This window comes from Leptopilina heterotoma, unplaced genomic scaffold (genome assembly GCF_015476425.1).
Source record: "Leptopilina heterotoma isolate Lh14 unplaced genomic scaffold, ASM1547642v1 Lhet_347, whole genome shotgun sequence".
In the NCBI taxonomy this organism is placed as follows: Eukaryota; Metazoa; Arthropoda; class Insecta; order Hymenoptera; family Figitidae; genus Leptopilina; species Leptopilina heterotoma.
The window spans coordinates 1,001,215-1,073,303 of NW_025111030.1; the positions used below are offsets into that span (position 1 = coordinate 1,001,215).

A 72,089-nucleotide genomic window follows, 5' to 3' on the forward strand; every position below is an offset into this window, starting at 1 on the left:
TATTTATTTTTGTTTTAACAATAGGAAAAATTACTAATTAGCAAAAGTATCAAGTAACTAAACAGAAGCTGTTCTAAACTAAAAATTTATTATTATTGTTTAAATATTTGCGATGTGACAATCCAAAAATATTTAATAATTAGTAATTCTTACTAATTAGACATTTTTCTGATGTTAAAAAAGTAACTAATTTTTAATCTTTCCTGTTATTTAATTTGCTAATTAAAAATATTTTCCGTTTGTTCTAAATATAACTTATTAAAGTTATATGAACGCTTGTCTTAAAGCGTTTTCACTAATTCGTATTTCGAGAATAAATGAAAGCCACTTTAAATTGTAAATATAAAAGTATTAATTAGATAAATAATACGCACGACCTAATATTCACTGAACTTTATCTAAAAATATCTGCAAACACGGAACCTGAATTATAAAAAAAAAATTTCACTGTATTTTTTACGCTACAACATAATTGCTAATTGATGCATAGAATTAATTTTTATAGCCGCGTGAATTTTTTTCTTCTTTCTTTTTATCAACAAATTTTTATCGATAACAATAAAGATGCGTATGAGAATGTAACGTAACCTTTTGTTATTTGTTTTGCGAGCACAGTCAACATTATTGCGGATAGATGTAATTATTTATTAAAGGTAGCAATTATCTCATAATTTGTGAGCAACAATTATCAGTGTTCTGTTCTCGTCTTTAACTTCTCTAATTTGCCGTCATTACCGAAGTAATAATTATCAACAAAAACATAGTGACAGTGTGTGATAGTAGATTCACTGTAGATAAACATACATTTTATGACTAATGAATTCATTTGAAATACTTTTCTAAACAATAAAAATTTTTGCAAAAAAAAATTTTTATTTTTATATGAAGTGCAAAAGTTTAATTAAAAAAATTAATATATTTTTTAAATTTTGTATTTACAATAGAATATGAACCATAAAATGGAAATTGAAAATAAATTAAAAATTATTTTTCCTTTAACTTTCTGCAAGAAAATTTCTTTTTAGAATTTGCTACAATTTTTATTAAAAAATACAGTATAAATAATAAATGTCAATATATTTTTCTAGTCCTTATGTTACAAAAAAATGTGAACAATGAAAAGGAAATTGAAAGATAAAATATCTAAAACTACTTTTTCTTTACAATGTTGGAGAAAATTTTTTTTTATAAATTGCAATAATTTTTATTGAAAAAGAATTAATTAAAAAATTTATCTTTGTCATAATAAATTGTATACAATGAAAAGAAAATTGAAAAAGAATTAAAGTAATTGCTCATTACACTTTTTGCTAACAAATATTTGTTACCAAATCGAGAAATCTTTATTGAAAAAAATATTAATTAAAAAAGTAGGTAATTATATTTTTTTAGTAATTGTTATAATAAATTGTGTAGAATGAAAAGAAAATTTAAAAAAATGAAACTAATGTCTTTTTGCAAACAAAACTAAACACTAAACACACTAAACACTTTTTGCAAAAATATTTTGTTTTCAAATTGCAACAATTTTCATTAAAAAAAAAAGAAATACAAAAGTTAATATATTTTTTCAGTCCTTGTTACAATAAGATGTAAACAATAATATAGAAATAAAAAAAAAGTATTGGTAAATTAAAGAAATTTTTTCTATTTTGTTTTTTGAAGAATAATTGGGAGTGTGATTATAAAAGGAAAATTTAATTAATATTAGAAAGAGAATTGATCAGATCTTATATTGTATCATCCGGAAAACTCTTCCGGTCTTGACGTTTGAAGGAGGCCACTTGGTCAACAGGTCCGTTCCGACCGATTCTCAGGATTGCGAGTGAGAACACATCGAACCGGTTCGTACCTTCCCTCCACATATGAACGCGAAGGAAACGAAGGTGTTTTTTTGCATTCCTTTTACTGATTGTCCAGATTTTCTCAACCTGGAAGACGAACCTGGAACACAACTTCCGCTCCGGTCAGAATTGCAATTATTTTGTTTTTGTTATTTTTTCTCTTTTCTGGAATTATAAATACAGAACAAGAGAAAATGAAACTAAAAATTCCTATTGACGATACAAACTTTGGAAAAGTTAACTAAAGCTACTTAAAATTGAAGCTATTTTAATTAATTAATTTTCTTATAAACAATTATCAGCACTTAACTCTGATAGTTAATTATTGTTTTTTGACAAAATTAGGAATTAAAAAAATTCTCAAAGGGTAAATAACGTCTAGATTTTTACAGAAATAATAGAAAAATCTTTCATGCAAATCCAATTGTTAAACAATTAAATTGTTATAAACAATAACTGAATACTAGCCACAACTACATGTTCATTTTATTTTTTTCGCAAAATACGAAGTTAAAAAAAATTGTGGGAGAAAAATCAAGATTTTTATAAAAAGTAGTGAAAACATCTCTGATGAATATCCAATTGTTATAAACAATTGCCAGAAATAAGACTTCACTGCTGCTTTTTTTTTAGTGTTTTTTACTAAATTCTAATTTAGAAAAAATTGTAGTTGGTAGAAAACGTTCAAATTTTTTTAAAAAAGTAGTAGAAACGTCTGTGATAAAAATCCAATTGTTACTATTTTTTTTATGTTTTTTCACAAAATTCGAAATTAAAAAATTTATAGGGGTAGAAAAGTAAAGAATTTTATAAAATGAAGTGTAAAAATCCTTGATGAAAGTCCAGTTTCTTACAGAAGGTAATTCTTTTATGAAAATCGAATTGTTGACAAATTTAATTGTTATTAACAATAACCAGAAACCCGCCACAACTACTTTTGTTGCATTTTTTCACAGAATATGAAGTTAAAAAAAATTTGGAGAAAAAAGTCAAAATTTTTTAATAGAAAGCAGTGAAAACATCCCTGATGAATATCCAATTGTCATAAACAATTATGAAAAACAAGACATAACTGTTGCTTTTTAGGGTTTGTTTTACTAAATATTAATTTTAAAAAATTGTAGTTGGTAGAAAACATCCTAATTTAAAAAAAGCAGTAGAAACATCTGTGATAAAAATCCAATTGTTATAAACAATAACTGCTCGAACGAAAAAATTATAGTTTTTATTGCTTTCTTACTAAATTCGAAATTAAAAAATATCTAAAGGAGTAAAAAAGGTTTAAATATTTACAAACAGCAGTGAACACTTTTCTGAGGAAGATCCAATTGTTAAACAATTTAATTGTTATAAGCAATTAAGCAATTTAATTGATATTTTTTACAAAATTAAAAATTAAAAAATATGTAAGGGGGTAGAAAACGTCCAGTTTTTCTCCGAAAGCAATAGAACAATATTATGAAAATTCGTTTGTTATTAAAAATTAGTGCAGGAATCGACAAATTATAGTTTTTTTATTGTTTATATAAAATTTTTTTAAGAATTTAAAATTTAAAAATATATCTATGTTGGTAGAAAACGTCCAGTTATTTACAGAAAGCAATTTTTCTATGAAAATCCAATTGTTAAAACCATTACCAGCAACTGGCTGCAGCTGCTAGATTTTTGTGTTTTTTTTTTTGTTGACAAAATTCAAAATTAAAAAGAAATAGGGAGGGGGTAAAAACTTCAAGACTTTTACAGAAAGCAGTGTAAAATGTTCTGATAAAAATTGAATTGCTATAAACATTAACAAGCAACCGGCTGTAGCTGAGTAAAAATTCCTGAAGTGGCCTCCCCTATTTTCGCAAAGTTGCAAAATCTAAAATAAGTATTTGTATTTGAAAGTACTAGTATCTGGTAATATTTGCACAGAGTATTTTAAAAATATTTAAATTATTTATATTTTTTATTGTTACTTAAAGATTTTTTAACCCTTTTAATAACATAATTTTAATTAATTGAGTTTTTCCATAAATTGAACAAAAATTTATGGTTATATCAGTGAGTAAATGTTCCTTAGAATGTAGGTAAACAAGAACTGAAAAGAAATCTTAGTGCAAATAAAAAGCTTTTTCATAATTTGACTAATTGTCGAGCGCTGCATACTGCGCGCAAACACCGCACAGTGGGATTTTTTTACAATTTACTGTTCAAAAATGTCTATAGTTGGATTTATGGAAAAACTCAATTAGTTAAAATTATTTTATTAAAACGGCTAAAAAATTTTTAAGTAACAATAAGAAATATAAATAATTTAAATATTTTTAATATACTCTGTGAAAATATTACCAGATACTAGTGCTTTCAAATACAAATACTTATTTTAGATTTTGCAACTTTGCGAAAATAGAGGGGGCCACTTCAGGAATTTTTACTCAGCTGTTTGATTTTTAGTGGTTTTTTTGACATATTTCAATAATATAAAAAATCTAAGGGAATAGAAAGCTTCCAGAGTTTTACAGAAAATCTATTAATCTAATGGAAAAATATTTCTGACGAAATTCTATTTGTTAAACAATTTAATTTTTATAAAAAATTACCTGCACCTGCATAATATAACTGTTGGTATTTTACTGTTTTTGATAAAATTTGAATTTAAAAAGATCGAAATTGATGTAAAAGGTCCAAAAAATTTTGAGCTTCATATCTAGTTAGTTGGACTTACGTGCAACTAACTGAATATGAAGCCCAAAATTTCTTCAATTGAAGCTTTCCTCAGATTTTAAATGTAAAAACTATATTATACCAAAAGTCAGTACAATTGGTACAATTAGTTATTGCAACCACTGGAAAGTAGACAGTACGTATGTTTTGTTTACAAATGACAACCGCATGACCTAATTTATACTCGTCAGTGAACTTCCGGTTTTGAAGATTAAAACAAATCTTTGAAGTGCTTTTAAAAGTTGAATCGTGTGCGTGTGTGTGTGCGTACATGAGTTTTGTGTATAGTTAAGTTGATTTACAAGAAAGTAAGAAGGGGTGTATACCTAAAGCCATTAGAGAATTGCGTCGACGACGTTATTGAGGACGGCAGCTAAAATAAAGTAGTTAGGAAAGTGACCTGATACTCAAGTTGTTTTTAATACTTTTATTGGATAGTATATATACTGTGCATAATTGCGTTCGCAAACAAGTTTTATACATATGTCTCAACGTCACGAAGACGAGACTTCACTTGTTTTCACACACAATTATATATATTTATATATTTACAGTGGAGAAAAATAGTTAGCTATAAAAAATATAATTAAAAAAAAATAATTGCAAATATTTTGGTAACTGATTTTTCGTGAGCTTTTGTTTTTTTATACATTTAAACATACTTTGAGCTAATAGCATTTTTTTTAATTAGGGGAAAAATTTTACTTTCCCAACTGCTAATTAGCGTCGATAAGAATTTTTATTAACTTACTGAAATTATATAATTATAATAGTTTAAAAAATAAATAATTATTTTTCAAAGACTATATGAATTGAGTCTTTATTACAATAATTGCATACTTATTCTACTTATCATTTAATTATTAAGTTTTTCTTTTGATTTCTTTAATTTTGATTGTATACAGTTTTATCGTATAGAAAAGTCACTTGAGAGATTTTTTTTATAAAAATTTTTCATTTGCATCCGCAAATGCACTGAAAAGAAATTTACTTAATTCAAATAAATAATACTTTTCTATTATTAAATAAATATTTATTTGTATCAAATAATTTTTATTTAAGCCAGTAAAATGATATTTGCTTCAAATATTGAAATTATTGGTTAAAATGTACAATTTATTTGACTTAAATAAAAATTATTTAATTTAAGGAAATATTTATTTGATAGTAGAAATGTAGTCAGTTATTTAAATCAAAAGGAAAATTTTCCAATGCGAAAAATAAATTATTTTCTATATTATCAATGAAGAGTAATAAAACTAATAAGGCTAAATCTAGAAAATAATCTATAAAGAATCAATTCAATAAATAAAAAAACAGAATACAAAATTAAAATAAAGATAAAAACAATTAAAAAACGACAAAAAAATTTCCTGAGATTTTTTCTGATTATCACTGTTCTTACTATGACTGATAATCACGTTACTCAAAAGAAAATTTTTTAAAATACAATTCAATAAATACAAAGAAAAAATAATAAAAAATAATGCCAAAAAAAATTTTCTGCAATATTTATAATTTTTTTAAATATTGTTTTTTTGACTAATAACACTGTATCAAAAACTAACAATTAAACAAAAAATGTAATAAATAGTACCAAAACATTAAAACAAAATAAAGAGTAGAAAATTTTTAAAAATTAAGAAACGAGAAAAATAAAAATTTCCTGAGATTTTTTTTCCTTTTCTCAAATTATCTTTTTTTCTTTTCTACGACTGATAGTCACGGTATCCTTGATAAGCGAGATCCTGACCAAATGACACATGATCTCCCTGATTGTCGTGATAATTTGAGGGATAATTTTCCTGATGGTAATTATTAGTTTGTTGTGTACTTTCTTTATAATGTGGAAAGCCAATGCCACCATGACTGTAGACTGGTGGTTGATATGATTGTGTAAGTGGTCGGCACAATCTCAAAACACCAATTATTCCCGGTATAACAATTGCCATGAAGCCCAAGAATTTCTTGAATGACGCAAGTCCCAATATCAATGGTAAAAATAGTAGAAGTTTCAATTTAAAGAGCTTTAAAACAATGAGCATTGGAATTAAAATTCTCTTCAATCGATTGCGAGCTGTAAAATAAAATTTTTCATAATTAGTATTAATAATAAATAATTCATTGAATTCATTGAATAATTTTTTGCTTTTGGATTAGTAAATTTTACTAATAAATAGTAACTTTTTATTAATTTATTAGTAAAATTTACTTAATTTAAAAGCAAAAAGTCAGTCAATAATTTAAATTAGTAAACTTTTTTACTATTCAAACTTAGAGAGAAACAAAATAATTAGCCAAATTAATAAAATAGCAAAATAGTGACCAACAACAATTTCGTAAATAATGTCAGTATTATTAAAATTTAGAATATAAATAAAATATATGTAAACAATATAACAGTTAATAGATAATCGGACAGGTTTCGAAATTACATGTAGTTCAGGCGAAAGTCGCCTGGTTCTTTAATGAGAAAAGGTTGAAAATGATTGGAGAAATTTCTGTGTGAAAGGAAATTATGATTCAAAAAAATAATTTTATTTTGTTTTAATTTTTTTTCTTAATTCGATTAATTGTTTACGTTTCAATTAAAATATTTTATTTCATATTTCATCTCTTTGATTTTTGTCTAATGAACTTTATTGCTTGTATAGGAAATTCTTGCACTAATATTATAATTTTTTTTAAATTTTTTATTTAAAAAAAGGTAGGGATTTTTTATTAAATTCTTTTATTAGCAAAATTATTAAAAATGACAAATTTAAAAACAACTGAAAGATGATTAATAAATATACAAACAACAAATTGAAAAATACCAAAAATATAAAAAATATAAATACGAATGACAAAAGAAATTTAAAAATAAAAAAACAAAAAGCAATAAAGAAATGCAGCAAAGGAAAGCGATAAACATAAAAATAAACATGCAATTCATTTGCATATAGGGAATTTGTTTGTCTTTCTCTCAATATGCACTATCAGTACAAGAATATCAATGGCATAGGAATGTTAACGGTATCAAGAATATTACAAACAAAATAGTACCAATGAAAGCTAGATCAAGATATAAAACTCGACGTGACTTCATTTTTTTTGCATTAATCATATCTACATAAGTCCCCAAGAAAACCTACATTGTAAATGAATGGTACCGCAAGAATCAACATTCCACCACTGACATCCAGTTTTGAATTGGATTGAAAATAAAATCTAATTTAAGGATGAGAAGCAAATGAAAAACATATTTAATGATACTCCTCTGATCACTACAACCTGATATAAATCAATCAAGAACTTTTCATTCATTCCTTTTGAGAGTATACAACTATTTTTTAGTGTTCATGACAGTACCATCACTTATAATCATTTTTCATATGCAAAAGAAATTATATACAACCCCAATAAACACGGAATATTCAATTCACATTCCTGGAATTTTTTCCTTTAAACATTTTCATTTCCCGAATAATTTTAATAATCATTATAATATGTGACGTTCCACGGTGAAACGAACCTAACTTAAAAAAAATTTTTAAGTTATGTTTATGAACGTTGTACTTTCGAAGGTGGAGATTTTTTTAATTTTATAAAATATAAAATGTTTATTAAATATTTTGGTCCCATTCACCAAGGAGCGTCACATACAATATTATTATATGATAATGTATTATTATAATTATGATAATAACAATTTCATTATATTTTTATATAATAATTATAATAATACATAATAATTTTTCTATTTTACAACTATTCGAGTGAAAAAAAGTTTAAAAAATTAATATGTGGGACGCGCTCCGAGGAAAAGTATCTAGAAAGTAAAACATTTTAGGTTATGTTTGTAATTTTTTGAATGAAAATACACAGGAGATCAACTTTCAATATAAACCACATAACCTTAAAATTGCTTCTTAGGTACCTTTCTTCTGAACGCGTTACATATATAAAAAAAATGAGTATTGGAATTTCTGAGTCATTTTTGTTTATAAATCGAGAATTATGATTGGCATTTTAGTACTTTCACAGCTAATATACTATATCTAGTAGTGTAACAACATCAATACAAGTATTATACATGCTGAGAGACAACCTACTCAATCTTCTTTTTAAGTTTTACGTGCCAGATATATATACGTATATATAAAATATTTTGCCTTCAAGGAACGATTTACCACAAGTAGAACATTGCATCTAATATTTATTTACGATTATTACTCATTTGATACCGTTTTTAATAGATATCGTGTTGAGTATAATTCTTCATCGAATGTATGAGACAAACGTTCATTAAACTATATCTTAAACAGAAGCGATAAAATTTTCAAAAGAAAAAAAAATTGCCAATCAGTCATCATATTTTTGAAAGAAGATTTAGTGTGTATTTCTATAAACAAATTCCAAATAAATTTATTTCTGTTTTTATAATTTTTATTCTCTCTAAATCTGAATTAGTAGTTTTCTACTAATGAAATAGTGCGGATTCGTTTACCAATTGAATTAGTAATAGTTTTAACTAATTTTTAGTAGTTTTCCACTTATTGCTATTAGGTATTTAAATAAAATGAACTAAATTAACACTTAATTGTAAAATAATGAATAAAAAATATTAAATTAATATTAAATTGATATTAATTGTAGGTATATTGAATATATTTGAGAAAATTTCAAAAAATTGAAAATGGAATGTGAAGAAAAAAAATTGGAAGATTGTAAACCAAAAAATATTTAATTAATCGGATAGGAAAGAGCGATACTCACAGAAGAGAGTGTCCTTCTTATTTTCAATGGTATCAATTTCATCGGCAATCTCGTCTATAAATCTTGGGGCATAAACTTCATTCTCACCCACAGCCCACGATGGAATATCGACTTTAAAAGCCACAGTTTTTACGAATTTCTCAGCTTTCCTCATTGCAAATTTTACCAGTTGATCCCATTCAGAATCTTCTGATCTGTCAAGAAAAAAAAATTAAAAACACATAAACAAAAAGAAAATAGCCTACCTAAATTTTTTAAGATTAATTATAAAATATTATTAAAATAAAATAACAAAATTAAAGAAACATAATAAATTTACGTCACAAATAGGTCATAGCAGGTCAAGTGATGTACATAACCTAAAAGTTTAGATCAAAAGTTACAGGTCAGAAAAAAATGTAAGGCAGCTCACAATTTAGGTCAAAAGTCGAAAGTCTAAATACAATAAATTTACAAACAGAATTCAAATAAAGATAATTTAGAAAAAAAGGAGAGAATGAAAAAATCAGGGAATGAAAAACTGAGATAAGGAAAATATTGAGAATACTATCTGCAATATTTTATTAGATTAATAATTAATATTATTCAATTGTATTAATATTAATTATTTATAATTAAGTATTAGTTATTTATTTACAATTAAGAATTAATTATTTATTTATATTAATATTAATTTGATATTAGTTAATATAAATAGTAAATTAATACCTAGAAGCACTCGCATATTCGTAAGGTTGTTGATTAACACTCTTAACAACATCACGAGGCATTCTGATTATTTTAACGCTTTCGCTGAGTGTGTATTCTGGTTGATCGAAAAAATCGGAAAAAGTATTTAATGCCCGGGACTTAAAGCATTCTGCAAAGTCACCATTCAGACAAGCTTCATTTGTTCTCGCTAAATAAGAATCAACATGACGTCCCGTACCAAGACCAATCCAGTCAAAAAGATCCTTCCCTTGCCTTGTTCTATTCAACAATTGTCGACCTTCTGAACTTTGATTTTCAAACCTTGGCACCTCATCTACAAAATAGAAGAAAATTCAATGGAAAGCATATAAATAATTGTGTTTCGTATTTTGAAGTGTGTTCCATTAGTTTTCTTATATATGTTACGGGCAATGTTCAAGAGCCGGGCAATGTCCGACAATGCCCGGGCACTGTCGACATTGCCCACTGTCACTGGGCATTGTCGACATTGCCCTGGTTTTTTTCGGGCAATGTTAGAAAATATCCATATTACTCGGTTGTACCGGGCAATGTTAAAATTATTTAAAAGAAGTACATTGTAAAAAACGCGCTGATAATAGTTTTGGCCTTTCTTCGGTGGCATATGATGAGTGTGTACAAAAAGTAGAACTTTTAAAATCAAAAATCAAAAAGGATTCGAGTGATTTTAGATATTTACGAAGATTTGACACAATTTCCGTTAATAATCAACGGAAATTAATAAAACCAATTATTGCGATGGAAAATGTTTTAGCTTTGCAAATCTCATTGAGAGAAGCTGCTTCCAAGAAGAGCATATTCGGTGTTCAGGGTTACGAGAGGTGTAATTGTAAAACGGGATGTGCCCAAAACAAGTGCAAATGCTTTAGAAATAACAAACTATGTAATTCTAAGTGTCACAGTAGTTTGTCCAGCACAAACAAATAAGTATAAAAATTTTTGTTCCTCATCAAATAAAAAATCTTGAATAAAATCAAACTCATTTGTCATGATTTCTACTGATATCGACATTGCCCAAGTCGGACTGGACAATGTCGACAATGACCGGGCAATGTCCGACAATGCCCGGGCATTATCGGATTTTTATAGGTATTGTAAAAAAACCAGGGCAATGTCGACAATGCCCAGTGACAGTGGGCAATGTCGACAGTGCCCGGGCATTGTCGGACATTGCCCGGCTCTTGAACATTGCCCGTAACATATATAATAAACTAATAATATGAAAAAAAATGTAAATTTTTTAAAAATACTACTTCTAATAATCAAATAAAAAAAAATAAAATTTGTAAACCCCTTAAAAAAAAAGAAGTGTTATTTTAACACCAGATGTGGTGTTAGAACTAAACGCAACATTTTTAACTGACACTGTGTTATTTTAACAACAAATGTAGTGTTAAAATAACGCAGTGTCGGTTAAAAAATAATAATAAATAAAATAAAAAAACTAATAAATAAAAAACTGTTATTTTAACACTATATTTGATGTTAATAAAGTAACACTGAAGTGTGTTAAATTAACACTAGAGCGTGTTTAATTAATATAAATTTTTAATGCGTGTTAAAATAACACCATCTGAAAACTACACACAACAAATACAACACACTTTTTCTGTGCCTTTAGTTAATTGAATTTAAAGAATATACAAAATCTTTCTCTTTCATTAGATTTTATTATTAATAATTTGCACTTATGCAAGAATAATACAAATATACACTCATTTTACGAGCGAAACAATTTTATTCTAATAAAATGTTAAATAACGTTAATTAACCGAGCAGTAGAGAAGGAGAAAATATTTTCTCAACATAAAATATTTTCTTGAAAGAATTTTTCATAAAAAGTATTCAAACAATTAATATACTTTACTAATTTTTAGGCACATATATTTTTCAAAAATAGAAAATTTTAAAGAAACGAAAATGAAGACATAAAACTGGTGCAAAATATATCCCACGCAAAGTATAATTATGTAGAGTTTGTCTATTGGAAACTTTTCCGTCTGACTATAACGGTCCACTTTCACTTACTAAACCTATTGCTACTTGTGGTTAATAAATCGAAACAATATGTGCGCGCAACGCTTCTATGGCAATTTCCAAGTGGAACAGGAACATTTCAGTCAGACAAGAAGTCATTTGTAAAGAAAGCGGCGTTTTTACTGTTATTTCGAGAAAATTCAATTTATCGATTATTACAAAATATGGAATACTGTAAGAAATGAATTTTCAAATATCTTTATAATCATGATATCAAGAAGTTAACTTTATTTAGTTTGAAAATAAAATTTTTAAAAAATTTTAGGGCTTTTTATTAGTTTTTATTTACTTTTATTGCTACTTATATTACTAATTGTTACTGATTAATTAAAATGGTCAATTTAGTAATAACAATAATTTTTTGTAATAAATAATCAAAACATTAATAATAGGTAATAAAAAAATCTATATTAATAAAATCAGACTTCTGTCTGTACAATGCTCCAAGCTTGAAAATTTTTATATATTTTTTTGTTTTGAGACATGAGAATTCGAAAAATGTAAAAAAAAAAATTTCTGTCTGTCTGTCTGTATGCAAAACTTTGTTCGCGCATCACTTCAAAACGGTTTAACCGATTAAAGTGAAACTTGGCAGTCTATTAGGTATTAACGTAACTTAAAATCATAGCCTTATCCGATTAAAAAATATTAACTTGAACGAAAGTTACGACATTTTTTCAAAAAATTCGAAAAATAAAAAAAATGAAAAATTTTTATTTTTTATAAAATGGATGCAAAACTATCCTTAGCTAACTTTTTTAGATAAATACAACCCATTTCTATACTAAAATTTCAAAAAAAGACGTATTTTGAATTTTTTTTCGTTTTTTCTGATCAAATTTTTTCTACAAAAATGATGATTCTTGATTTTTAAACAAGCTTTTTATGGAAAGTTATTAAACTTTTTTTATTTAAAGACCAGTATTTAAAGCAAGAAATTTGCCTCATTGGACCAAAAAAATTGTTTCAATATTCAGTTTTTAAAATCAAGAAAGTTATGCAGAAGTTAACAAAAAAATGTTCATATGAATTAAATGTATCACTGCTACTCAAAGGGTTAAATATTAATTAATTCTTGCATTAAGTTGGTATTGATATTTTCTAATTAATTAATTAATTTGTTTTCTTGGTAATTTTAATTTCAATTTTATCATAAAAATAGAAAAAATAGGAATTTTAAATCTAAAATTTAAAAGTTTAAATATTTTTACCCATAAAAATTGAAAACATTAATATCTAATTTTTTTGATTTTACCTACTTATTACTTTTAAATAAGATGTTTTTTGTTTTTACAAATTATGATCCAAGATAATTTAGTAATACTGAAATGAAAATGTTTTATATCTTTTATCAAATTTAATTAACAAGAATTTTTTTAGTTTTACTAAGCTCCTGGAAAATAATCCCGAGTAGAAATTTTGACAGGGGCCAGACCTGGGTGAAACAAGGAACCCGGCCGGCGCCATGGCGCAAAGCCTGATTTGACGAGCTGCCAGGTCGGGTCCTGGTTTCATGCGGGGTCAGGGCCCTCACTGCAAAAACAAGTGTCTCATTTTGAGACGTTTTGTCCCATATTTGAAACACATAAGATGTCTTAGTCCACATATTTGAAACAGATATGTGTCTCATTTTAAGACGTTTCAAACTGTCTTACAGTTACACATTTAGCAATGCATTTTGAGACACGAAATGTGTTTCGAGTATCCGTCTCACACTAAGAAGACGTTTTACGTGTCTTATACGCATTGAGTTACCTTTAATGTCTTAAAATGAGACACGAGATGAAATTAAATGTCTCAATATAAAACAGATTTTGTATCTCAATGGTTTAAACACTTAAAGCAACTCATTTTAAGACACGAGTGAGATACCAGTTTTTGCAGTGCTGTTAGGGCAATTTCTGCACGGGATTTAAAAACTTGCCAAAAACAATACTAATAGTGGTTACCTCCACGTGGTGCTTCTCGGAAAAAAGCTAATAAATGGTTTTTTATAAGCTCCAAGTGTGAAATTCCAAGACTGCAAAACGGGCCCGTCAACACTGAAAAAATTACATTCTAATTTTAAGAAAAACTTCTTAAATATGCGCCAAGAATATTCCCCACTTAAATTAAGTGGGAAACATTCTTACAATACTAATTTTCTTCTTATTGTAAGAATATTTCCCACATAATCTAAGTGGGGGAATATTCTTGGCGCATATTTAAGAAGATTTTCTTAAAATTAGAATGTAATTTTTTCAGTGAATGTCTGCAGAAAACTGGCAAAAATTACTTGGGCCTATATACTAGCATACAAAACGTCTCATTGCTGGTAACGGGACTTAGCACGGACCAATAGTGGTACATTATTGTCAGATTATTAGGATAAACTTTTCTATCTATGATGGCAAGTTGTAATTGAAAGTATTGGATAAAACTGAATTCATTATGGAAAACTTTAAAAATACTAAGAAACACGTCGAAGACGGGTATCGTAGCTATTAATATATAAGTAGGAATAACAATAACTAATAACCCGTCGAAGACGGGTATCGCAGCTAGTAATAATAATAGTAGTAATAACAATAACAATAAATTAACAGTCTCAATAAATTAATCGTATTAAATTAAATTTCTACGTATATGTATTACTTTGAATTGAATTTCTAGAGAATTCTAGAAGAAAATTGAAAGAAGAAGAAAAAAGTAATGAAGAGAGACACTAACCACGTAATGAAGAACTTTCTTCTGAAGTCTCATCCTGGAAAGTAACTTTACTAGACTGAGTATGTACCAACACAAGATTTATCGACAGAGTAAAAGTAAATTGAAGCAATAGTTGTACTAGACGCATTCTGCTTTCTCGACGTTGGATCTGTAATAACAAATATTATTATTTATCGACCCTGAATTGGATTTCAAGGACTTGTTATCAAAATAACTTCAATAAGGAAGCAATTCTCTCTACCAGCAAACAAAATTTTTTAATTTTTTTTCTTTCAATTCAATCGATTCATTTTTCTGTAACTCAATTCACAATAATATTTCAATAAAAAATTATCAATTTTTTTATTCAAAACAGAATCATTTTTTTAATTAGGCATCCTGCAAAAAGGAGACAGATCAATGAAATTTACAACAATAATTATATTGATAAAACAGAAGTTAATTAAAATAGCGAGTAAAATTTTCAAATTTTCGAATTTTTAAAATTGCAATATTTATATAAAGAAAAAAATTTACGAATTTAAATTTAAATGAAGTAAAAAAAATGAAATAAATATTTGTTAGTTGTATAAAATATAAAAATGGAATTAGTATTCAAATAGGTATAAAATATAAAAATATGAAAATTACACCAAGAAGAAAATGAATGAATTATTGTAAATAAAGAATAATGAACTGCAAATTTAAATATTACTAAATGTGAATTAGTACTTAATAATTACTAATTAATTATTAATATTTATAGTAACTACAAATTATTACTAAACTGTTGCTACTGACTAGTTAGTAATAACTTATTATTACTAAATAATTACTATTTACTATCTGACAATTAATGATAACTACTTAATAATTAGTAAAGTAATTAACAATTGTTAATTCTTCTTAATAATTACTACTTGACAATTAGTAATTACAGCTTCTATTACATACTTATTAGTGAAGTTAGTATTAAAGTTAATGTAATAATTACTAATTACTACTTGGTAATTACTACAGGTGTCATCACATAGTAATTACTAATCACAAATTTATAAATACTAATTACTTATAATTAATTAATACTTATTTCATAATAATAACTAATTAGTGTTTAATAATTTCAAATTAATACTTGCTACTTAAAAATTACTTCTTAGTGATTACTGTTTAGTAATTACTAAATCATAAGTACTAATTAGTACTTAGTAATGACTAATTATTATACTTAGTAATTACCGATCACTATTAATAATTAATAATTATTATTATTACTAATTACTGTCAATAACGAAGGTTTACAAATTCAGGTAAAGTCCCAGTAAGAAACGAAAAATTGAAAAGGATTGAAATAATTCAAACTCTGTATGGTGTAGTAGAAATTATCCAATACTTTTGAATGCCATTTCTGTCCAATACTTTTCTATACCATGATAGGACCACGTTTCGTCTAAAAATGAATGCTATTTAATTCTTTTTGTAATTTTTAACAAAGACAAAATTTTTTTCTGAATGCTTTCCAATCCCATCCGAAATTATTACAGCCTGTCATTATATCACTTTTCAATTTTTCATTGGAACCGCGATTCTGCATGCATTCAAGCAATCTTCTGGATTTTTGTAATTTATAAGATACATACAGTGGCAGATTTTGTAAAAAGTGTTTGTGTTCAAAGAAAAACTTGCTGAAAAATTGATTGTTTACCAATTTAACGTCATTTAAACGAGTCAGGGCCGTTATTCTGTTAGACAATAAATCATAACCTAAAAATTTCAGAGACCTTTAAACACTTTTAACCCTCTTAACTGATAATTTAATAATTATTCCTTTTTAAAATAGCAAATAAATTCTTGAGTGCAGTTATTTGAAAGTAATTGAACATTCTATATGTCATCAATAATATTAGTATTATATTATTATACTACTGTCGCGGAATTCAGAAGCATAGGGCAGAAATGGTATTCAAAAGGATAGAATTTTTTTAAAGCTTCTTAATCTTTGCTTTCTTACTGGGTATTCAAGAGGATTGATATCGTTACTTTTCATATTGCTCTCACTGGATAGAAAAGTTGGACAGAAATGGCATTCAAAAGAATAGAATCTTTTTAATACTTTTCAATTTTTCGTTTCTTACTGGGGTTTTGGACCCAATAAGGAAAGAACGCTTTTTAAAGTATTTTTTATGCTGAATTCAAATCTGTGGTTGCTAGATTTTCTCTAGGACGTCTAATTTTAAAATAGCAGAACTAAAATGTCGAAAAAAGAGCAAAATTTGATAAAATTTTCGAGAAACTAGTTACTAATAGATTTTCGAGGTCACTGATTACGAATCTAAAATTAATTTAAGAAAGTTCAAAATGGCGGATCCAATGTGGCAGACGAAAAACTAAAAAAGAGATTTGTTTAAAATTTATAACTTATGGGTTTATTGGGGTTATTTTGAAATATTAATGACATATTCGGAATTCCTTACGGTTTTCTCTTTAATATATATTTTTCCAGATTTTTGAAAAATGTTGTTTTTTCAAAAAACGACTTGTTTGAAAAAAAACTAAAAAACTCTTTTTTTGGGAAAATACTTAAGGTCATCCGGGAAATAATAGTGGTTTCGTAGAATACACTTAATTCAAAAAGAAAAGCATATTTCGGGTTGGAATTTTTTGGAAATAATAGAGGAAGGGACTCTGCAGAGGGGTCATCTTGGTATTTTGCATAATTAAATTACTTAATTTGTAAAAAAATCTTGTAAATTAGTAAAGTAAACATAAAAACAAACATTTACACCTTAAATCCAATTCGACATTTTTTATAGAGTAGCACAAAAATTACAAAGCTGATTAAGAAAATGTATATACGTATAAAATTAAAAAAAAATCGCACTGTGAATTAATTCTGCATACTTAAGTAGTTATGAGTCATAATGACAAAATTATCACAAATGTCGCCGTAAAATTTTTTATACACATCCTTTTAACAGTTGATTCAAAAGCACAAATAATAATGAAAGAATAACCAATTTTATTAAAAATTGGTGTCTTACCAAAAATTGAAAACACTCATCGTGAATATTATATTTTTAATATTTATTTATTTTTTTTATTTATAAGAAAGAAAAACTTGATGATGTTAAATCACAGACCGCGGCAGACGTTTAGCAGGGCAACTGTCAGTGGGACCGGCGTGCTTATGGTTACAAAGTTCCGTTACATCGCCAACCAATCAAAATCATCTTTAAAGACAAACCGGGTCCAATGACTTGTATTTCAAACGCGCGCGCATCTTTTCCAACGTATATGATATCATATTTTAAAAAATATATATATTCCCTCTCACGTAAATTATGTGGAATCTTTATACCATATGTAATGAAGAGAAATTATATAAATTAACAAAGAGATAATGATATATGGCTGATTCTTTTTCTTTCTTCGTTTTTGAAAATTGTAACTTATGTTTAATCTACTTTTCACTGGGACATAAATTGTTGACATTGTTATAAATTATTTCTGTATTAAGATTTGAGGAATTTAGAATATTTTATCATCCGGGGTGAACTAATTAATAATTGTATTGTCATTTTTTGATATTATAAATAAACACATTATTTTTATAACTGGAAAGTTGTTTTACAATTTTTAACGATCAATTGTTGTAGGTACTAATTTTTTTTTAATTAAAATATTATTTAAGAATCATAATATATTAATAATATTAGGACTATTAAATAATTTTAATATTGATAATGATAATAATATTAAATTACTTTGAATTTTGATTATAAGGAACATATTTATTGATTAATAACCATTAATTTAATTAATTTAGATCTTATTTTAATCCAGGCTAAAGTAATTAAAAATTATATTACTTGTTTTATTTTTTTGTAAGTTGTCACAATTACAAATGAGCATAATTTTTATATCTGAAAAATTGTTTCAATTTTTAACGATTGATCTTTACAATATTTTCTGTTTTGATTTGACAATAAAGTCAATAAACTCTATCATTATTTTCTTTTCTGATTCAAAATTCTCTCCAGTAGCAGTGTAATTTTTCATTTTTTCATAGTTTAGAGATATTTTTAAAAAAGTGATTTTTTAATTTCTGATATCAAAAAACATAAAAAATATGCTCCAAATTCGAATTTGAAATATTTTGGTTAAAAAGAATATCTTTAAACAAAAAAATTGAGAAAATGATATTTTCCAAAATTTTTGTTTTTTAAAATAACAATAATTTTGTAATTTCTAATCGAATTATAATAAAAAATAGGTCAATTGAAGCGTTTTTTAATGCTCTGCAAGTTGATTGTACTTTTAAAGTTACTTCTACATTTCTTAACAAAATTTTTAAAAGAAGTCTTATTTTGCAAAATTTTAAAGATTTGTAAGATTTATTTTCAGAAAATGCATAAAATTAAAATTTTATCGCATTTTAATTGTAACAATTATTTTAATCCTTATTTAATGGTTGAAAGTGGGAAAAATCAAATTTTTCACACTTTCACGTTGAAACACTTGTTAATTATTTTCTAATTAGAAAGAAACGAAGACGCTTTAAATTTAAAAAATATAACTAATATCTTACCAAATGTAAAGAAATATCTGCAGTATTTCTTTGAAAAAAGAAATTACGAACTCACACACAAAATTCCACTATTTCAGAACATTGCAATAGTGCAAACAAAAATTTTAATTCAAATCCTAATTTATTTATTTATTAACAATAATATCTAGGCATGAATAAATTAATAATTAATTTTTAATAAAGAATTAAATTTATTTTTTTCGAATTATTTAATGAAATTAACGACTAAATAAAATATTATTTTCCTGATGTTTTTTGTAAAATTTACATTATAAAAAATTGAAGAAACAAAAACTAAACTCGTTGGTTCACGGGTAATTCAACATTTGAGAGATCATTGCTCTGGGTCCAGGATTTATATATCAAGAAAAGTGAGATGAAAGATCCGCGTGTGGGTCGTTCGCAAGAAGGGAAAGATATTAAGTACAAAAATAAAGAGAGTGAAAGTGTGTATTCCCAAGAATCAGAAACGGAACTTGGGCGCGATTTATGAAAAAAAAAAAAATAATATTAAGTAAAGAGAGAAATATTGCGAGATACGGAAGAGGACCAAATAGAAAGAGTTTACTAACTTTTTGAGTCATCTTGGACTTTCCTTTGTAAACATATTACTTTATAAAACACAAAAATTATGCGTCATCAGTCTTCTAATTTGATTTTATCCTCGCACATTTCTTTCTGAATGATACATAATTTTTAAAGATCATTATATAATACAGATCAAATTTGTTTTTTATGAAAAAAATTTGAAAGTTGACATTTAACATTTGAGAAAAGATTTCTTTTTTTTGCTTTAATTTCTAATTCTTTTTAAATATTTAATTTTATTATAAATATCAATAAATATGATGAATTTATAGATATTAATAACAATAATTAGTAATTATTAAAATAATGTAAGGCATGGGTTAAATTCATCACGACCCAAAACTGGCTCAGAAATGGCAAAACATACCCAACTTGTGGTAAACAATTCATATTAGGATTATTATTATTATTATTAATTGATTAACTAATTAGTCAATTAATTAATTATAATCACTTTATTAACTAATTAAGCAATTGATTAAGTAATGAATTAATTTATCAAATTATTATTTAATTGATTAAGTAATTAATGGATTAAATGAATAATTAAAATTCATACTTCTACGATTGTTAGGGAGTTAACCTCGGCTGACAGTTGTCAATAATTGAGCTTCGGCCCAATATTGGCAGCCAATGTTAACCCAGTATTGTAGAAAAAGCGAAAATGATTATAAATATTAGCCGACTAATTAATAGGTATCTAATAATATTAAAAGCAATTTTATAAATAATAAAAATTCTTATGATTGTATGTCAACGTTGGGCAGAATAATAATATGGATAATAATTATAATAACAGTAATAATTATAATACTTATTATAATAATGCTAATAATAATAATTACAACAAGTAATTCACTAATTTTCTAATTCATCACAAATTGAATCGAAATATTATTAAAATTGTTTGAAAGGCTAAAAATAAAGAAAGTCTATCCCATGGAGACGTAATCTGGAAAATCCCAACTCGATTTCTTAAAAAAATATAATTATGTCAGAGAAATTAAAATTGAAAAATTTCTAAAATAAATCAAAAAACTAGGTATTATAAAAATAGATTGAAAAAATAAAATCTATTAGAAAGAATTAAAAAAAATATTTCTACGCAGTGTAACATTTTATTTGTTAATATTTATTTTATAAGAGAAAAGAATTTTCCAGTATTTTCTTTTCCTTTTGTTCTTAATTAAATAATATTAATTTCATCACTCTTCAATTTTAGAAAACTAAAATTTATTAACAAATAAAAATAAATTTATTGACAGCGTATTCATATAAAAAAAAATTCAACATTTTCAATAGAAATGATTGTTATAATAATTCTACAAAGAAAAAAGAAGTTTGAAAAATTCTAAATGCACAGAAAATTGTTTCTATGTTTTGATGACTGTCATTTTAAACAATAAATTAATAAGATAAATTAATAAGATCCATCACGATTCAATCACAATAATCATAAACCATTGTCGAGTTGTTATTCTCAAAGAATAAATAAAATCCTAATAAGAAATTTAAAATCATTCACATATACATACATAAATAAATAAATAATATGGTATACACAAAAATATATAATACAATGCACACAAATAAATAGAATTACTACATTTACATTCCTTTCAATTTAGAGAGAATAAATAATTTATAAATGTTATATTGTATAAACAATTTAATCTAATTGAAAAATTTCTAATTTCATCCCTAGACTTAATGCCGTAAAAATAAATAGACAAATTTCGATGTAATAAATAAGTTTCTTAATTTTAATATTCAACTCTTTTGAGATGATTGATCAGTGATATTAAGGTGCTCCACATCTTAATTTCAATCATTGTTTTTTGTAAAATTCATCATCGATTCTTATATGTATGTATTATTTTAATTAATTAATTATCACTTCCGCATTGTAATTGATTAATTATCAATTCTCACAATATAATTAATTAGTTAGATGAAATTTTATTTGTGGATTCTTAATATATTAATTTAAATAATTTGTAGGCCAGTATTCTTAATATATTAATTTAAATAATTTGTAGGCCACAAATTATTTAAATTAATATATTAAGAATAAATAAAAAATCATCCTTTTAAATTTTAATTATATAACACAAAAAAAAAAAAAAAAAATTTTATTAATTGAACGAAAATGATATAATATTTAAAATACTTTATTTTACAAAAACTTAATTATTTTCTTGACAATGCTTTATTGCTTTTAATTTAAACTTGATAAGGGTAGTGGTTACTACCGAAACGTTGTTTTAATAACATAAGTTAATAAACAAACAATTGTGGAAAAACTGGCCTACAAATTATTTAAATTAATAATTAATTAGTTATTAATTTTCAATTCTCATATTACAAATAATTAATTATCAATTCGCGTGTAACAATTAATTATTAGTTATTAATTATAATATTAGAATCAACTAATTTTCTAATTAATAAATTAATTATAAAGGTAATTTTACATATAAAAATATACATTATTATGGGAAGAAATGTTTTCACTTGATTTGCAATTTTCTTTCCTTAATATTCGTATTTGGCATTAACACTATTTTTCTTTGCGCGGGAGCACTTGAGCATGGAGTATACTTTAAATTTAACAATTTCTTTGTGAGTACTTTTCTTATTAAAAATGTGGTATCAATTAATCAATCAATATCAATCGGTAGCAAGAAAAATTATTAAATACAGTATTTTTTTATTCTTTTTTTCTTCTTTTTTCCAATTTTTTTAGGAATAATTTATTTTAATTCATTCCTTTGTATTGAATTTTGTTTTTTTAAACTTGTTGTTAATTTTCACTTTTATGATTTAAATGCTTTAAGTCACTGACTACTTCCTCTTCTTCGAGTTTTCACTTTAACTAAAATAAAGTTTTCTTTGCATATTTATACACTTTTGAAAATAAATTAATTGAATTCCAACTGAAAGTGTTTTTCTCCATTCTTACACTTTTTAAGAGTCGATCAACAAAATTTGAACTAAAACAAATCATTCGATTTACACTTTAAAAAAAAATTAGGTAATTGAATTTCAATAAAAAGAGCTTTTTTCAATTATTACACTTTTCAAGAGTCAGTTAATAAAATTCGAAAATTTGTTCTTCGATTTGTACACTTTTCAAGAGTCAATCAAATAAATTCGAACTAAAAAAGTCTTCTTCGATTTCTACACTCTCCAAGAGTCAATCAATTAAATTCAAATTTAAAAGTTTTTTTTGAATCTACACTTTCAAAGAGTCAGTAAATTAAACTCAAACTAAAACAGTTTTCTTCGATTTTTACACTTTTCAACTCAGTCAATCAATTAAATAATTCTTCACCAGAAGATACGAATTTGTCTCAAATATTGTTTGCCCCACAAAATCAACATTCAACTTATCCCCCCATTAAATAATAATAAACAAAAAAAACAAAAATTTTGGAAAATAATTCTTCAAAAAACACGATTATTTGGAAAATTTCCGCGCATGCACTAATTTATCGATATCCTGATATGTTGCGAGCATTGCCTGATTTTGTCTCGTACTATCGTCGCGGGCAATTTCACAATTTGGATAAAAATCATCGCATCTCACACCGTCCTGTCCGTCCTTTGCCGCTTTCATATAGCGGAAAAATCGCAGTACATCAACGTTATCCGATCTTGGTTTCCTTAATTCATTTAATTCCCTTGATAATTGAGCAGAAACTAGATTTGAATATGGTGCATAACGCGCTGGACTTCTGTACATGGCGCAAACAACAAATTCACGACATCCTTCCGTCAAGTGACCCAATCTTGAAAAGACCGCGTCCAATCGCGATAACAATGGCGAATAGAAAGGATCGTAATTTGTCAACAGCAACGAACTCGTTGGAATCTCATGGAAAATCTGTTTGAAAAAAGGAGAAAAATTATTGTTTTTATTTATTATACATACACTCAAGAATGGAAGTTATTGACATAAACTCAATAATGAGGAATTGAAGAATCTGAACATTTTATTAATTATAAATTCTTTTGTAAATTATTAACATTAATTTTTATATTTTAAATTTTTACAAAATTTGAAACTATTTTACACTATAAAAAAGAGAGTTAAATTTTTACTTCGAATGGAATTCTACAAAATAAGCACTCTTTGATTTTTTGATTTTTGAAACTTCCTTAAATTTAATTTTAATTGTATTTTAATTGTATTTTAATTTGTATTTTCATTTAATTTTATTTTATTTTATTTTAATTTCAATTAAATTTCATATATTAATTTTGATTTAATTTCAATTTATTTCTAATTTTTAGCACGGACTTCGAAAGTCTTACTCGAAAAGATAACAATTTTTAAAGAATTTCTTTAGGAGTTTTTTTAAATTTAATTTTTTTAAAATAAAAAATTCGAAAAAAAATTTTTCTATGCAATTATTTATAAAAGTATATTAAATAATCTACAGATTACAATAGAATTAATAAATCAAAGAATTTTGATGTTGATTTTCGATTTGACTTATAGCACTTAATCATTTATTTTGTTGATAGGAAGACAATTTCAGTTGTTATATTTATCATTTAATAAGTCAGTTTATTGTAAAAGTTAATTATTGCATACGTTTTACAATAAACTGACTTATTAAATGATAAATATGAATGAAATTGTCTTCCTATCAACAAAATAAATAATTAATAAATACTACTGATTCATAATTAATGCAAAAATTATTTGAAAAATAAAGAATTTACTGAGAATTTTGTACCTAATAAATAAATAAAATTTAATAACTTTTTTTATTTATAAAAAAATTTATCGAATTCCTTTGGGAGTTGTTTTAAATTTTATTTATTATTTAATATACTATTATTATTATTATTTAATTAATAAATATCTGTAAATATTTTATACACATTTAGATAGAATAGAAAAAAAAATTATATTTAAATAGTTTAGATAGATTGAAATTTGTAATTGACGCAGAAATGTCAGAAGTTTTAAGGATTTATTTAAGAACGAGAAATATAATCAGTGAGTAGCAAAAGTCGTTTTTAGAGCGGCACAATAATTTGATTTTGAATCCAGAAATGTTCTCAAGTGGAAAATGAATGACCAAAGTCATCGATGTAATTTTCAAATAAACGGATTTGTTCATTTATGTACATTTTTATAAAATTTTTCTTTTTTCTTCGTGCTGGGGGACGAACGAAAGTTGTTTAATAAGAAACGGAAAAATAGTTCAGCTGTCAGATAATAGAGAAAGTGAAGTTGCATTTTAAGAATAAGAATTTTCTCCCACTGCTCATAACAATTGAATTTATAAATTATAAAATTTCACCAATTGAAATTATTTATTAAAAAACAGGATAAAATTCTTGAAGAAAATTTTCAGAAATCTACTGCAATGAAAAAAAAATTTACTTGATTCAAATAACCGATTACTTGTCTATTATAAAATAAGTATTTACTTGAATGAAATAAAATTTCAGTCAAATAAATTGTATTTGAATTTGAACTGATAATTTCAGTGTTTGAAGCAAATACCATTTAATTGACTCAAATAAAAATTGTTTGATACAAGTAAATATTTATTTTATAATAGACAAGTAATCGGTTATTTGAATCAAATAAATTTTTTTCAGTGTATAATTAAAAAATTTCTTTACATTGTTAACAAAATTTTTAAGACTTAAATGTCTTTTTAAGTCAGACAAAAATTAGTTCAAAGCGACTAATTCTTTTGAAATCATATTACAAATAAAATAGAAAAAAGTTTTAAAAAATATGATGTTATTTTCTTGGTTATTTGATATTTCCTGTGATAGGTTTTAAGTTAAAAATATACTGACAGAGACTCTTCAAAAGTTAAATAAAATTTTTAAAAAAATTCATTTTGATAACTTTTTAGGAATTTTTAATTTTTCTAATTTTAATTTAGGGAGATAACAAAAACTCTTCTCTCGAACAGATTATTCAAGTCGTTTCTTGAGAATGAGAGGAAGAAAGAAAGTCAAAAATTTGTCTGCTGAAAAGAAAGGAAATAAATTAGTAATTATCATAAATATAGTTCGAAAAATTTAGGAAAAAAATCCGACTTCAATACCTTGAAATCTTGCTTTTTCGACGAGTATCCATTGTTCGCCGTGTGCCTCGTGTAATAACGATCCGAAAATGTATTCACGTGAGGAAATCTTGAATCGACATACGAATAACGGGACGCTATTTCCGGTGTTTTTTGCGTCTGCAACATGCCCTCTTCATACATTGCAGATGCAGGAAGTGTTCCCACAGGTTGTCGATTCATGTAATCGTCCCCATAACCCTCGAGATTCTCCTTAAACTCGAAATTCTCATCCTGCTGTGGATTAATGCTCTGCGACGACTGAGCAAACGACGAAACTCCTGTGAAGACAATTCAAAATTATATTTTCTATCAATAAATTTTTCCATCACCTACTTTAAAATTTATTTAGATATACCACTGTCAGTAGTCATTAACCCTTTTTCCACAATTCAAAATGTTGGATCCAATATGGCAGACATTATTTTCAAAATTGCTCAATTTCGCTTGAATTTTGTTAGTCGGGAATTTTCGAGGTCGCCATTTTGAATTTTTAAAATCTGACTACAGATTTGTAACCAGTGAACCCGAAAACCCCAGAGTAACAAATTTTATGCAAATTTGATAAATTTTGAAAAAATGTCCACCATATTGGATCCGCCATTTTAAATTTTGAAAATTTTGAAAATAACACTTCCGGTATTAGCCATTTTCTGAGATTTCATTTTGTAAAAATCAAAAAAGTTTTTCGATTACTTTATTTTGTATTTTATTGACTTGTATTTTATCACATAAAAAAATTTTAGGTGATACCTAAAAATATTTTTTTTATAAAAAAAACCTCAAATTCAGTGGAATTTCCCTTTAAAAACAGTACATAATAATACAAACATAAAATTAGGAATTCACAGTTTTTCTAAGAATATCAAATTGAGAAAAAAAACGAATCAAAAGTGTTGCGAAGCAATAATATTTTGATTCGTTATTTGTCTCAATTTGATACCCTTAGAAAAAATGTGAACATTTCTTTGAAAATCTTTTCATTTTTTTATTTTTTTAAAAATATAATTAACTGACCTTTGCCGACAATTTTACCAATGCTTCCAATAATGCTCGGCAGGAATAGAGCAATGAGGATACTCTTGACAATTTGCGCGCCAAGAATCAATGGCAGAAGAAGTTTCTTGAGACCGAATGCTAAAAAACCAAGTCCGAAGCCTGTTAAAAATGTACTCTTTCCCTCAAAAACAGCTGAAAGCAAAAGTAACCAGCAATTAAAGCGTTTTTAGTCCTCCAAAACAAAGCCATGCTGCAACTATTTTTGTCCTTTCGTCCTTTTTTCTCTCTCTCTGACTCTTTACTTTTTTCTTTTGCTATCATCGAATGTTTTCTTCTCTATATAGCGTCGAATCTATCTGATATATTTTACTATAGGTACAGATTTATATTCTCTGTGGAAAAAATACTTGTCGAGAGATTTTATTTGGACAAGCTTGCTCTGAAATTGCAAAAGGCTAAAGCCGTTTTTTTTATTTTTATTCATGCGCAATATATTTTTTTGATGTAAATTTCAATTTTTTCTGTACAATTCGCAGGCAGTGTACATAAAAATTGCAATATGAAAGGAAAATGCATTTCAAAAAGGCGTATAGTCATGCTCAGCGTATTGGTAATTTTTTAAATTTTGTTTATCAATGAAAATTAATGAAAAAAAAATTCAAAAACTAGATGAAAAAATTGTAAAAAAAAGTGTTTTATAAAAGTAATTAAAATTTAGAGAAACTTAAACAAAAATTATGTAAAAAAATTAAAAAGATAATAGAAAATTAAGAATGTTGAAGAAATCAAATGATTAAAAAAAATTAAAAATGCAAAATGTTTCAGAATTAGAGCAAAATGTGAACGAAAGCTTATGTGCTTGCTGGCAAATGGCTTAAATACACATGTTTAAATAAAAATTAAATTAGCAAATGAAATTAATATTTTTGGAAAAACTGCATCAGTGAATGATTGTGTATGAATAATACAATAATATATTATAAAATAAAAGTAAATTTTGAAAAGTAAAATGCAAAATCACAAGCGAAAAGTTTCATGCAAAAAGATAATTTTATTGTACCATGCAATCAAAAAATTTATCTCTAATTTAGCAATGCTATTCAAAAAATAATTATTTCATTCTCTGTTGCAGAGCTCTCAGTGACTGTTGATATAATTTCCTTTTTATTTATTTACTCAAAGTGAAAGCTGATCGAAAATTAAGCATTATATTTTTTTTCCTCTGGAAATTAGAAAAATAATAAAGATGGAAAAATGAAGGAGATGATAATAAAGAAAATAAAGGAAAAAGATAAAGAAGAAGTCGTGAGGAAAAGAAAAGAAGAACAGGAAGAGAAAATAGCTGATGTGGGAAAATTAAAAGCATAAGTAAAAAAGAAACATCAGAAAAGAAAGAAAGCAAAAAAAGAGCAGTAAGAAGAAAGGAAGAGAAAGCATGAACAAAATTTGTGGAAGAAGCAAAATAGGAAGAAGAAGAAGATGCAAGAAAGAAAAAAGCAAGAAAGTAAAGAAAAAGTTGAAACAGTACAAAAATTAGTAAATGAAGTAACAGCAAAAGAAAAAGTAAATAAAGCAGAAGAAACTAAAGACAACAAAGTATCAGAAAAATTATTAGAAAAAGCATCAGAAAAAGTAACAAAAAAATAGTAGCTAAGAAAATTACGAAAACAAACGAGAAGTAAAAAGGTAACAACATCAAAAGCATCAACAAAAAAGTTAGTAGAGAAGAAAGCAGAATAAAAATCGTAAAAGCAGCATATATAAAGAAAAAGGGAAGAATTAGTGAAAGAAAAAAGTAGTAGAAAGAACAGAAGCAGAAGATAAAACAGAAAAAGCATCAGTGGATGAAGAAGAAGTGGAAAAGAAAATTATTAGAAAAAGTAGAAGAAGCAGAAAAGTTATTAAAAGAGGAAGCAGCACTAGAAAGTATGGAATATAAAGCATCAGTAAAAAAATTATAAGAAGATGAAGCAGAATAAAAATCAGTAGTAGCACAAGAAGAATAAATGTAAAATGCAAAAAGAAAAATTAAAAAAATAAAAAAGGATAAAGATGAAGCAAGAGGAAAAAGAAAAGTTAAAGAACAAAAGGAAAAACGAAAGTGGACGAAAAAAGAAAAGGAAACAACATAAAATTTTTAAATTTTAAAAAGAAGATATAAATGAGGTAGTAGACAAAAAAGAAGAAGAGGAATTGGTGAAAAATTTAGAAGAAGAAAACACTAGAACATATAGAACACACCATTAGAAACTATAGAAGAAAGAGCAACAATAAAAGAATTAAAAGAAGAACTAGATTAAGATGAAGCAGCAGACAAAAAGAAGAAGAAGCGCAGCACAAAATTTAGAAAAAGGTAGCATCACTAGAAACTAAGACGCAGGAACTAAGAAAGAAAGAAAAAAATAAGGAAAAGCAGCAGGAGAATTAAAGTTATAGTCATGGAAGAAGTATTGAAAGAAAGTAATGCCGATAAAGCAACAAAAGAAAAAGAAGAAGAAAAAGAGAAACAATAAAAATAAACCGAAGAAAATGAAGAACAAACAAAATAATTTAAAAAGTAAATAGCATTAGTGCAGAAAAAAGAAGGTTATACAAGAGAAACCAACTAAGATACTAAGAAGTAGCAACTAATAAATTAGAAGAAGAGGAAGCTCTCAACAAAAAAAAAATAAAAGCTACAAAAGAAAATAAAGAAGTAAAAGCATCAAAAGAATTTAAAGAAAAAATAGCAACAACAAAAAAAGGAAGAGTAAAAGCATCAAAAGAATTTAAAGATGAAACAGCATCAATAAAAAAAGGAGGAACAGAAAAAAACTAATGAAAAAATAGTAGTTAAAAAATCAGTAGAAAAGAAAGCAGAAAAAGAAACTAAAAACTAAAATCTAAAAACTAAAAACAACAAAAGGAAATAAAGAAGTAAAAGCACCAAAAGAATTTTAAAAAAAAGAGTAAAAGCATCATAAGAATTAAAAGAAGAGAAAGAATCAGTAGGCAATAAGTAGGGGAAGTTGAATGAAGTAAAAAAGAAAAAAGGTGTCAACGAAGAAGCAACCGAATTTAAAGAAGAAAAATAAAGAGAAACGAAAGAATCTAATGAAGAATCAACAGCTTAAACATTATTAGAAGAGGATGCTTCTAACTAAACAAGTTTAAACAGACAGAAATTAAAAGAAGAAAAAGAAATAGGAGAAAAGGAAAAGCAATAGAATTTTAAGAAGATAAAGTATCAAAAAAATTAAGAAATAAATACAAAAGACACTAAAAATGAAGCAGCAACTAAAAAATTGTAGAAAAGGATACAGTGGAACCTCGATTAGGTATATGAATTGTAAATAATTTTATCCAAACTTCAATTATCCGCACTTTTTCATCATCTTAACTCAAAAATTTCATTTTTTACATTTATCAGTATTGAATTTCATAAAAAGAAAGAAATTTTATTAGCTGTCTTCAGTTTTTTTATGCAAAAACCTCACTAAAAGACTAATGTCATTTAATAGTGTAAATTGACTCAAAAAAAAAAATATATCCATAATTATAAAAGAAAATAAACCAGTTTCTATTATTCAAACTTTTGGTTATCCGAAGTAGATCCGAATTAGTTCGGATAATGGAGGTTCCACTAAAAATAATTTAAAAATTTAAAACGAATAGTCAGAAAAAATGTTAATGCAAAAAAGATAAAGAATGCGAAGAAGCAGTAAATGAATATAAAGAAGAAAAACCTTTACCAAACGCAGAAAATGTACAATCAGAAAAAAATTTTTTCTTCGACCGCAAAATTTATTAAGCTAAACCAAATTTTTATTAAAATCAAACAAATATTTATTTAAATTAAAGAAACTGTACTTAAAATGACCCAAAAATAAGCTTTATACAACAAAATATAGTATTTGATTCAAAAATTTTTTATGTAAACAAACAAGTTTTTCTGAGTGTAAAGAAGAAAAAGGTCAATAAAGTTAGTAAGAAGCTTCAAATGTAATATTATTAGTTGAACCAGCAGCAGAAGAAAAAATGGAAAGAAATTTTTGTGTAATTTTTAAGTTAAATTTTTGCTTGGATAAACTAAATATTTCGGATAAAGAAGAAAAAACCCAATATTTCTTGATAGATAAAATATTTTCATATAAATTAATTTTTTTCTTTTCAAATAAAATTTATTCTTTAAAAAATTTAATTTCTCATTCCTTTTGAAAAAGAAAAATCTGATTTTTTGTTTCTTTTTTATTAAGAATTTTGAATAATGACATTCAAGTTACCGCCCAAATGGCAAATGTAATTTGTGTACGATCTCATTTTGAAAGGAAATTATTCCACAGCAAAGAGGAAGTAATGCTAACGGCAAAAACGTATACATATAGCGTTGATAGTAGAACGCGTGCAAAGCAAAACCTTTCTCTGATAATACTTACAACCAAAGAACGTCCTCGACTTTCTCGCCGAGATAAGATCACCGGGTATATGTATTTTAAGAACATGATTTTTTGCAAATAATTGAACTTTTTCAATCAAAGAAAGTTCCTTATTATCATTATTATTAGTCGTGTCATTATTATTTTGACTCGTTATATTATCATTTTTAACAATTTGCACTAAATCAGTGACATTATATTCCGTTGCCATTGATATTGTATCAATAAAATCCTCAAATTTTTCCTGCAAACATGTCACATTAAAATAACTGTCACAAGTTACAGCTTTTTTTCTACGATACATTGGCATCTTTTTTGTTCTCGTTGTTGTTGTTTTGTTCAACTTTGATAATCTTTCAGATTCGGCACGATGTAAATTTTTATCATCAGTGATAATTAATTGTGTAATGTCAATATCGAATTTCGTTGGTTTTCCAGAATAATGATGATTATTGATTTGATAATTTTTTTCATCAATTTTCGTTTCATTCCAATTTGAGATAACTTCGTTTGTGTGAATGAGTTCGTTGTCGTATGTCGTGAGATTGAGTGATCTTCGTGTTTCAACGACCTTGACACCAGTGACCCAGTGTAAAGTCACAAATGTCATGATCACGATCATAAGTACCACACCACTTCTATCCTTGGCCATTCTCGATTCCTTTCTCTCTTCGCACACATATATACACTAACAACACGAGAACAAACTCACGATGGTTCCTTGATCCGGAGGGGCTACAAATGATCCTCGTTTCGGCTGAGTAACTGCATCTCGGTCGACCAACCAAGTTTCTGACACCTGAAAATCAACCGCATGATAAACGAACCATTCACAATTTTTTGTTTTTTTTTTATTCATTTTTTTCTACATCTAAGTGATTCTTTTTTTTCGAAATGGTGATTATTCAATATTTGGATAAAGCATTATTTTCTTGTTTTTTAAACATTTTTTTACTTAGAAAAAATTACTATAATTTGGAATTTTTTCTTCTGTAATTAAATAAAAAAAATAATAAGAGATCATTAATTTTTTATTTATGGGTATGGGACATCGATATTTTTAGCTATATCAAGAAAATAATTTATACATTCCACAAAATTAGTTTTAAGGTAATTTTTTGTGAGTTAAAATAAAATCGGTCACAAATTATGTTACCCCTTTTTGAATTCTTATTGTACCTAAAAGTTCATAGGTTTTGAAATCCGTGTGTGATTTTGTAGAACATATTATGTCTTATAATTTTATATTTTTTAAATATTTTTTATTCTTTATATATAAAAATTATGATCTGAAATTAGATTAAAATAATAAACAAAGGAATTTTCAAATACAGGAATTGAATAATAATAACACTTTCAGCCTAAAAACAAATATTTTTTTTCAAAAGAATCATTTAAAAATTATAAAAATCAATTTTTCCATTTGGCAATTTTTTTATGAATTACACATGAATTTCAAAATCGAAGAACTTTTAGGTATAAAATGAAAATTCCAAAAGGGTCAAAATATTTTCTGAACGATTTTATTTTTTGATTATTGGAATTCCTCATGAAACATTACCTTAACAATAATTTTGTGGAATATTTAAATTATTTCCTTGATATATTTAATTAAAAATAGCTTAAGTACATAAAATAATAAATTATAAAATTTATAACTATTGGATTTTTTCGCTAAATAATAATTTTGAGTTAAATAATTTTTGATTCGCTAATTAACTAAAGAAAATTTAATTACTAGTTTATGATAATTTGTTTAATTATTTTCCCTTTTTAATAAATTTCTTATAGAATTTTTTTCACTAATATAATTAGTAATTATTATTAATTTATTGAATTTTGAATTTGATAATTTTTTAGTTCTTAATTTATAAACAAAATTTAATTAATAGTTTATTATAATAATTTTTTTACACTCCTAAATTTACAATTACTTTCTCTTACTAGAAAAGTTTGGTATTATACTTTTTTAACACGTTTAGTTGTTAAATTGTTTCATTTAAATTTCCTATTAACAATCTTTTTCCCAATCAATTTGTCCCTTTAATTATCTATTCATAATGATTTGTTCATTGACAAATACCGTAATTATAGGCAGATAAAAAATCCTTTCTGATAGTCAAAAATTTTTACCTAAGTATTATGTGTACGGCCCCTAAAGAGCGATAAAATGCAAAAAAAGACTCTATTCTAGATTATTTGTATAAGAATAGTAGGTAGTAAATAGCAATTAACAATTAATCTAATTGTTTAAACAATTTCAAATAGAGTAAAACTTTAAGAATGACCTATTTCTGTACAATATATAAATAAGAAAACATTTTTGTTTTTCCGAATGGACAAAAATATTAATTTAATAGGTAGTATTAAAAATTCATTGTAAAAATTGAAAAAATATATTACACTTTGTTAAATTTATGTAAAATATATTTTTAAATTTGTTTTCCTTTTGAAATAGAATTTGGAAAGCGCTTTGTAAACTTTCCAGAGAACTGTTTAAACATGACCTTTTTTTCTAAGCACGTACTGACATTAGCATTTGGATAATAACATTAAGCTGAAAAAAAGTCTTTATCTTTAAAGAATATTCGGTCAACAATCCAGTCGAAGAGGTTAGAAATTTACTAAAATAGTAAAATTATTTGAACAAAAATACTAATATAAAAAAAATTACAGTTAAAATATACTAAAAAATTTCTACTTTTTTGAACATTTTAATTACCAATTTTATGTACATTTAAAATCACGAATTTAATAACTTGATTAAGATTACTTCTTTTAGATTCAACAAGTGTGAATTTCAGGTTCTTACAAAAATTGGAAAACACATTTCCTTCTCATTTGAAATTCCTCGCATACGAACTTTTTAAATTTGCCTACTAATGATCTTTACCGTCGACCCCAAAGAAAGCTTTACTATAAATATATTTATAAGTAGTACAGGTTAATGTCAATGACAGACTTTGAATATAAATTGTAATATTATTTTCAATATTATATTCACACATTTCCTCAAATTTTATGAGTCATCATTTTATACCTAATTGAAAAGAATTTAGAAAATCGTTCGATAAAATTTTAATCAAGTATGTATTAATGCATTAATAATAATTAAAATAATTTGAATTTATTAATTAATAATTATATTTATTTATAATTTAATAATAATAATAATAATAATTTAGAAAATGAAAAAGTTAAAAATGAATGATATTAAAGATAATTTAATATTTAATCTATATTGTCTTCAAATAATAATAATCAATAACAATTTATTATTTATGTTTATTTATTATTATTTATTGTTATTCATTTCTTTATTAACTTATATTTATCTAGTATCAACGATCTTAAGAACAAAAAACACCCTTTCCTTTTTATTTTCGTTATTATTATTATTATTATTATTATTATTATTTTTATATTTATTCTATTTATCCTATCATCAATATTATTATAATTAATGCTACATTTGAATTTCCGGGAATAATTTAAATATGTTAATAAATAAATTAAATTTTCCTCTAATTGCTCATTTTTCTTGAGTATTATGATAATTTTTATCATAATAGAGAAGCTCGAGCGAATCTCTCGCGTGATATAATAATGAAACAAGTAAAAACGAAATAAAGAAGAAATCTTTAAAGGAATGATGCAAATTACATATTATATTGTTTTGTAAATTACGTAATAGGTACTTTTTTTCTAAAACAAAAATTCTTTTTTAGTAAATTTAAATGTATTTATGTACAATTTTAAGATTGCGGAGATAAATAAGGTCGCATTTTACAGATCGAGGGCACACGTTTTGGGAACTTTTATAAAACCGGCTTTTCGGTCATCTTGGGCCACTTGAGTCAAACTCTCGCTTCTGAACAGTAAAAAAACGAACCATCAAGTTATCATGTCTTCTAATTGTCATTATTGGTGTCATCACGTCAATCTTATATACTCGTAAAAAAAAATTCTCCTTTGCTGATGCGAGAAAAATACCATCTTATTAAAGTTCATTCAACTCTTTTAACGATGATGGGTGTATTGTACATATATATATAAATGTACTCAGAAAATATAGAAATTCCATTTACCGAAAATAATTGAGAACACTAGCTTTCATTTTTAATAATCGACTTTTTATATTTTCTTTTTGTTTTTATTCTCCCTTTCTTCGCACCTTTATTAAATCCAAAAATTACACTACACTCTACATATGAAAAACATATTAAAAAATATTATTCATTTAAAATTTTAAATCATAGCAATAAATAATAATAATTATTATAATAAATTTTTAAAGTATTATATATATATAAAAATATGGAAAAGAAGAAAAGAAAAAATTCTTCATGAAGAAATTATAGTGAGGTACATACATCGTATCAATTTTCCAGTTTAAGATTGAAATAATCAAATTAAAATCTTTGAAAAAATATATATATATTAAAGTTGTAAAAAAATTGTATTACAATAGACCATTCATATTTGCAATGAGTGTTTTGACTGAATAAAAGTTTAATCTTGTGAATTGATCTTAATAAAATATTGTGTGTACACAAAGTGCTAACAAAACGTGCTCTTGAGATAAGAGCAACTTTCTAAACGAATAATAGCCAATCAAAAACAAGTCAACTACCTGTTTTTTTATATGAATTGTATCACTTTTAATTCACACGTATGGAATGTGATTTTTTTGTTTTCAACTCTCACATTCCGGATTAGAGTCGCGATTATTTTTTTTATTATTAACCCCTTAACTGTTTGAGGAAAATACAACATGATTGTCCCAAAATGCCCAGCGGAATTTGATACTTTTTCAAATAGTATAATATATATCTAAATTATAACTAATTATTCAATTATTTTCTAAAATATCATTAATAACCCTTATAATTTCTTATGATATTGATATAAAGAAAAATATCTATCAATTTATATACAAATTATATTTATTTTGAGTGATAGTGAACACGACCCACGGGTGGGTCGGAAACAGTTATGGCCATACTTTTTCACGACCCACCCGTGGGTCGGAAACAGGCAACGGGTTAAAATTGAATTAGTTCCCTCTTTATATTCAAAAGGAATTCAGAAGCTAATTACTAGGAGTTTTTATGGCTATTATTATTATTATTATTATTATTATTTTTCTAATTCTAATTATGATTATTTGAATTATTACTTCCATTTTTGTATTTATTATTATTGACTTTTATTTTATTATTTGAAAAAATTTAGTACTATTATTAATTTACTACTATATTATTTAAATTTAACAAAAAGATTTGTTATTATTTATTGATGTAAACGGTCTTACGGAAAGAAAAATTGTCCTATCGTACTAACTAAATATAAAATGTTAATTACAAATAAACGGCAAAATAATTAAAAAATGTCAATATTATAATAATTATAAACTATTTAATTTATTTATATTTATTCAGAAAACTCGCAGAAAAATTAATTAAATTTACAAATTTAATTTATTAACCTCCCTACGGTTAGCCCCGAGTATACTAGGGGGGGAATCTTTCATTTATTTATTTAAAAAAATTAAATTCGAGAGTCATATAAATAAAACTCTTAGTGTAACTTGAAGCTAAATAGTTGTATTTAATATCAAAATAAATATGAAATAGTCAAAGGTAATTTTAACAAAATTATAAATTTATTTTCTCAAAACTGAAAAATGATAAAACCGTAGGAGGGTTAATAAAATTTCCAAAGTTATTAATAAATTTAATTATATTATAATTTTAACTTATATTAATCATAATTCAAAATAAAAATTTCGCATTACTGTTTTTGGATTTCTTTATAAATTAAAGTGTATCTTATTTATCATTTATTTACAAACAAATATTTTATCAACTTTAATTATCTTATAAGTTTATATTTAGGTATGTAATTACTTATTACAATTATAATTAGGTATTTTATTTACAATAAAATATATTTATTTTTAATTAATAATAAATTTTTATTTATTTTAGTTTTATTTAAATTAATCTCTTTTGTAATTTAATTAATTTATTTAAAACAAGGTAAATAAAACGAAAACAATTATTTATTTATTTATACTTTATTTATGAGTAATTACGAGTTTAAAAAGTATTAAACTTTTACTCTTACTTTTATTATTAAAAATTTTTTTCAAATTGCTTTGTTTTTTCTTTTAAAACATCTACAAATATTATTTTGTACTTTAATAGTTTAATTAAAAGTTTACAAAAAGGAAAGAAATTGTATGTTTAGTGGCAATTTTTTCATAATAAAATAAAATAAATATGGTAATGTAGATATAGATAAGAGAGTAAAAATAATGACAGTGGTAAAATGTATAATTTTCAAGAAAATTAAGCAAGTTTCAAGAGGCAAAGTGTCAAGAGGCTCACCAATAATATTAGATATTAAGTTGACTGTATTAAAACCAGTTATTTGAACAAAATAATTTCTGTTATTTTAAAACGTGTTTCCTATATATATATATTTATTTATTGTCTTTGTGTATTTAAAATACAATATATATAATTTTCGGTATTATTATAATACAGTTTTAATTTTTGGTTGCATTTTTAATTACTTTAAAAATTTATATTAATTTTTATTTTTATTGTCGAAAACGATGACAAAAGAATTAAATATGAAAAAAATGTAATTTGTATTCTTTACAGCCTTTACAAAATTAATAAATCTGTTGAAATTTTACAGTTTCAAGTTTATTTAAACTAATATAAAAGATTATGAATAAAAATTAAAAAGCAAAGGTTATAGTTACAAAATAGAAAAGGAAAAAATTAAAATGAAGAAGATGAAAAAGTAGATGAAGCAGAAGAAGAAAAAGATGAAAAACTTGATAAAGAAAAAAAAGAGAAATAAGTAAAAGAAACATTTTTAAGTTCAATTTAAACTTTAAACTTTATTTGAAAATGATTGAATAAACGAACAAATAAAATTAAGCTTTATTTGAAACTTCATTCTGGGATTTCATTATAGCGATGAAGTTAAAAGGATTGAAATGAATCCTTGCCACAGTGAATTGTGTATTCGAAACGAAAAAATAAATAAAAGTAAATAGTCGAGTCCATAATCAGAAAAGTAATTATCAATGTATGTAATTTTCCATATTTCTTTTCTTACGAAATTGCATTTAATTAATTTTCAATGATTATCTATTTTGATTCTTTAATTCTCATCGCAAAATTGAATCTTGAACTCTTTATTTATTTCCTTTAATAACTTTTTAATTACTTATTAAATTTAAATTTATTACGTTTTTGAAATAATTTTAATATTTTCTTCTTTCTTACAATTACTACTCAATTTATTTTATTACTATTCTATTAATTTAATTCGTTATTTATTTCATCCTTTTTTTTGATAATGTTTTTCTTCACTTGATTTGTTACATTATTTCCACAATTTTTTGGTTATTTTATTTTTTCACTTTTGTTACTTTATTTCTTCATTTGTTTTGTTATTTTTTTTTCTTCACTTGTTTTGATACTTTATTTCTTCACTTGATTTATTTATTATTTATTTATTTATTTTATTTATTATTATTTGCTTTGTTATTTATTTTTTCACTTTTGTTAGGAATTATTTCTCTTTACTTCTTTTGTTACTTTATTTCATTACTTATTCCTCTCAAATTATTTTATTACTTCTCTTCTTTAAATTTATTTCGTTATATTATATAGTTACTTTACTTCTTTTATTTTATTTCGTTACTTAATTCTCGAATTTCTTTTGTTACTTTAATTCTTCACTCGTTTAATTATTTTATTTTTCAAAATGTTTCACTTACTTTATTTACTTAACTTTTTGTATAAATTTGTTACTCAATTTTCAATCGATTCTTAAAAAAGAGGAAGAAAACTCCACGAGAGATAAAATTACAAGTAAATTTAATTTTATCTGTTTTTTCATTGATTTTAACAGGAAATAATTGATATTTAATTTTTTTTACACTTTGGTAATAATTTCATTTTTTGTCTAATCACCTATAACAAATAACGTAAGTTTCTTTTGATATTTTATGGCGAAAAATTACAAAAAAAAACCCCTCATTCAATAGAAATGGTTGCAAGCAAAATGTTCAAATTACCATTGAAGTTGTGTGAAGAGAGCAATCATCACAATCAATGTAAAAAGAGAACATTTTACTACTTTTGTTTTTGCATTGTTTATTATTGTAAAAACTTTTATTACAAAATACCAAACCAAAGTTATTATTCAAACAGATAAAAATGTTTTTCAACGCATTTCTGACCTGCTATAACACAAACAATAATGTAATTTTCAAAATTAAATGTAAATCCGAGGGGGAATTTACTAGTAAAAATAGTGTACACTTGACTCCCTGTTCCACTTATTATCATTATTACCAAGTATTACCGAGTATTACTAAGTATTACCAATTATTACCAAGTATTACCACTTATTACCAAGTATTACCTATTATTTTCAAAATATTTCCGCATTCAAAAATTTAACACGTTGAATTTCACTTTCTTATACGTAGAATTTACAACAAAATTATTTAAAAATCTTATTTAAAATAAAAACTACAATGAAACGCAGAGAAATAAATAATTAAATAATTCGTACATACAAAATACAATAATAATTGAATTGAGAATTGTCTCTTTTTAAAAACATAAATAAAAAAAATATCATTTGAATTGGTTTGAATTTTCTTTTAAGGGTCAGAATTTCCCAAACGGATCACCTAAATCTAAAAAATTTTCATTTTGAACCAAAATATATTTGTTTTACTCTTAATGTGGTTAAGAATAATCCCTGAAAATATTAAGCCAACAAATTTTTTTTGTAAAAGTTATTAACAATTGAGTTTTTTAGTACTGCTAAATTCATCCAGTTGACGGATTTAAAAATCAAAATATGTATTATTTTCGTCTTGAATTGCACTATTTGAATATTTTTCTTTAATTTTTTAAATTTTTTATATTATTTGTTTATAAAATGTTAATAAAGAAATATGTTCTTTACGTCCTAACAAAAAAATTAAAATTGTATTATATTCTTTAAATGTCTCCGAGTATGAAACTTATATTAAAGGAGATAAAATTTATAACAGATTCCTCTAAACCGATTTTTGAATTTTTATTTGTTTATATTTTTTTGTTACTCAAAGTTAACAATTTACAATATTTTTCGAAAAAATCATGTTTATTTTTTTATTTTTCCATTGCACATGATCGAAATCAGTTTAAATTAGTCTAGTATGTGTACCAGATAAATAATAATATGCATAATGCAATTTATTTAAATTTTTGAAAACAATATTAATTAACAAATAGATAATTTTGGTCATTGTTCATAAAACAATTGTTTTTTTGCAAACAAAAAATTATTAAGTATAATTATTAAGTTTATTTAAGTAATTTATGCCTATTTTGCTAAAAAATTATTTTGAATTTAATAATTACCATTGTTATTAACAATAATTGCATGAATAATTTATTTGTTTAATAAGTGAATCATTTGTTTATAACAAATGTAATTGTTTATGCTAATAAATTTTTTAAGTTTTTTAAAGAATGTACGTATGACCAGGCATTACTAAGTATTATTAAGTATTACCTATTACCAAGTATTACCAAGTATTACCAGGAGAGTGTACACTTGACTCCCTGAGTAAATTCCCCCTCGTGTAAATCTTTCTTTTACACCCTCAATACGTGTACGAATGTGTATAAAAAAATTAATAACATTATTTGTTTTGCTGTCAGTTAATTTTCTAATGAAAAATAATAAAGCAAATAGAGCCAAATAAATGGGTGGCATTTTATTTTTTGAAAACCTACATATTATACGAAAGGGCAATTATTTTTTCTCACTGTAATCTCGTATATTATATAAATAAAAAAAATAAATATAATTAAAATAAATAAATAAAGTAAGAACTAATACCTTCTCATAAATAAATAAATAAAAATTTGATGCAAAATTAAAGCAGAAATTTTTGTAATGTAAATAAAGCAGATACATAAAGTAAAGGAAACGAGATAATTTCAAAAGAAAACCGAAATTATAATCTGTGTTTAGTTTTTTTTAACAGCATGTGACTGTCGGAAATGCAATGGTAATTTTTTCGAAAACTTTTCTCTTTAAATATTTAAGGGATTACGCCATCATGAACGCATATAAATTAAACGGTTTTTCAAGAATTTTTTTGGCAAACATATTTGGGTGATTCTCCGCGTAGCGCACGATTTGGTTTATGAAATTTAAAAAAATTTTTTTATATCCCACATGCACAAAAATGGCATTTGCTCGACCAAATGAAAATGGCGTCCATTTTCTCCCATGTGCAAACATATAACCGCTGATCCCATGCGTTATTTTTGCCCAAGAGAGAAAACGGCCGCCATTTTCATATAAGTCGAACAAGTGAATGACTTTTACTCCCTGTCGTCTGCTATCTGAAATCGCCACTTTTGTGCATTAGGAATAAAAAATATCGTAAGTAACACCCTCGACCTCCACTCGTGTCACAAAAATCACCGTAAACAAATGGCTGCCTTTATACCCTTGTTGCTTAATATATTATTTTTATTGTTATGATTATTATCAATATATTTTTTTGAAGATAAAGGCTTTAAAAAGAAAAATCCATAGCGGGCCGGAAAAATTATTTATAATTTTTGTTGTAATCAAGTGTAGTAATTAACTAATTCACTGTTTGGACACATTCTGTCAAAAAAAATTTTGCGGTAATTTAAACAATATTATAGCGTAAAACTCATTTAAAAATTATTATTTTGGTAATTTATGGAAATTTATAGAAATTTATGGAAATTTTTGCGATAATTCATAAAAATATATCAAATTTGTAAGGTAATTTAAAGAAATTTTGTCGGTAATTTTTAAAAATATGCAAAGTAGAAATCACAATTGAAAATTTTTATTTCGGTAATTTATGGAAATTTTTGCGGATATTTTAATTATTTGAAAAAAGTATCATTAATTTTCAATCGGTTTAAAGTGGATCCCATTCGTATTGACCAAAACAATATAACTACGCTTTATTTAACCATTTTTATAAATAATTATTTAATTTGTGGTAAAATATTTAAGGGTCGGTGGAGATTATTTTGTGATTCCCTTATCAAATTTCCAACTTAAAATGAGTGAAAAATGAATAAATCAATTAGAACATTGATTCTTTTTCCTGAATTAACTTAAGGAAGTTATTTTTTGTGTTTACAAAAGTATTTTTAAGTTAACATTTCATTTTCATTTAAATAATTTACTGTTTGTTAATAAAATAATGAATAGCATCCAAATTTGCTGTCAAGCATAAACTGAAAAAAACATATATAAAATGAATTTTTAAAAAAAATTTTTTTTATTCAACTGTACTAAAGTAGACGATACTAAAATGTCAATAGTAATTGAATTTATTATTGCATATTACTAAAATTATTAACTTTTCACATTCTCATCAAAAATGAGAAAGTCTTGGATTTGTGCGATTTTGAGCAATGTCTAATATTGGTAAATCTTTACGTTTCATGACCCCCTGATTCCAAAAAAATGGTTTTTAGAGAAGTGTCTGTCTGCCTGTCTGTAGAAAATTTTGTCGTCACGATAACTCGAGTAAATTTTTATGAATAGATTTGCAATTTGGGGGACTTTTTTAGTCCATAAAAATAAAGCCTGAGTTCGTTGGACAGCTCATTTCGTCAAAAAATAACAAAAATACAAAATTTTGAAATTTTCAAAGTTTTGTATTTTTGGCAATATTTAAAAAAATATTTTTTTTTATTTTTTTCCTTAAATTTTGAACAAAAACAAACAACTTTTCCTTTAAATACTTTTTTGTACAACAAAAAACAAAAAAGTTATGATTTTTTTTTATATTTTCAAAATTTTGTATTTTTGACAATTTTAAAAAAAATATTTTTTTTTATTTTTTTCTTTCAATTTTGAGCAAAATCAAGCAATTTTTTCTTGAGACACTTTTTTGTACAACAAAAAACAAAAAAGTTATGAATTTTTTTCCAAAAAAGTACAAAAAATTGAGATTTATAGTGAGTGAAGCATTAGCCAAAACATTAAAAAAACATTAATAACATGTCAAAACTTTAATTTTTTTTCAGATGACAAATTTAGGTAAATATACAAAATTAGGAAGAAAAGAGAACTCAAAATATGCCAAAATTTTGCTTTTTTTTAATTTTTCCGTAAAATTTGCTTTTTACATTCTCATCAAAAATGAGAAAGTCTTGGATTTGTGCGATTTTGAGCAATGTCTAATATTGCTAAATCTTTACAATTCATGACCCCCTGATTCCAAAAAAAATGGGTTTTAGAAAAGTGTCTGTCCGCCTGTCTGTCTATCGTCTGTCTGTAGGAAAATTTGTCTCCACGATAACTCGAATAAATTTTTATGAATCGTCTTGCAATTTGGCACACTTTTTTAGTCCATAAAAATGAAGCCTGAGTTCGTTGGGCAGCCCATTTCGTCAAAAAACAACAAAAATACAAAATTCACGAACTTCTAAAAAATTCTCTAGCTAGAAAATCTTCACAGTATCAAATGAAGGCTTAAGCACAATAGAATCTTTAACCGGAACCGTAATCGTGAGCGTAAGAATGTGTTAGGGAAGGATATTTATATTGTTTATCCTTCTCTAACTTATACTTACGCTTACAGTTATGATTGCGGTTCCGATTAAAGATTCTATTCTGCTTAGGCCTTAAGAACCTGTAGGCACAGAAACTGCTCAGTTAAGGGTGCGTTTATGGGGAAATCTCACGAAATGGGGACTTTTTGTTGTAAAAAAATTTATTTTTCAAATTAGTGGCACATTTTTTTTTACCATAAATTATTATTCTTCGACTAAATAGAAGTATATTTTAACCGGCGTAATTCATATTTATTAATTGCTACTTTATTTACACTATTTTTTTCATATTTATGCGGTTATAAGTGCAGGTAAAACGTATTTATCTTCAAGAATTTATAATATTTTACAACCCTTCAAAAAACATTTTCCTTTATCTACCTAAACTTACATTTATCAAAAATCTACACGCGATATAGTTCAAATATATTTTTTCCTAAAATGGCACTATAATTGACTAAGTAACATTATCTCGTACAAAAATTATTCAATATCAACCACAAATATTATTTTTAGGGGTGAGCATTTTGCACACATATTTATTAACACTAAACCAAGATTTGAAAATTATTTATTATTTTTCCATTACAACATGAAAAAAACCAAGTTCTGCGCTACGCGGAGAATCACCCATTTATGATAAGACATTTTTATTTTGATTAAATTAAATTTTTTTGAAAAAATAAAATCTAACTTTAAAGTGGTCCCTTTTACGTAAAAATTTTTTTTTTCAAAACGGCTACGTCACTTTATTCAAAATTCATCACTTTTTATAAAAAATGATTTTTTACTTATTTCAGATCAAAATTGAAATGCTAATCATGCCCAACACCAAGAAATGTACTGCTGCACTGGAATGCGTATCTCCACCATTTTTAATTTTTTAAAAAAACTTTTTCGTTTTTTTATAGCTTACAATACCTATGTATTAAAAAACAATAAAAATAAAAATGTCTTATCTTAAATATTTTCGCAAAAAACAAATACTTGAAAAACCGTCTAATTTACATGTGTTCAGGGTGGCGTAACCCCTTAATAAATTAAGCTGAAATTTCGTACGAAAGTCTAAACTATAATAAAGAAAGGCAGTGATGTGCAAAAGTTGTAATAATTAAAAATAAATTATAATAAAACACTTTGAAATCGGTAAAGACGAGAAATGGATTAGAAGTGACCGTGATAACTGATAATTTTAAAGTAATTTTTAATAATTAATTTTAAAAATATTAAAACTTTTGCATATCATTGGCCTTCTTTATTGTATTTTAGAATTTCGTACAAAATTTCATCTCAATTTATTAAATATTTAAAGAGATAAGTGGTCGAAAAAATTTACCATTGAGAACCAAACAATCACATGCTGTTAAAGCACAATTTGCATGTAAATAAATAAGTAAATAAATAAATATACTTATTAATTAATAAGTAATTAGGTAAATCAATAAACTAATAACAAATAGGTTAACTAATAATAACTAACTTCAATATAACCGACAGATTAGCTCAGTCGGATAGATGCCTCGCTTGGCGGACGTTTAAGGACCAAGGGTAAGTACCCTTGGTTCGCGCCCATTTGGCTTGGTATTTTTCCGGCACGTGAGATTATCTGAGCGGGAGGTTCGACGTCGAAGTATAATGATGTGCACCGTCGATTATTATCCGGTGCACACCATTAGAACTCGACTGTTGATAAACCGGTTGTACTCGGAGAGGTTTTCTACAGTTTCCCTCTCCACTGGCGAGAAAACCCATTAGACGGGTGGTCCAGGCAAATGCGAGTATACTCCTAATAAGTTTATAGTATGTAAGAAAATTTCCTCGGGGACACTTGTAAACGCTAGTATTAAGGCAAAAAGACGAGTGTATAAATAAATAAATAAATAATTAACTTCAATATTAACTAATTAGCTTAAGCAATAACTAATTTTCTTAACTATTAACTTAGTAGATTAAGCAATAACTAATTATCTTAACCATTAACTTAATAGCCAAGCCAATAACTAATAGCTCAACTATTAAATAATTAGTCAGCCAATAACTAATTACCTTAACTATAATCTAATTGGCTCAGCCAATAACTAATTATTTCAATTATTTAATAACTAGCCTAGTCAATATCTAGTTCAGATAGCTTAGTAACTAATTGTTAAGATAATCATCTTAACTATTAACTAATTAGCTTAGCCAATAACTAATTGGCTTAACTATTAACTAATTTATTATACCCAATAACTAATTAGCTTAACTATTTACTAATTAACCTAATCAATAACTAATTAGCTTAATTATTAACTAAGTTGATTATGTATAATCAATAACTATTCAGCTTGAGCATTAAGTACTATACCGCCTGAAATTATCGGTACGACTGCACACGCACGGCCCAAAAACATACCAATCTTTAAATCACGATTTTTTTGTAAATACAAATGTTAGAAAATTAACAAATATACCATTCGAAAGATTATTAAATTCTACGATTAATGGTACATAACTAAACATTTTAATAATTTATACAAAGATTGCAGCAATTGACAAATTTGATAAAAAAATTTTTAAAATATAATTTTTTTGGAAATTTTTTCAACCCCTGCACATTTTTAAAAAATTTTAGAAAAAATTTGAAACTTATATAGGTGTGATCATTCAAGTCTCATCTTTAATTTAAGACCAAAATAATTCAAAAATCTTATTCGGTTCGTGAGATATCATTATAAACGTTCGAGCATGTTTTTTGACAAATGCATTGAATTAGTCGATTTTGAACGATTTTTGGCTGAAAATGCTCGGCCGTTTATAATGATATCTCGCTAACCGATTAAGATTTTTGAATTCTTTTGATCTTAAATTAAAGATGAGACTTGAATGATCACACCTATATAAGTTTCAAATTTTTTCTGCAATTTTTAAAAAATGTGCAGGGGTTGAAAAAATTTCCAAAAAAATTGTATTTTTAAAATTTTTTGTCAAATTTGTCAATTGCTGCAATCTTTGTATAAATTATTAAAATTTTCAGTTATGTACCATTAATTGTAGTATTTAATAATCTTTCGAATGGTATCTTTGTTAATTTTCTGACATTCGCATTTACAAAGAAATCGAGATTTAAAGATTGGTATGTTTTTGGGCCGTGCGCGTGTAGCCGTACCGATAATTCCCGACGGTAGTGTAATTAGAGTACTTATTAACTAATTAGCTTAAATATTAACTTATTAATTAATATTTACTAATGAAAAAAATGTGAAAAAAGTAAAATTGTTACAAATACAAACCTGTTATTCATGCGACTCCAATCTTGTAAAATTCGGTTCTCCTTGAAACAGAACATTCCCTTAATTGCAAAATCAAATAAAAATCATTTGCCAAAATCCACTATTATTGAACATCCAATTAAACTCGATCGTTGACTCTAATCCTCGTTAATTCCAATAATCCTTTAAAAAAACAAATTTTTTATCATAAATAATCAATAAAAAACTTTTTTTAAATCAAAACTTCTAGAACAAAAAATTGTAAATCTAAACATTTGTAATTTGAACCAATAAATAAATTAATAAATAATAATAATAATAATAATAATATTTAAAAATTTTACCGGAATTATGCACAATTATCATTACCTTTTTCTCATAGTCTTAATTTTTTAAACAATAATAAGCAATAATAATTAAAAGAATTAAAAAAATATTATCTAGTCTAATCATCTAATAAATATTTCGATAAAAAATAAACAGAAATAAATTAATATCAAAACTACTTAATGAATAAATATTAAAATAAACGATTCAATTATAGAAGAAATATATTTGGCACAAAAATTTGTTGAAAAAAAATTCACGTAATTTATCGCGCAATCCATGGTAATGAAAGTACTCACTCTTGCGGTATACAGGAGCCTCATCAACACGAGTATTTATCTATATGCATATATATAGTAAAACACACGAGTTTATAAGGACAGAAATTTTTTTCCTTTCAAGTGTATTTTAAAAATCTTTTCTTTTAATTGAAGTAAATTGCCACACTAAAGAAGGTAATAATCACAGCACACAACAAGAAATTAAAAAAAAGAAGAAGAATCATATAAAACAGTTAGTGTAGAATCGTCTACGACGGACGAGACGATACTGGCAAGCAACATCAGAGAATCGGCTGAACTAACCGATCTGGGTTACCCGGCCATTCGTCTGTCTGTCTGTCCGTCATTCTCTCCTATATGCCTCAAGTTCATTCCAAGCATCATTCTTTTTCATTTATTGACCATTGACCATTCGTCGCGTTTATAATATTGCTGTGATTTTCTTTCATCGATATATTGGCATATATGATACGTGAGATGTACAATGATTTTCAATTGGAAACATGATCTCTCCAAAAATGAATAAAAAATGTTTTCTTCTTCCTTCAAAATAAGAGTTAAGAAAATATTAGAGAGACAGAAAAAAGGAAGAAAAATATCGGTTTCTTCAATTCACTGATTCATTCTTCGGCAATGGTCCATGAAACGAAAGAAATCGCAAAGATATTTTCGATGAACACGAGAGTCGTCGACCCGTCCGAAGAAAATTATCCACGCGCGACAGGTTACACATCAAATTTCCGGTGACTCTCGGTGAAATCAGGATAGTATCAGTTTTAAACCAAAAGAGGGTCAATGGTGATTTTTGAATAACGTAGATATATATGGATGTGTCTATATATATATATATATAAAGTATAAATGTCTATATATCTATATAGCTTCTAGACGAAATACAGGCAACTGTAACGGTTTTATTCGAAAGCGGATAAAATTTGGTGTTAACATCCTCTTTTAATAACAGGAACCAATAATAATTGATGTTGTCTTGAGATGGGTGCGCGAAAGTTACTAGGGAATTTTTTTTACTCTTTTATATTTTGTATATAGTTTTTGTAAACTTTGTAGTTTGTACCTATACTTTATATTTAAACTTGATATACAGAGAATAACAAAATTAAAAATAAATTTTCCAAGTTCGAAAGACAATAAAATAAATAAAAGTATAATTAAATAAACAAAAGAAATAAAAAATAGAACTATAATGAAATGAACAACAAAGGAAGATAAGAAAAGGAAGAAATAAAAAAAATTAATATTCCAAGAAAAAGAATAATAAGAAAGAAAAAATAAGAGAATAAAAAGAAGAATAAACATAAAAAAAGAAGAAGCATAAGAAAAATAAATAGAATGATCAGAATAATAAGAAGAAAAAGAAGGATAATAGAAAGAAGAAATAATGAAAAGAATAATCCGAATAATAAAGAAAAAAAGAAAAATAAGAGGAATGAGATGAAGAATAAGAAAAATAATAATAGCAATAGCAGAATATCACTAAGGAAAGTAATAGTAGAAGATACAAAACAACAAAAAGATACAAGAAGAAAAATAAAAAAAAACTTAACACAACCCAGGCGCGAAAGACCAATGCTGACGATGGATTGAAGCTTGATTCAGTCTTGAACGCCCAGCGTGGGTAACCCTGTGTTGAAGCAGTCTTTATATCACTGTCACTCAATATTGATTCAGCATTGGACACCAATGTTCGTCCCATGCTCGATTCAAGGCTCGGTCAATCTTCGTGAGTGAAGCTTGAATATCTAATCTTAATTCAATTCTGAATCAATCTTGACAGTTTATTTATTGACGTGTGCATTTAAAAATATCAAATATAAATATTTATAAATTATTTAATATTAAAATATTTTTTATGATAATTTTATATACTATTTAAAAATTATTATCATTAAGATATCAATTGGTAAATAAATATTAATATTTATTTAGTATATAATATTTATATTAATTAATAATAATAATAATTATATATTATTATTATTATTATTATTATTATTATTATTATTATTATTATTATTATTATTATTATTATTATTATTATTATAAGAATAATAATAATTATTATTATTATATTATTTATTATTATTATTAATTATATATAAGATTCATATAAATAAAGTTAAATTATATATTATTATTTTTTTCTTGCTCAGTGTCAAATTATTGTTTTCAAAGTCCAAGAGTTTCGTTTGTCTGAAAAATTTTCAGTAAAAAAAATGTTCATTAGGGTGTAATAAATATTTATGCCTAGTAGTTTCACACTAGGATTAACTGTTTAGTAAATATGTATTATCAAAAAACTATTTTTTGTCAAACGCCTGCGATTAAACACAAATAACCTTGAGACTTTAGCATTGCCAACTTAAGAGTTTAACGTATGTGTTGAGTTGGTAATGCTGGAGTTTCAAGGTTATTTGTGTTTAGCTGCGCGTGTTTGCCAAAAAATAGTTTTTTGATAATATTTACTAAACAGTTAATCCTAGTGTAAAATTACTAAGCATAAATATTTATCACTACCTAATGAACATTTTTTTCACTAATACTTTTTCAGATAAACGAAACTCTTAATCTTTGAAAATAATAATTTGACACTGTACAAGAAAAAAAAATATATTTATTTAACTTATAAAATTATCATAAAAAATATTTGAATATTAAATAATTTATAAATATTTATATTTAATATTGTTCAGTGCACACGGTAATAAAGAAAGTGAATATTGTATCAAGATTGACCGAGTCTTGAATCGAGCATGGGACGAACATTGGTGTCCCATGCTGAACAAATATTGAGTGACGCGCCGTATATACAGAATATACGGCGCTGGCATTGAAATAGTAGATTAGGCGAGGTGCCTTCCAGCCTTCTGTGGCCGAGCGGTTTAAATGCGTGCGTTTAGGACTTCCGGTATGCGTTAGGGGCGGGGTGCGTGAGTTCGATCCCACATGCGAGCAAATATTTTTCATTCTTTGTTTTAAGCGTTATATCTAATAATAAAATTGTGTGTTGTGTTGTGAATAAAAAATGTGAATATGTTTGTAAGTAATATTAAAAAGTCTGCTGAAAAATCGAGAAAAAAATGTACCGATTAACAGAAAAATTGTTTTCTTTTACTAAAATTATTTTTTTTATATTACTATTTCAAATGACATTTATTGTTAGTAATATATTATTTATATGATAATAATATAATTATTATAATAGTAACTTAATGCCATTAAATTAACAAACGCATATAATATGAATAAAAATAATAACAATAATATTCATTACTATTATAATAATAATAATTATTATTATTATTATTAATATTATTATTAATATTATATACAATTCATATATTCGTATTATATTGAATGGGCGCGAGAGACGCGTAAATTTGGGAACAGTGGAAGCAGCCTTGTTTCAGTCCTGCATTAGGGTTCCGCAGCATTGATTGAACATTGAACGCCAATCTTCAACAAGGACTGGAGCGTCAGTCATAAATAAGTGTTACATTATGGCTAGAAGCAACCTTGCTTCCGCCGTCCCACCGAGGCTTGATCAATGTTGACCAAGCCTCAACGAAGCTTTCGTAAAGCCTGAACCCAGCGTCAGTTCTCACCTGGGAATATTTTTTTGTTAAGTTCTTAAAGTACAAAGAACAAAAAAGATGGAAAAAAATATAAGAATAATAACATGTTACAAAACAAACATTGCAAAGAGAAATATCAAAAGAAAACGTTCAAAACGAAAAGAATAATAATAATAATAATAATAATAATAATAATAATAATAATAATAATAATAATAATAATAATAATAATAATAATAATAATAATAATAATAATAATAATAATAATAATAATAATAATAATAATAATAATAATAATAATAATAATAATAATAATAATAATAATAATAATAATAATAATAATAATAATAATAATAATAATAATAATAATAATAATAATAATAATAATAATAATAATAATAATAATAATAATAATAATAATAATAATAATAATAATAATAATAATAATAATAATAATAATAATAATAATAATAATAATAATAATAATAATATAATAATAATAATAATAATAATAATAATAATAATAATAATAATAATAATAATAATAATAATAATAATAATAATATAATAATAATAATAATAATAATAATAATAATAATAATAATATAATAATAATAATAATAATAATAATAATAATAATATAATAATAATAATAATAATAATAATAATATAATAATAATAATAATAATAATAATAATAATAATAATAATAATAATAATAATAATAATAATAATAATAATAATAATAATAATAATAATAATAATAATAATAATAATAATAATAATAATAATAATAATAATAATAATAATAGCCGCATAAGCGACTGGCGGGTCTCAGAGGAATATACCGCAAGTGACCACCAGTACATTGAGTTCTCAGTCTCGATGGGAAGCACACGAGGAGAAAAAAGACAGGATGTTCCTAGTCGCAAAACCTCCTCGTGGAATATGAAGAGACTCGACAAGGAAAAGTTCGGCCGGTCCCTAAGAGAATCCCTTTTGATTGAGGACTTGGGCTGGGTGAAAAGGCCGAGCAGTCTGGATGGGAAGGTGCGAGCGGTGAGAAACATGATAGTCACCGCTTGCAATGCGTCAATACCACGCAAAGGCGCCATTCCCGTAAGAAAATCCTTGCACTGGTGGTCAGAGGAGCTAGCCTCCTTGAGGAAGGAATGCCTCAAAGCAAGAAGGACATATACCCGATCTAAGGGAGATCCCTTGCTAAAAGAGGCTTTCAAGGAGGCAAAAAAGAACCTCAAGAAAGAGATCCGCAAGTCGCGACGCCATAGCTGGAAGGACCTAATCGAGGAAGTCGATAAGGACCCATGGGGTCTGGCTTTTAAAATCGTTACTAAGAAATTAGCGACGAGGCAAAAGACCCCCGGCCTGGACAATCCCGATTGGGTCAGAAAGATAATAAATTCTTTGTTTCCTCCTGCGGAACCATACCTTAGAAGGGACTGGAGTTTTTGCAAAGTCGAAGAGGAAGAACTCTTCACACTTAGTGAACTGCAAAAAGCAGGCAAAAGATTGAAAACAGGCAAGGCGCCTGGAATCGATGGGATAAGTAACGAGATCCTAAAGTTGGTAATCGACACTTCACCCCAGATTCTGCTTCGATGCTTCAATCTTTGCCTTGAGAGAGGAGAGTTCTTCCGCGACTGGAAGCGACAGAGGTTAGTCCTCCTAAGGAAAGGTGAAAAACCTCTAGATAAGGTTTCATCGTACAGGCCTATATGCCTGCTAGATACGATGGGTAAACTTCTAGAGGATATGGTTCTGCAGAGAATGCAAAGCCACTTGACCGAAGAGAATCGTCTATCCGATCACCAATTTGGTTTCCGTAAAGGCAAGTCCACGGTTGATGCCATCCAGGCAGTTGTGGACATAGCCAAAGCAGGAAAAAACAAATTGGGACCTGGGAAAAAGAAGAGCTTCTGCGCGTTGGTAGCAATTGACATACGCAACGCGTTTAATTCCGCAAGATGGAAAGATCTCATCGAGTCGATGGAAAAGAAAAACATGCCGCCCTACTTGTTGCGGATAATGGATAATTATCTTAGCGACAGGTGGGTTATATATGAGGGAGACACCTGCACTCTCAAGGAAGAGATGCAGCGTGGGGCTCCTCAAGGCTCGAGGGTGGGTCCATTTGTATGGAATGTATCTTACGATGATTTTCTGCGAATGGATCTGCCCGAAGGTGCGGTGATCATCGGCTTTGCGGACGACGCGTTATTCGTGTGCACTGCCGAAAGTGAGGAGGCTCTTGGGACATTGGTGAACGAATGTCTGCGACTAGCTAAAAGCTGGCTGGATACCAGAGGTCTTGAAATGGCCCTGGAAAAGACCGAGGCACTGCTGGTCACAGACAGACGTGGTTATGAGCTCCCACGAATCGTGATAGACGGATTCGAGGTCAAGTGGAGTAAGCAAATTAAATATCTTGGTGTGGAGTTAGATGGGAAATTAAACTTCCACCACCACATGGCTACGGCGTCAAATAAGGCGATCGAGTGTGCGGCTAATCTTTCACGGCTAATGCCAAATGTTGGCGGACCCCGTGAACAAAAAAGAAGACTGGTGGCGAGTGTCGCCCACGCTAAAATACTCTATGCAGCACCAGCGTGGGCTCCATCCCTGAGGAGTAAAAGATGTGTGACCATCTGTGAAAAGATACTGTCTGCGCAGAGATCGATAACAACGCGTATCATCTCTGCATATAAGACGGTATCTACGAGTGCTGTGCAGGTCCTTGCAAGTGTCCCGCCAGCAGATCTTTTGGCGAGGGAAAGGGAAGAAATGTTTCTCTTTTCTAAAGAAAGCAGTTCCTTGAATGAGGAATTAAGACCAAGCAAGGGCCTGATCCGCAAAGAAGCGAGGCACAGGCTCATAGAAAGATGGCAAGAAAGATGGGATGGTGAGGAAAAAGGTCGATGGACTTATCGCCTTATCCCGGCACTCGCCACCTGGATAAATAGGAAACACGGTCAGGTTTCCTATTACTTGACTCAGGCGTTCACAGGTCACGGGTGTTTTAACTCGTACCTGTGTCGCTTTAAATTACGCGAGAACGAGGTGTGTGCATATTGCCAGTTCCCTGAGGACAACGCGGAGCACACCCTCTTCTCATGCAAGAAATGGGACTTGGAGAGGCGGGCCATGTTCGAAGGTGTAAACAGTCAAGTTACACCGGAGAACATGGTATCGCTGATGACCCAGTCAGAGGAGAATTGGCGGCAAGTCGAGAACTTCATAATCTCGGTTATGTCGAGGAAGGATCTCGACGGCCGCCAAAAAGCGTAATTTAGACATCTTTTAATTTTGTTCGTTTGTTTTTTATTAATTTATTTTGTGATTTATTTGTCCTTATACATTTTTTAATTGTTTGTGTTTTTTATTCATCTTTGTACAGTTTTATGTTTTTTGAATTTTTTATACGCGTTTATTTTTTCTTTTTTTTATATATCCGTTTATAATTTTATCTTCTGACTTTTTACACTTAATTACACATTTGTTATTTTTAATTATTGTTGTGCTGTTAGTTCCGCTTTATAGTGAAATAGTATTAAATTTTTAACTATTAACGCAGGATAACCGCAGAGAAAAGCAGAAAGTCGCATTAGCGACAGAGTTGGAGCGCCACCCTCGAAGGCTAAAGTCTTACGACAGTTCCGAGGGAGGGTAAAGGGCTCCAGAAGAAGGGTTACGGGTTTTAGTGGGTCGGGCTGGTAGTAGGTCGCCAGTGTATTAAATTTAATTTTTTATAGATTTATTTTTCTTTTTTTTATATTTCCTTTTGTTTTATCATACCAACCCCACATAACCTTGGAGTGCGGAATCCAAGGTATCTGTAGGCAGATTTCCCAAAAGTCCCTAAGCAAAAAAAAAAAAAAAAAAAATAATAATAATAATAATAATAATAATAATAATAATAATAATTTGGTACAAAACAAATTTTGTTTGAAAAAAAATTAAAAAGAAGTTACAGTAATATGTATGCGTCTTCAAAGCAGAAAAGACGAAAATTAAGAAAAAGGAGAAACAAAAAAGAAAGCTAGAAACAACTAAAGAATATTACAAAAATATTAATAGAAAAAGTGCAACGAAAAAAGAAAACGCACCAAAAGATAATAGACACCTTTAAAGGAGAGAAAATGAAAAAAAAATTAATTCAATAAATTATAGTAAAAATATTCCTTTTTCAAAGAAAAATAACAATTATGCAAAATGCAACTAGAAAAATCAGATATGTATAACTTTATAATCATTGCTTCAAATTTTTTTTGTACTGCCAAGTGTCAACCTAAAATAAAAAGAAATGAACGTCAATTCTGAGTTAGCATGTTTTTTAAATCTCAGCTCAAATGGCAGGTTTCTCAAATGTTTTTTGAAACGGCACGATTTTCACGACTAGTCTGAATTGGCACCTTTCTGCACCCAACCGACGATATATTATATGTTATACTGAAAAACAGAAAAAATAAAAAAGAGGAAAAAATAAAATAGAAAACTAAGTAATAATTAAAGAATATTTATTTATTTATTTACAAAATAAGATCCCACGATCCAATATGGATCATAAATGGGTAATAAAAATATTAATAGATGAAGCGTAATAAGAAAAGAAAAAGCAACGAGAAAAATTAATTTAAAAAATTAACAAGATAATACGCTCCTTCAAAGCAAAAAAAATAAAAGTAAGAAAAATATAAGAAGATAAAGAAAGAAAAAAAAGAAATAAAAAATAACTAAAGAAAATGACTAAAATAACAAAAGACGACGAGCAGAAAAAATGGAAAAGGAGAAAGTATTAAAAAAACTTTACCAAAAAAGGCGTCACTAAAGCAGTAATAAATAAAAAGACAGAGAAGACGAAAAAGAATAAATAAGAAACTAAACAATATAATAAAGAAAAAACAATAAAATATGTACATAAACAAAAAGTACGAAACAAGATAAAGTAACAAAGTAAAAGGAGAAAAAACAAAAGAGAACAATACTGCCGTACTAAGGAAAAACTTACATAATTAACAATTTTGTAAAATTTTAGTTTTTGGTATCAATCAACTCGGAAAGAAAAACTGCATTTAACTGTGTTAATAAAAATCAAATATAATAATTAATGACTGCAAAAAACGATAATTAAAAATCGAGGAATATGAAGAAAATTAAGAAATACTTGATAAAAAGTGATACGAAGTACTTTGCGTGCTCTGAAAATCGTACGAATCATCGAACTCGAGTATCAAATCCATAGGAAAAACTTACACAAAGTGATATATGTTCTTTTTCAATCAAACACATGGTCGAGCACGACGGTTGCGTACGAAATGAAAACCATGTATCTGCATTACTCGAAACATGTGTAAGTTCTTCTATCGTAAAGTTGGCCGAGGCACCACGTAACTGCACTTCGGTTACATTCGACATTATTTGTCGGGTATGTTCGGAGAGGTACAATGGTATAACTACTCCCCACCAAGCGACATAGAAAATGTGTAAGTTTTTAATTCTGATCGTCGTGCCTAACTCGAGTACCCGTGCGAGAGAAACAACGCAAGTGACGATGTGTAAGTTTTTCCTTCGTATTTTCAAAAAGTAGACATCGTAAGTCACATTTTGCATAGAATTTGTTTAAATAATTAATTTTTTTTGCAAAATTAGAATCAGCACATACACTTTCATTAGAAAAGTGCCATTTAATTATTAATTTTTTATTTCTAAAACGGAGTTCTTGAAGCAAACAGTTTTTCTCTATTTTCTCAGTTTGACAGGGATTGCACTTAAATGTAAGTTTTTCCTTAGTACGGCAGAATAAGGAATATTGTTTTTTTCATTATTATTTATTATTGTTAGATACCTATTACTATTTATCAACAAGGAAAAATAAAAAGTAAGTAGGCAGTAGGTAAAGAATGCGCAGAATAAAATCAGGGGAAAAAAGAGAAACAAAAAGTAACAAAATAAAGAAAATAAGTATAAACAAAAAAATATCGTTAACAAGAAATAGTGACAAAGAAGAGTATCAAAAAAATTTTTACATAAAATGAAGAAAAAAGAGAACGCACCTATCTGAATGTAATCGTTTTATTATTTCGTATAATTTGAAAAAATAGAACAAAAAAGAAAAAAATAAATAGACGAAAAAAACAAAACAAAAAATAATTCACAAAAGGGAATAAAAAATGGATTTCAAATATAATACTAAAGAATAAAACAAGACGACAATTAACCCTCACAGGCTCGAGTTCGATTTTTGAAATGCGCGCACAAGGTGGGTCCGAGGGACCCGGATGTTTCAATGCAATAAAAAATTAAATTTAATATCAAAGTGCTTCATATTTTCCATATTTAGTACAATTTTAATGATAGAATTGCATAAAAAAATTTTAAATATTAAAAAGTAATCAAGTTATAACTAAAATTTGTTTAATAAGTTTAATGAGTCATTTTGAATAAATCGAACTACATACTTATTAAGCAAAATTTTTCTAATTTGTATTTTTTGTTCTATTAAATTTACTGATGTATTAAGCATATGTTATCACTTATTATGGCAGTTATTAATAAAAATACCATAAATAAATCCAATATTGCATAAAAAATGGAAATTTAAAAATTTTTTTCATAGCCCGGGTCCCTCGCAACCGGCTTGAGCCCTGACGTATGTTCGACTTACAAGGTAATTTTACCAGAGTATTTAATAAATAAAAAATTGTTTATACTGGTGAAAAATGTGTGTTTTTACGTCCCCAAGCCTAATGTGAAGTTGATTTTCCAATAATATTTTCTTAACCGGAAGTAGATCAAAAAAATTTTCCTCCGGGTTCGAGGGACCCGGCTCGAGCCTGTGAGGGTTAATTATCTCTTTTTCCAGGAGGAGAAATTAAATAATTTTTTATAGCTTCATTAAAATTCCAAATACACCGAACCGTTGGGGCAGCAATAATATCATTATCTAATAAATCATCAAATAATTTCCAAATACCTCAACAAAATTGTCAATAAAAATTTTTCTTACAAATTTTCAAAAAATTATAATATTAGAAAACAAAATCAATATTTTGATACAACATGGAAAATATAGAAAAGAAGCAAAGTAAAAAAAATATGTTAAAAAAAAATAGAAAATTGATTTTCAAGAGTAGATGTAATACAAACGGGAAATGTGTTTAAATTCTAAATGGGATGCTGCAAGGATCCTAATGTTTAATTCAAAACAGTCTTCTTTAAATTTGACCCAGAAGATTCATCAGATTTATATTTTATATTAATAGAGAGACTATAAATGCAGTATGATGCTCGCGTCTTGTAAATAATTCGCAAATGCCTGCGGCTAGAGAGAGAATTCCTCATCTTCTTATAGGACTCATGATGAATGCCTTCTATACACCGTGATTTAATGATAAAATGTAAGGCAAATGTTAAGAAACGGAAATGTTTTGCGATCTTAAATTTTCTCTTTCCCTGCTTTCCAAGAATTGCGTTTTATATTTGCTCTAAACACTCTCTATATAATTAAAAACTATATTGCCTCTATGAAAACTTATTTTTAATAAAACGCTATTTTTCAAAATTGCACTTTTCTAAATGTAAAATGAATTTTATAATAAGAGAAACATTTCTCAAAAATGATTAAAATTTGAAGGCATTATTTTAAATGGTTTATTTTAATCTATTTTTTAAAACAAATTTAGTCTGAAAAATTTTTACTCGAATGAATATAGTGGAAATTTAATGGAAAATATTAAAGATCTGAATTTTTCATTTTAAAAAGTATTCCAGGTATATGATATTCCTAGTAGAAAATATTCCAGGTTAAAAAAATTCCTGGTAAAAAATGTACGATAAGCAAAATGAAAAATATTCCAAAATGCACAATACGAATGTGGAAAATATTCCTAATAAAAAATATTCGTAAGTGCAAAACTAAGGAATTTTATTTTATTTCAAAGTGCACGATGTTTAGTGGAAAATATTCCAAATAAAAAGTATTTAAAAATGCGAAATAATCCAAGTGAACCTCTTGCTAAAATTAGCGTGGAAAATATCTCAAATAAAAAGTATTCCAATGTGTAAAATTATTCGAGTAGGTAAAGCATATTCCACGTTGAAAATATTCCAAGTGATAAATATTCCATGTGATAAATTTTTCAAGTAATAAATATTTCAAGTGATAAATCTTCTAAATGATAAATATTTCTAGTGATAAATATTCCTAGTAATAAATATTCCAAGTGATGAATATTTCTAGTATTTCTAGTAATAAATTTTCAAGTGATAACATTTCCAAGTGATCAATATTTCTAGTAACGAATATTCCTAGTGACTAATATTTCTAGTAATGAATATTCCTGGTGATTAATATTTCTAGTAATAAATATTTAAAGTAATGAAATCTTCTAGTGATGAATATTCCAAGTGATAAGTATAAAAAAATAAAACAGTATGGCTAAATTAAAATAAAAATTAAAAACTAAAATTTGGAGTCGCAATATTTTTGCAAAAATATCAAAACAAAGCAAAATTTAGACATAAAGTTGAACTAAATACCAACGTCCAGAGCGAGGAGTAAACGAAATTATACAACATGAAAACTTATAAATGAAGAGTGAATTTGTAATTCATATAGCGAGGTGAAATATTGATCAGAAAGAATTTAACGATCCCGTTCAATAAACATGTTACTAATTTTCTAATCCTGATATAAGTATACCTATGTCGATATTTATAAGCACTTTTTTCTCAAATTACCATGAATAATATCAATGGAGTAAAAAAATTTAATTAACAATTAAAAATAATTCAAAATTAAATTCAACATCCTGTTCAATGAAAGTTATAATTTAATTTACATTGAAAGAGTGAACGAAGAGTGAAATTAAAATTTGATTTAATGGATTGAATCTTTCAAAACAATAACGGTTAATTAGTTATATTGGTTATGTTGTTGTTAGGCCTATTAGGGTATATTAAAATTATTAGTATTTTTAGTAAGGAGAAGTGATTAAGATTTAATAATAATTGGACGTATAATAATAATTTTAATATTTTTAATATTTTAATTATTATTAATTAGTTAATATTTATCAGTAAAGTTCTAGTTGTATTTTTAAAATTGGTAATGATTAATCATTATAATAAATAATTATAATAATAATAATAATAATAATAATAATAATAATAATAATAATAATAATAATAATAATAATAATAATAGTGTTATTATAAGAATTATGATAATCAATTATTTTATATAACATAATTATAATTGTAATAATTATAATAATTAAGAAATAAATAATAATAATTAATTGATAAGAGAGATGAGAAGTAAATTATAAATTAGTTAACCTTTAAACACACGGGGAAATGAGGTATATTCCTCATTATCAATTGGATTATATTGATTTATATATTAATAAATGATTTCCACAAGTACGACTGTTGAGAAAATTTTCTTAACCTACTATATGTTCATGAAATAGAAGCAAAAGAAGTAACCCTCAACGGAAGTAATAACACTGAACCTCCTTTAATCTAAAATAAGGATGAAAAATGCATTGACGATTGAAAGTGCATTAAGCATTTTATGAATTACGAGATAAGCATTTCATAATGTCAACAAAATTCACTGATGTATTCACTGCACTGCATTTCATTTAAATGTTTAATCTTAGGAATTTTTTACCTATTTATTGGTTTTTTTCATTTCAAGATAAAAAAAATATAGAAATGAGAGAGAGAGAGAGAGAGAAAATATTCCAAGTAAAACATTCCTAGTGGGAATATTTTAAGTGACATTATTCCAGAGTATAAAATATTTCTAGCATAAAAAACCAATTATTATAAATATTTCAATCAAATAATTTTTTCACTGGAAATATTTCGAGTGCCAATAATTCAAGGTGTAAAATATTTCTTGTAGAAAAACTCAAAGTGGAAATATTCCAAAAAGTAAAAATTCCAAGTAAAAAATATTTCAACTAACAACATCCCAAAGAAAAAAATATTTCTAATTTTTAAAATCAATGATTACAAATATTCCAAAGTGCAAAATATTTCAAGTAATATTCCGAGTAGAAATATTTCGAAAAGCAAAACATTCCAAGTAAACAATATTTACAGTGAAAATATTTTAAGTGAAATGAAAACATTCCAAAATGAAAAATATTTCGAATAAAAAAGATCCCAGTCAAAATATTTAAAAAATAAAAATACTCCAAAATTCTAAATATTCCAAATAGTAAAATATTCCGAAAAGCAAAATATTTTAATTAAAAACTATTTGAAGTGTAAGATACTCCAATTAAAAATATTCCCAATAGAAAATATTTTTATTTACTTTTTTGTATCATTTTTGAAATATATAAAATGCATTAAAATGTAATTGTGATACATTATAATGTATTGATTTCAATATTATCTATTTTGTGGATTCGTCAGGTAACAATTTTCCTCATCAAAGGAGTTATTACAGTGCAACATAGCTTCATAAAATTCATATACGTCTCGAAGAAAATTGTTATACGCATCTTCGTGACTAGACAGTTGAACATACAAGCTAGCATTAAATCATTTTCCTGGACACTTATATAGAGTCATTGACAGTTGCACGTCTATTAGTATATATATATATGTTGTTAGTTATTGTCTATCATTCTCCTCGACTTCCACAGTTCAAAATTAACATACTTAATTTCTACTTCTTGTATAATTGTTAATTAGTATTTTTTCTAATTACTCTTAGAATTGCAATGCAAACGATATGATTTTTTAAAAAATATTTGATAGATTTTTTTAAATTGATAAGGTCAGTTATTAATTCTAATAATTATATAAATGAGAATTCGTATAATATGTATATAATAATTAATGCTATAATGGTTATTTTTGCTGCATATATATTTATATGGGACATTCTCTGTAAAACGAACACCTCCCTCTGTCGAAAATGGGTTTAAAAATAAAAGACCATTCTTTTTAAAAAATTACAGATTGGGATATGTAGTTTCTATTACCGTATGGCTTTTTTTAATTAAAAATTTTTTTAAGACAATATAGTGTTATAAATAAATAAATGCTAACAAACAAAGTGAATAGTTTGTTTCAAAATTTTCAAATATGATCAGATTCCCTTAAAAATTGTTACTCAAGGGTTTTTAAGGTTGCTGATTACGAATCTGAAGTCACTTTTTAGAAATTAAACATGGCGGATCCAATATGGTGGACAAATTTTAAAATTGATTAGATTCGTTTAAAACTCATTTTTGGGGGGTTTATGGGGTTGTTGATTACGAATCCGAAGTGACTTTTAAGAAATTCAAGCTTCATACTAACCTACAATGTGAATAATTTATTATTTTCACCAGTTTTAAGCGAATTGGATCAATTTTGAGGATTTTTTCAGATATACACTACCTGCGGAAATTGTGCAACCGCTAACACCTCGAGCTATTAAAAAACACACCAGCACAAAAACAGTGATAACTCCGTCAAAAATGAAGCTAGATGCTTTTTCTAAATTGCATTGGAAAGCTTATTAATTTCCAATGAAATTATACTATTTTCATTTGTATTGCATCAATAGAAAGCGAGATATCATGTTATAAACACAAAAAAATAATTCTATTTCTTTAGGAATTTCTTACCCTGACTTTGACTCCTGGGAAAAATGAGAAAAGTTGATGAAAAAAATTGCTACTTTCACAGACTATTCCCTGTAATCTAAGCTTTAAATAGAGACCAAGAACAACAACAAATATTAATGGGTTCCCGAGATATTACAAAAAATGTCGGTCCGCGCAAAGTAAAATTTTTAATCATCGATTTTTCTAATTCGCCGTTGAGTCAGTTGCGTGGCTGTGAAAAACAGGGTCGAAAAAGAATTTAACCAAATACATTCTTACTGGGATCCACTTTTTAAACATAATTATATATTGCTTCCTATTTATGCAATACAAATGAAAATAGTGTCATTTCATTGGAAATTAATAAGCTTTCCAATGCAATTTAGAAAAAGCATCTAGCTTCATTTTTGACGAAGTTATCATTGTTTTTGTGCGGGTGTGTTTTTTTAATAGCTCGAGATGTTAGCGGTTGCACAATTTCCGCCGGTAGTGTACTGGTTCTGTTTTGTTTAATTTACTAAAAATGACTTCAGATTCGTAATCAGCGACCACAAAAACCCTTGAGTAACAATTTTTAAGGGAATCTGATCATATTTGAAAATTTTGAAACGAATTATTCATTTGTTTGTTAGCATTTATTTATTTAAATAGCGCTATATTGTCTTAAAAAAATTTTTAATTAAGAAAAGCCATACGATAATAGAAACTACATATCCCAAGCTGTAATTTTTTAAAAAGAATGGTCTTTTATAATGGTTCGTTTTACAGAGAATGCTCTATATATGTGAACGTCCACATGAAAAGGGCCCATTTTGGCACTATTGGAGTTATCTATATGGGCGTATTCCTGGCAAAATTTGGAAAATTTTGAGTGGTCTTAGAACTTTTTTGGTTAAAAATTCGATGAGTTACGGAATTTCAAAGTTTAGAACGCCAAAAACCTCATTTCGAGAAAAACGGAATTAAAGTTTGCGATACCAACTAATTGTTGTATCTCTGGTTCTTCTTGGAAGTTATTCAGATAAGAATTGTTTCCAGTTCAGGGCACCTTGAAAATAAAAAACCAACAGGTTTTTAATTCTTAAAACCATCCCCCCTCTTAATTTTGAAAATACGGAAAATCGACAATATGGGCCCTTTTCTAAAAAGGACAGTTTTTCTATTAAAAAACCATTTTAATACAAGATTAAAGATTAGGTACAATTTTATTGTATCATTTGAAGAAAAAGAATAGATATTAAACTTATTTAAAATTTTTTGACAGTCTCTATTATGAAAAAATTAACGCAATATCCAAATTTTCATTTCGACAATTACGAAAAAAAGAACTCTAACATCAATATCTCTGGTTCTTCTGGGAAGTTATTCAGATAAGAATTGTTTACAGTCCAGGGCACCTTAAAGATGCAAAATCAAGAGGTTTTAAATTTTTCCACACATCCATTTTTAAAATACGGATTACTTTTGCAAATGACCGACAAAATGGGTCCTTTTCATTTTTCTAAAGAACCAATGAAATCAAACAGTTAAATTATTGATAAACTGAAAACCGCATGATTCGACTTGTCAAAACATGTAGATTGATAATAAAAAATAAAAAAAAATTAAGATTTTGCTCCAAAATTACTAAATTGCGATTATCTCGAAAATTGGAACCGACAATAATCCCTTTTCATATATATATGGGTGATTCTCCCGAAATACTCCTTTTTGTGAGTTACAAACAGAAAAGAAAAAAAATTATTATTTATGGATTAATGCAGTCAATTATATTGAGCTTTCAAAAATCTACCACCTCTATAGCATGATCATGCTAACTTTTAGCTTTAAAAGTATATATTTTAAATTAAAATTTACAAAAAAATTAAGAGGTTAAAATTTGGCGCCGGCGTTTTTTATTATATATATTTTTCTATTTACAAAAAATTATTTAAAAATTATAATTTATTAATATTATCTATAAATTTTATAGATTTTGAAATACTTACAGTTATCAAAAATCTCTTTAAACAATTGTTAAAAATTATGTTTCATACATTTTAGGTTCACTTTTCACTGGCAGTTTGTAAACAACCGACAATCATATCAATTTTTAACTTTTATTCAAAAAAGTGAGAGGAATGACGGGTGAGAGGAATGACGATTTCAACATTTTTTAATTTTATTTAATTGACAAATAATTTTCCTCCAGCTTAGAATGCCCTATCATGTTTATAAAGGATAACTTTATGTGAAAAAAATTTGCGATCCATTTATATATATTAATATTGTTTTTATTAGGGGTGAGAGGAATGACGCTTTAGGTTGTGAATCTCTGCTTATGTCTCAATTTAAATTTTTTTAACGCAAAATAATGACATTTTTTAAAAAGTAACTTAAGAAATTAATATTAGAGATGTTAATTTAAATATTGATCACAATAATTAATCAATATCTCTACCCACAGCAAAAATATTGGATAATATTCAACGAGTGAGAGGAATGACGCGGTACTACATGACAAATTTCATTTTCTATATTTAAAAAAACTACACGACATATTTTATTCATATTTTAGAAAATTATTCTTAAATATCATAACTTTTAGAAAAAATTAATAAAGTACCAATTTTCATGTTTTAAATAATTGTTTTACCTATTGAAAAAATGAAAAGCACTTAGATGACAGGTTAGAAAATCGATTTTGAGGTGGTAAAATATTTTAAAAATGTATTAAACAATAAAATTTTACAACTTTTTCTTGCAGAACATTTAGAAAAAGTGATAAAATAGGGAAATATGACTTGGTATTTTCCCAAATGATTATAATTATTTAGAAAATATTGATTACATGCAAAATGAGGTTTTTTGGAGAATCACCCATATATATATATATATATATAGAAAAAATTGAATTTATTTCTAAGTGGTAAAAGAAATTATAGTCAGACGTGTTGAATATTTATGGAGATAAAAGTTATGTAAGCGGGGTATTGTAGGCACACAGTGTTACATTTAAGTAAAATAAGTACTTTTTAGTCAGACAAAACTATTTTTATGTTTAAAGAGTAGTTTTGACAAGGAAATATTTTTAATTAAAGTAAAAAAAGTGTTTTCAGTCAGACAAAGCAATATTAATTTATATGAAGTAAAAGAATAGTATATTGTGCATCTACACACTAAAAAAAAGTTTTACTTTCAGCCTTTTTTCGAGGCTGAATTTAAGGTGTAAACGGAATCAGACTTTTTTTTCCTGTGTAGGGAGGAAAATAGAAGATTTCCACGAGTGTGGATTTTGCAGTTCGAGGCGTAGCGAGTGCTGCGAGCGAAGACGAGAACTGCAAAATCCACACTCGTGGAAATCATTTTCCTCCCGTGGTGCACATACTATTTTTTCTAACACACGTAAAAGGAAAGTACAACCACTTTATAAAAAATTTTAACGACAATAGTGTTTGCAACCGAAAGTTTATTATAATAATAGTATAATTTTTTAAAATGATTAATTATTCAATAATTTTTAATAAAACATATATTTAGTCGTAAATAAAGATACATTTTATCTTATCATTGTTATTAATAGTATATTGTGTAACAAGTACAGAAAGAAGCTGTTTTCCGACGAGTGCAAAGTTTGCTGCTCCGAGCGAAGCGAGGTCAGTAATTTGCACGAAGTCGGAAAATCTTCTTTCGTACGTGTTGCACACAGTACTTTGTGCAACACCTGTTTACCGAAAAAAGTAATTTTCATACTTTTCTAATCAATAAATATAGTTTTATGTTGATTATAGTGTATATTATACTGTTTACAGAAAAGTGTGCAGGAAAGTACACTTTCCTGCACAGTGTGCGGAAAAGTAATCAAAAGTGTGCAGAAATTGACCACTTTGTGCTGCATTTATGTTAAAGAAAAGTAGCTCTTTTCCAGCAGGTGATGCACAAAATATTTTCTACTAAAGAAAAAAAAGTATTTTTTTGTGAGACAAAGATATATTAACTTAAATAAAATAGTTCTGGTTAGAAAACTTTTTTTGAAGTAGAAAAAGAATATTCAGTCAGACAGAGTCAATTTGCAAGTAGGGTAAGTCCGGGGGAGATAGCCAAAGTTTTTTAAAGCACTGTAAAAATTATAAAAAGCGATTTTCGTCTAAACTTTTATTGATAACACAGGCACACAAAAAAAAATTTCGTGACCCAGAGGACAGAACCTTATATTCCTACGTTTTAGGTGTCGCTGAAACCGAATATGACCATGAAAAAATTGTGTACTTGCCCATTTTCTTGCTACCACCCCCTTCACATTCCTAAATACACCCTTAGAGGGAGTTGAAATGGCAATTTTCACGAAAAGTCGAATGCGGAGTCTATTTTCCTATGTTTTTTCCCTGAAACCGAAAAATGCCATCAAAAATAAATTCTTTTCCTCCTCCACCCCCTAGCACTCCCTTAGTATCCCTAAGGAGGAGGTTGAACTTTTTGGATTCATAAAAAGTCGTTTATAATTTTTATAAAATTTTAATCCCTTTTAGGGATAGTTAGGGAGTGCTAGGGGGTAAAGGGAGAGACGAATTTATTTTTGGTGGTCTTTTTTGGTTTCAGCGACCTGAAAAACATAGAAATAAACAACCTACTCGACTTTTTTTTTAAACTGAAATGTCAACCCCCTTAAGGCGCTAGCACAGCTCCTACTGCCTGCCTGCCTGCAGGTTGACATGGTAACACATAAGAGTAAGAGAGTCAGAAAATTCAAATTAAATGTTTTTTCTCTCTCACTCTTATGGCGCCTGCCTGCGCAGGCAGGCAGGCAGTGAGGTGAGAGTGTACCTCAACTCTCGTGTGGGGGTGTAAAGGGGGTGGTAGCGGGAAAATAGGCAAGTACAAAATTTTTTCTTGGTCATATTTGGTTTCAGCGACCCCTAAAACGTAGGAATATAAGATTCTATCCTCTGGGTCACGAAACTTTTTTTTGTGTGCCTGTGTTATAATTAAACATTGAACACTTAACTTTAAAGTAACGAAAAATATAATAAAATATTTTCATAGAAACAATCTCAAAATTTACATTTTTTAAAAAGTCCATTTGGCCATCTCTCCCGGAATGTTCGGAAAAAATTACGTAGGTATGCGGGAGAGTTGGCCAATACTTATAATTTTTAACTTTTTGCTTAAACTTAATTTTTAATCGTTTAAATTACTTTTTTCTTATTCTGGTCACATTTTGAACATTTATCATGGGATTCAGTGCAATTTTCATGTAGCCAAAAATTTCCAATCAAATCTTCAATCAATGTCGTTTGATTGTAACTTTCGACTCAACCTACAAATAGATCTCCATATCTCTGGTGTCAATTAGATCAATTGTTTTGTTCTTAAACATTTTTAATTTGTTTTTCTTTAATATTTCTTAAGTATGTAACATTCACATAAAAATTCTACGTACAAGTCATTAATGGCCATCTTACCCAAAAATACAGGACAAAAGTAAATATAAAAATATTAAATAAATAAAATTATTTTTCCTTTCATTTTTAGGGTTTCGTGGCCAAGGGCCAAAACCCTTATAGCGAGACTTCGGTGTCCGTCCGTAGTTCTTACGTCTTAAGTCTTAAGCCTTAAGTCGAGACTAAAGGCGAGACTTCGGTATAAGAAGTTCTTAAGCACAGTAAAAAGAAAATCTTATTTTAAGGCACGAAAGCTGCCTTAAATTAAGATGCAACATTTTTAAGACAGTCAATGTTGAATTTACGCACGTTTTTCGTATCCTTTAACATTATAGCAGACAGTGTTGAATTTAAGGCAGCTCTTAAATTAAGATTTACTTTTTACTGTGAGTCTTAAGTTTTAAATCTTACACAGAAAATCTTTGTTCAAGAAAGATTACAAAATTTCTTCAGGAAATGAGGATATGGAAAAAAATTTAGAAAAATAGTTAAAGTGTCTATTGAATTATTACTAATGGTTTTTTCTGATAAAATAAAGAAAAATTTTGAAGGTCTTGATAAATTGTTCAGTAATTTTAATATTAAGATCTGAAAGAAGAGTTCTATTTCTGATTTCGCACAAAGTCAGGCGTCACAAAATAAGAATTCAAGAGCAGTTTCGTAAAAATACGGGCTCGCGTGAAAAAAAAATTAAATGTCTGTGAGTTACGCTGAAGGAACAGACCTGCGCAGACACACGGGTTTAGAAGGGGTCGCACACACACTGACACACATAAAGTATATTATTCTGTCACAGAATACACACACTATAATAACGCACTTAAAACTAACACTATCTTACAACTAAACGAATACATATAACGCTCGCTTTCGCACGCACGCATATAACATACCACGAGTTGCTTTGAATCTCTTTTATATACTAAACCTGCGTTTTCTTAGCCACTTGTGAGAAGAAATAAGGTTTTATTAAAATTAACTTTTTTTAATTAATTTAAATTAAAATAAATGTAATATGGAATAATTAAGTAAAGGTTAATTTTTTCGACTGAAAAGATTCTATATTTTGACGAAATTAAAAAGCTAGTAATTATTTTACTTATACATTTTAAAATTTTTATATAAATTTTAATGTTTTATTCATTTAAATTTATTTATTACAATATTTAAAGAATATATATGCAAAACCACTCCTTAAATCAATGCTAACCAATATAATAATTTACTATTATAAATTACGAATTCAAGTGGAACAATTTGTGACAAACAATTTTATTTTCTTAAATAGTATATACACTTAATAATTTAAAAAAAAATTGGACAAGTGCGAGTTGTACTCGCACTGCAATGGCGGGTTCCGCACACAAATATTAAAACAATACTTGCAACATTGATCGGTAATTGGTAGAATTAAAATAAACAATTATAAAAATATATTAAAATCATTTGATAAAAAAAAATAACTAAAAAAAATTAAAGTATTGTATATCTAATATTATAAACAATAATAAGCAGAGGAACTATAATAAATTTTGAAAATTTTGTTCCTCTGCTTATTATTGTTTACAATATTAGATATATACAATACTTTAATTTTTTTTAGTTATTTTTTTTATCAAATGATTTTAATATATTTTTATAATTGTTTATTTTAATTCTACCAATTACCGATCAATGTTGCAAGTATTGTTTTAATATTTGTGTGCGGAACCCGCCATTGCAGTGCGAGTACAACTCGCACTTGTCCAATTTTTTTTTTATTTTTAGTTAAGAAATTAAAGTCAGAAAACAATCTCTTATTTATTCTCTTAAAATCTCACTCTCTTCCTTAAAATATTCAATGCCACGTGTTTAAACTAAAAAAAATTAAAAAATTTTTTTTTTTTTTGAAAAAAAAATTTAAAAAAATTTTTTTTTGATTTTTTTTCAAAAAATTTCTTAAATAAATTTTTTGTCGTCAGACTGTAATAATATACTAGGATACTAATTTTCAGCTCATTAGGTCAAATAATGTAAAAGTTAGGGAAAAAAAATTTTTTGTTTTAAATTTTTTAGTTTTTCCTTGACAACGCTATGGCCATCATTACATATCAAGTTCTCTATATTTTTCCTGTAATATTCGAGTAAAAATACACCAGCATGCAAAATTTCAGCTCTCCATGTCGAATAGTTTAGAAGTTAAGGGGGGGGGGGGAATGGTCACTTTTTATGCATTTTTGGCCAAAAATCTTGTTATTTCCTTGACAACGCTATGACCATAACGTCCAATAACATTCGCTATATTTTTCCTGTAATCTACGTGTGAAAATACATATCTGTACCAAATTTGAGCTCTTTAGGTCAAATAGTTTAGCCGCTAGGGGGGGGACACGATTTGGCTACGGACAACAGAGTCTCACCAATAGGGTTCCGCCGATACACCGTAGGTGTACGGAACCCTAAAAAAGAACCATTAACTTTAATACATAAATTTTATAGGTCTAATAACTTGACAGTATAAACTAATTAACACTTTTTACCTCATTTCGGAACGGCTCCATGATCTCTAGTGAAACAATAAAAAAATAATATTCTGAACATATTTATGTTCAAATTCAATTTTTCAAAAAACTATTATTATGACTTTTACGAATTATACTATGAATTTAATCAATTCATTATTAGCACTTTTAAATAATCCGTTAACCAAGCATTATCGTTTGCCGGTTATGTCAGTTTAGGCTAGGGTCTTAATCACCACTCACACAGATGTACTTGCGTAGTGCTTACTGCGCATCAAACGATTCTATTCCAGTTTTGTAATTTTCAGAAACGCAGAAATAGAAATCCTACATGACAAAAAATTTGAATGCTTTCAAAAGAATTATAAAGAACTATTAAATCTTTTAAAAGAAATATAGAATTATTTCAAACATTCTCCGAAATTATTTCTGAAATTTCATTTATACCTTTTCCTAAAATATTAAAAAGGATTTATTTCCAGTTTCGTAAAAATAGAGAAAAGTTTCATTTATTAAACAAAACATTTATAAACAGTCATAGAATTTTTTCCATATCTTCATTTTCTGAAGAAATTTTGTAATCTTTCTTGAACAGAGATTTTCCGTGTATGTATTAAGTCTTATGTCTTAAGTTTTAAGTCTTATGTATTAAGTCTTATGTCTTCAGACAACATAACAACCGTTGCCATGGCAACCGTTGCTATGTTAATGGTTGACATAACAACTGTTGTCATGGCAACTGTTGCTATGTTAATGGTTTCCATAACAACCGTTGCCATGGCAATCGTTACTATTGTAATAAAAAAAAATTTTCAATCTCAAGTACAAAAAAAATTTCTAAATAAATTATTATTTATTTATTTTTTTGTCATTTTAGGCCACGAAACCCTATGATGTAGACGCATTAAGTCTGCTTCTCTGACTGATTTTTGTTTATATCGAAGCGTGGGTTATGCACTACTCAATAAAACTTTAAAA

General features: G+C 26.5%; 2 protein-coding genes across 4 annotated transcripts; both read right to left on the minus strand.

Annotated features, from left to right (window-relative positions):
- Positions 1 to 6,148: 6,148 nt before the first annotated feature.
- Positions 6,149 to 20,080, minus strand: LOC122505166. 2 transcript variants are annotated; one of them, XM_043616647.1, is made up of 5 exons: positions 19,351 to 20,080; positions 14,784 to 14,931; positions 10,017 to 10,332; positions 9,309 to 9,502; positions 6,149 to 6,627 (listed from the first exon to the last, which is right to left on the minus strand). In XM_043616647.1, exons 2-5 carry the CDS (start codon positions 14,908 to 14,910, stop codon positions 6,260 to 6,262), a joined length of 1,005 nt encoding a protein of 334 aa, XP_043472582.1. In that variant the 5' UTR covers positions 14,911 to 14,931; positions 19,351 to 20,080; the 3' UTR covers positions 6,149 to 6,259. The 2 variants fall into 2 exon arrangements, with proteins under 2 accessions (XP_043472582.1, XP_043472581.1); XM_043616646.1 differs by lacking the exon at positions 19,351 to 20,080 and adding an exon at positions 17,804 to 18,157.
- Positions 20,081 to 22,112: 2,032 nt separating this feature from the next.
- LOC122505167 lies at positions 22,113 to 48,245 on the minus strand. 2 transcript variants are annotated; one of them, XM_043616648.1, is made up of 6 exons: positions 47,984 to 48,245; positions 47,379 to 47,540; positions 31,454 to 32,252; positions 27,057 to 27,230; positions 26,022 to 26,320; positions 22,113 to 23,824 (listed from the first exon to the last, which is right to left on the minus strand). In XM_043616648.1, exons 3-6 carry the CDS (start codon positions 32,103 to 32,105, stop codon positions 23,399 to 23,401), a joined length of 1,551 nt encoding a protein of 516 aa, XP_043472583.1. In that variant the 5' UTR covers positions 32,106 to 32,252; positions 47,379 to 47,540; positions 47,984 to 48,245; the 3' UTR covers positions 22,113 to 23,398. The 2 variants fall into 2 exon arrangements, with proteins under 2 accessions (XP_043472583.1, XP_043472584.1); XM_043616649.1 differs by having other exon boundaries at positions 22,114 to 23,824; positions 27,057 to 27,176; positions 47,984 to 48,244.
- Positions 48,246 to 72,089: the final 23,844 nt, after the last annotated feature.

Bases quoted from the DNA above. Each gene is read 5' to 3' on its own strand.
- LOC122505166 (XM_043616647.1), bottom strand. From the start codon at position 14,910: ATGCGTCTAGTACAACTATTGCTTCAATTTACTTTTACTCTGTCGATA. The intron at 10,333-14,783 runs GTTAGTGTCTCT...TCTATTTTGTAG, and splicing joins AGAAAGTTCTTCATTACGTG to ATGAGGTGCCAAGGTTTGAA. The intron at 6,628-9,308 runs GTGAGTATCGCT...TTTATTTTACAG, and splicing joins TAAGAAGGACACTCTCTTCT to CTCGCAATCGATTGAAGAGA.
- LOC122505167 (XM_043616648.1), bottom strand. From the start codon at position 32,105: ATGGCCAAGGATAGAAGTGGTGTGGTACTTATGATCGTGATCATGACA. The intron at 26,321-27,056 runs GTCAGTTAATTA...TTGTCTTCACAG, and splicing joins TGGTAAAATTGTCGGCAAAG to GAGTTTCGTCGTTTGCTCAG. The intron at 23,825-26,021 runs GTATTGAAGTCG...TTTTTCAAACAG, and splicing joins CGAAAAAGCAAGATTTCAAG to ATTTTCCATGAGATTCCAAC.